We start from the raw sequence: 72,089 nt of genomic DNA, 5'->3' as shown, positions 1-72,089 counted from the left end.
AAACCCCGTTCACAGGCACACATTTGCATATATATATATGCTGATATACATATGTATGTAGAAATCCCAGCACTGTCAAACATTTTCCCCTAGATCTCATATATAGTCATAAGCCATTAAGTAATAATGAATATTTTCATTACCTGTTCCCAAATGAATTAAAGTTAATATGGTCTGACATTGAATGCATGCAGTAGCAACATAAAGGACTTATAATTTAATTTATCAATCAATTAGTAAAAGCGATGAAATAACCCATATAACTTCACCATACCCAAGACATTGCAGTGTAATAGCCTCCAACCCTTATCATGCAAAACAATATTAACATCATTAAGCGTTCAATGACAGCTAACGGTACCAAATAAACAAGCATTAATCTCATGTGTCCAGCGCAGACTTCTTTGATTAGCACATTATTGACCAACAATTTCATCGTTCCAATGTTCATTAGTTAATATTGAAAGACAATATATGGCAGCCATTAAAGTGTGGTTGATTCAGGTGTAATACCACCAAATCATAGTACGTAACATACGGTTACATACGAAAAGGGTAAAAAAAAATATTCCCTTGAATTTGACAGTTGTAGGAAATTAATCCTACATTTCATTGCAGTAAAAAATTTCTGAGTCATAACATATATCGTGGGTGTTTCAAAGCACCATTTTTTTTTTATTTGGTGTTTCTAACACATATTTTGGAAACTTGAGGTTACATGGCTACTAAAGCTTGTAAACAGGAAAGAAAGGGGTGGAAATTTGATTGGTTAACTTTCAGTGATAGTTATTATCTTATATACAATGAAATGTTATGTAAAATTTTGTCTATTATACTGGACAGGATAAAACTTTACTCATGCCAAGTATTTCTTTATTTGAAACAAAGATTAATTCTGCAACATTTTTTAAAAAGTGCAAACTTAACAAAGAGTGATAGGGGAAAACAATGGTGGTATTACACCTTCACAGAAATGTATTTCAAACATAACGGATAACGTCTCTCATTTTTAATAAATTAAAAAAAAGCAAAATCATCCATGAATATAAACCCTTATAAAACAACACCTTACTATCATGAATGACTTATCTTAAATAAAACAATGAATATGTTTCAAAAATCATTAACATGTGAAGAATAAAATTTGCATGACCGGGTCAACACATGAAAGGAATTTTACATCTACTTTCTGATTTCATAATGGACCAAAAAAAATCTGATAAAATTTCCATTCATCATACCGGTAATATAACAGTAAAGGTACATGTACTGCTGACTTTAACATGGTCTATTCAGGAAACCAATTTTATATAATAATATAAAACTCAACATTAAAGGTAGATATTAAAAACTAAGTCTACTGATGGAAACAAAAACTGGAAGGTTGGAAATTAAAAAATAAGAAGTTTAACCCCGTCACATGTTCTCGTGTCTGTGCCAAGTCATGAAGTCATGTAACAAAACTTAATTGGTGTTTTTGTCATATGGTGTTGATTATAGAACTTTGGTAATCTTTGCTAAATTTATTCACATGCACGTTTTTAGATTTGGTGCGATTTAGAGCTTGACATATTGTTTAGACAACTTAGTTGTAGTCTAGATTTACCGTTTAAGTTATGTGTTGATGTCTCATTGACACATATTTATAACGAAAGATTCATACAAGAACGTACAGTAAATAACAGTACAGAAAAACACTTTTCTCTTTAATACCGGTATAATATCTAACAAAACACAAGTGCAATCAAATCAATAATTAACAATTTCTGAATGAAATATGTTTAAATAAAACACAATAACCAATACCGTATCCAATTATGCTCGCGATTATTGAAAGCAAGCTAAAAGTACCAAATGAATGAAACCATGCCGTCCTACACTAACCTGTCAAAATGGGTTTTTATACATTTACAACACATTATTTAGTACTTTCTGTGAAGTCATAGGTTCGGAGTTTGATTTTAAAAACCAAGTCATTTTCATAAAAAACAGTTATATGTAGAATCAAAAGATATGAAACCATGCAATCATTAATTTGTTTTTCACATTTCTTAGCGTATCACATATCATATCATGTTTTTCAAACAAAAGAGGGAAGGACCTCACACATTACAGTTGCTGTATTTATGAGAATAAAGTTTTTATATAAGAAATGCTTTTATTTTGGCGTCAGTTTGTAATACCATATTGATTTATATTTTAAGTGCTGCATTACTTTTAGACTTTAAGGTGATGCACTTTATATCCTTTTTAAGTTAAAATTGATGAGATTGTCTGTGAAAGCTGTTTTCAATTACGGAAAAAATACTTATTCGTCAAAAATATATAAGAGAAATAAGAAATTACGGTGCGACAGACCTCAAGCTTCGAGAGTAATCGTTCAAAATAAATTACATATATAAACCCTCAGGTAATTGCGTTACAATACTTTTAAAGTCGTAAATATCATTAAGCATGAATTTGCCGAAAGCTGAGTACAGACCTAATTTCAATATACTCCTACTCTTGTGTTCCGGTTTCGGCATGCACATAAGTACAAAAAAAGTACTCAAATATGTACTTGAGTTATCCTAGGTCCTATTTTTCAAATGGATACATGACAACATAAACAAATGTGAAACTTTGATATTTAGCTACAAAAGAATGAGTTTAACTGCATACCTAGATATTTTGAAAACAACTTCGACAAGACTGCCTTTACGAAAGCCAATTGGCATCGAATTATAAAGAGTGAACACTATTTTTAATCCTATGCAAGTATTCTGTCAAAAATACATGATGCCCCGTATGTTTATGATATACATAGAGGAAACAGATTATGATTGAGGAAGTTTAAATATAAATTCAAATTAATTAAAGATACCGTGTAGTCGGCTATAAAAGGCCCCGATATGAAAAACGTGAATCCATTCAAACGAAAAAGCTAACGGCCTAATTTATAACAATTTAATTTACGAAAAAAATGACAGACATGAACCAATGTTAACCACTGAATTACAGGCTCCTAAATTGGAACAGGCTCATACAAAATGTGGAAGAATAAAAATGTTTTTGGGTGCTCAACCCTACCCTAGCCTCGGACAGCGGTGTTACAGCACAAAATAAGAACAAAATGTAAAAATCAGTTTCACGTTGCTTCAGTCAATAGATCAGTACGAAGAAGAAAAAAAACAAACATAAAAACAATAGACACAAAGCACCGATATGAGATTACTCGCAGTTACTGAAACCAATTACAACTAATAAATGAATCCAGATAAAAGTATCAAAAACTGGTATACATCCAACGGATTTAGTGTAAATGAGTCATAAACAGTCCGAGAAATCGAATGGCCTTGCGCAATGCCAAAATATATAATAGTATCGACAGGATGTAGGACCATGAGACGTCAGGAGCTTATAATTCAGTGGTTGTCGTTTGATGTGTATGAGCTTTTATTTTGCCATTTGATAAGGGACTTTCCGTTTTATATTTTCCTTAGAGTTCGGTATTTTTGTTATTTTACTTTTTGTTGCTGGATATCATATTTGTTTTTGGTTTATTGTTTTGTACATAATCAGGCCGTACGTTTTCCTGTTTGAATTGTTTTGAATTCCCCAAACGTACTTCTCCCCTGTGAATAGTATGTAATATATTTGGGTGTACTTCATGGGAGATTTCAAACAGCAATGACACAAAAGTTCGGGATGACACGATCGAGTGCAAAGCCTAGAACATACTGTACATAATTTCAAGCAGAAAAAAACATAGAGGCATTTAGTCTTGCACACTTTCAGAGAGTTTAAAAACATTCTGCAAAATAACACTATTCTTTTGTTGACTGTTTGAAAGGCGGACTGACAGAGATTTAAACTAATATTCGTATAATATTGACTTGTTTGGTGCAACTTTCTAGGAACACTGCTGATAATCAATAAAATAATGAAAGTGTCTCGTTTAGCTTTTTGAAAACGCATATGTACATCAGTTGGGCTGTTAATATTACAAAACCAAAGGACATAAAATAACAAATACACATACACAAGCAATATATCAATCAAACAAACAACACAGAAAGTTTAGACAACTAAACGGATTTGGGTATTTATATTAGTGCCTTGGAGGAAAGGCTTATCCTGATCCGTAGTGGTAACAGGTGTCCTACAAGGTTGCCATATTCTTCTTTTCAGTAACAACAAGAGCTTCAAAATGTTAACTGAATATCCTCCATCGCAGTGATAACACATGCTCAAGAAGGTTGGGATATCCTGCTCTGCAGTGATGACATTCAACATTTCCAGATCTGACATTTCTTTTTTGCAGTATTAACAAGTGCTCCAGATGGTGGCTTATCCTGCTTCGCATAAAATATTCAACGCAAGTCCATATTTTATTAAAGGTTCACCCTCTGAATGTAAATAACATGAATACAAATTTCAAATGCAAAATACAAAATCAATCATTTCAAATTAATGTGAGAAGATAGCAAAATATACACATAAATGACACAGTGTCTTCTGTATGCATTCCAAATACAAGTAATATTTACAATACATACAAGCTTTCTCTGAATAAGAATTCAGGTTCATGTTCATTTTCTAAATATTGATTTGAAACTATGAATATCATAATTATTCCTACGCATCTATCAACATTTAAAGATCCATTAAAGAGATTATTTGAAAGATTATCACATACAAAAGAATGTTTAGAATAAGGCTAGATTCATCTTCAAATTAATAAGTACAACTTAAATAGCATCTTACTTGATATTTTCAGCTTTAAAAATGAACAGGGTGACCATCTACCTGTACACATATTTATATTGTCGACTTTGATAAATTAGTGGCAATTTAAATCTTTTATATTATGCACTGTTATCTCTAATATTAGGGTCTTATTCAGACAAAGAATGAACTTGCTGTTAGTATGTTTCCAACAACAGAAATGAAATAGATATTTAATTAAGTACTATTCAATCATTGAGTACACAAAATAGCCTTATCAATGCTATATATATTTTGTGATTATTACAACATCTAATTGAGTGGAGAAAAACATTTATTTCCCCAAAAACTTTAAAATGAATGAACATTAACAAAGACATATTTTGTTCTTCCTATGACACCACTGGAAAGGAATATAACGATGGTACCCTGTAGGTACATATAATATATAAGGTTTTCAAACGTCTGACTGGACGAAGCACAAACTTTTCCTGCTCCAGTTTGAAATACTAAGGATTTTCTACCCCCAGGAATAGAATAACTCAACTGTATTTGACAAAACCTTTCGGAATTTTGGGTCCTCAATGCTCTTCAACTTTGTACTTTATTTTTCCTTTTTAACTTATTTGATTCGAGCTTCACTGATGAGTCTTTTGTAGACGAAACGTGTCTGGCGTATAAAATTTTAATCCTGGTATCTTTGATGAGTTTATAATTTTTACATGTTGTTCTTATGTTGTGCTGTAACACCGCTGTCCGAGGCTAGGGTAGGGTTGAGCACCCACAAACATTTTTATTCTGCCACATTTTGTATGAGCCTGTTCCAATTCAGGAGCCTGTAATTCAGTGGTTGCCATTGGTTCATGTCTGTCATTTTTTTTTTTCGTAAATTGAATTGTTATAAATAAGGTCGTTAGTTTTCTCGTTTGAATGGATTCACGTTTTTCATGTCGGGGTCTTTTATAGCCGACTATACGGTATGTGCAATTAATTTGAATCTATATTTAAACTTCCTCAAGCATAACCTGTTTCCTCTATGTATATCATAAACATACGGGGCATCATGTATTTTTTTTACAGAATACTTGCATAGGATTAAAAATAGTGTTCACTCTTTATAATTCGATGCCAAGTGGCTTTCGTAAAGTCAGTTTTGTCGAAGTTGTTTTCAAAATATCTAGGTATGCAGTTAAACTCATTCTTTTGTAGCTAAATAACAAAGTTTCACATTTGTTTATGTTGTCATGTATCCATTTGAAAAATAGGACCTAGGATAACTCAAGTACATATTTGAGTATTTTTTTGTACTTATGTACATGCCGAAACCGGAACACAAGAGTAGGAGTAAATTGAAATGAGGTCTGTACTCAGCTTTTGGCAAATTCATGCTTAATGATGTTTACGACTTTAAAAGTATTGTTACGCAATTACCTGAGGGTTTATATATGTAATTTATTTTGAACGATTACTCTCGAAGCTTGAGGTCTGGCGCACCATAATTTCTTATTTTCTCTTATATATTTTTGACGAATAAGTATTTCTTTCCGTAATTGAAGACAGCTTTCACAGACAATCTCATCAATTTTAACTTAAAAGGATATAAAGTGCATCACCTTAAAGTCTAAAAAATATGCAGCACTTAAAATATATTTTTCCCCAAAAAAGTTTTCAAATGAACAATACTAGAAAGCTTTAATGTGTTTCGTCTAAAATAATGCCAAAGAATGTCTTCTTGGAAATATAGTTTAGTTTTAATGAATTATATGCTCTATCCAATGGTTATCGGTGACAGTGAATGATAGCTATAGACGTAGGTGTGCGTCAATGAACAGCATATCAAAGATGAAAATAACAAAAGACATCTGGAGATCAGCATTTAGTCTTCATCACTCATTATAGATCCTGATGACTACAGCGATAAATATGACAGTATTTTACGCAGCTTTATAAGCGCATATGCAAGCAACAACAGCGAAAGGACTCAGACTTTGAAATTCCTTCTATATGAGCAAATACTACATTTAAAGTACAAGAATACTATTCTACCAGCGTCATTCATGCAGAATATACTACTGTATAACCAGACCAACAGTAGTCGTTCTTGTGCCGTAAAGGTAAAAAAAAAAGTCAAAGTCTAACAGTCTTATGATCAAAAGTTTTTCACCCATCTGAACTTCTCCTGTTATTTCATATAAAAACACATTTTTATTAAATATTGTAAAACACTAATCTGAGGTCCGCTTTTGATGAAATCTTTAATTTTAAACTCATAAATGTGTACAGTTTTTTATTATGATTATTTTACTTTTTGTCGTTGGATATCATATTTGTTTTTGGTTTATTGTTTTGTACATAATCAGGCCGTACATTTTCTCGTTTGAATTGTTTTGAATTCCCCAAACGTACATCTCCCCTGTGAATAGTATTTAATATATTTGGGTGTACTTCATGGGAGATTTCAAACAGCAATGACATAAAAGTTTAGGATGACACGATCGTGTGCAAAGCCTAATACAAACTGTACATAATTTCAAGCAGAACAAAAATAGAGGCATTTAGTCTTGCACACTTTCAGAGAGTTTAACAACATTCTGCAAAATAAAACTATTCTTTTGTTGACTGTTTGAAAGGCAGACTGACAGAGAGTTAAACTAGCATTCGTTCGTCTTTATGTGTTATTGGCTGACTGACTTGTTTGGTGCAACTTTCAAGGAACACTGCTGATAATCAATAAAATAATGAAAATGTCTCGTTTAGCTTTTTGAAAACGCATATGATGCATCAGTTGGGATGTAAATATTACAAAAACAGAGGACATAAAAAACAAATACACATTCACAAGCAATATATTAATCAAACAAATAACACAGAAATTTTAGGCAACTAAACTGAATTGGGAATTTATATTAGTGCTTTGGAGGAAAGGCATATCCTGATCCGTAGTGGTAACAGGTGTCCTACAAGGTTGCCATATTCTTCTTTTCAGTAACAACAAGAGCTTCAAAATGTTAACTGAATGTCCTCCATCCCAGTGATAACACATGCTCAAGAAGGTTGGGATATCCTGCTCTGCAGTGATGACATTCAACATCTCCAGATCTGACATTTCTTTTTTGCAGTATTAACAGGTGCTCCAGATGGTGGCTGATACTGCTCCGCATAAAAATATTCAACGCAAGTCCATATTTTATTAAAGGTTCACCCTCTGAATGTAAATAACATGAATACAAATTTCAAATGCAAAATGCAAAATCAATCATTTCAAATTAATGTGAGAAGATAGCAAAATATACACATAAATGACACAGTGTCTTCTGTATGCATTCCAAATACAAGTAATATTTACAATACATACAAGCTTTCTCTGAATAAGAATTCAGGTTCATGTTCATTTTCTAAATATTGATTTGAAACTATGAATATCATAATTATTCCTACGCATCTATCAACATTTAAAGATCCATTAAAGAGATTATTTGAAAGATTATCACATACAAAAGAATGTTTAGAATAAGGCTAGATTTATCTTCAAATTAATAAGTACAACTTAAATAGCATCTTACTTGATATTTTCAGCTTTAAAAATGAACAGGGTTACCATCTACCTGTACACATATTTATATTGTCGACTTTGATAAATTAGTGGCAATTTAAATCTTTTATATTATGCACTGTTATCTCTAATATTAGGGTCTGTTATTCCTTATGACTGACAACCATTGCATAGAAAAGATAATTCATTAAAACTAAACTTAATTGCAAATAAGTCATTCTTTGACATTATTTTAAACAAAAAACATTAAAGATTTCTAGTAAAAATGTTCATTTGAGAATTCTTTGGGAAAACAACAACGGACTCTCTTAACCTTAAGAAAGATAATATTAAAAGTGTTTTCAATAAATGTTGTGTTTATTTCAAGTTAAGAGTGTAAAAGGTCAGCTTTCTTGATATTAACTTGTTCATTGATTTTTTAAGATTTGTCTTAATAATGTGAATCTGTCTGAGCAAGAATTATATTTCTATAAACCTTTTAATATAGAGGATAATGTAATATGAGGGTGGGAGGGGAATGAGGGATATACAAAGGACAACAAACCAATGAAGTACCAGAAAATAATTCATAACTAAATTTTAAAAAAGAAAATGCTGTTCTTCATTTTCAAAAGCTGGAAAGATGTCCAACTGCAGGTGTCATCTGTCCTTGACCTCATTTTCATGGTTCAGTGGTTAAAGTTAAGTTTTTGTGTTTTTTTTTCTGATACTATATGCAATAGGTCAACTATATTTGGTGAATGGAAATATTTCACAATGTCAGTCTGGCAGATTTTATTTGACCTTGACCTCATTTTCACGGTTCATTGCTCAGTGTTAAGTTTTTGTGTTTTGGTCTGTTCTTCTTAAACTATAAGCAATAGGTCAACTATATTTGTTGTATGGAATGATTGTAAAGTGTATATGTCTGTTTGGCAGGTATCATCTGACCTTGACCCCATTTTCACGGTTCATTGGTCAATGTTAAGTTTTCATGGTTAAGTTTGTTTCTTAGATACTATAAGCAATAGCTCAACTGTATTTGGTGTATGGAATGATTGTATGATGTATATGTCTGTCTGGCAGGTATCATCAGACCTTGACCTCATTTTCATGGTTCATTGGTCAGTGTAAATTTTCCAGGTTAAGTTTGTTTCTTAGATACTATAAACAATAGGTCCACTATATTTAACACATATATTGATTATAAGGTGTACATATTTGTCTGGCATGGTTCATCTGATCTTGACCTCATTTTTATTGTTCATCGGTCAATGTTATTTTTTCCAGATTAAGTTTGTTTCATAGAAACTCTAAGCAATTGGTCAACTAAATTTGGTGTATGGAACGATTGTAAGGTGTACATGTATTACCGATTTAGTTTATCTGACCTTGACCTCATTTACTTGAATAATGTTCAGTTTATGTGTAACTTGTAGTGAAGCTTTATTTAGGACTATCAACATAAAATTAATGGTCAGTACAGCAGGCGAGACATTTCAGCGTGTGCACTCTTGTTGTTCTATATTGCATAATTTGAAGAAAAGTTGATATCTTTTCTTAAAAAAAGTCTTAAATTAAACAAAAATTGATACATTTTCTAATCCGATAATGAACTCACGGGCATTTTTAAAATGTACATCTAAAGTTTTACGTTGCCTCAAAAATTAAGAAAACACATTTTAAATATAACATATTAAGTGGTAGTCATGATGTTCACTAAAGCTTCAAACTGAATTCTTTAGGATGGTTGGATAGCAGGATGGCCGTTTAACGTCCAGTGGCAGTTAGTACATGCATAATTCAGGACGCAAACTTGTTGATGTCATAAAATATGAACCCTGCTATTTCTGCGTTTTGGTCGGGTTGTTGTCTCTTTGACAAATTGCCCGTTTCCATTCTCATTTCTATGTTGAACCAGCAAGCTAAACAATATTTTTGACGCGCTTTCCGTTCAAATATATGCTTGTCACCCGTACCACAATCAGTATGCTGACACTGAGCAGACCAATCCCTGCACTTCCAAGTACAGCGTGCTCAGCGGAGAAGCAGCAAATGCCAATTTTCAGGTCTTTGCTTTTTTTACAGTCTGAAAACGAACCAAAGATCTTCTATTTGAGGCAAGCAGGTTACCATCACACCATAAGGCGTTTGATTTCGTCAAGCTTTGATATATCAAATAAATATATTACATTGTTTGCAATGAATTATCGTGATTTCCTAGTGAAATAAAAAACGATAATTTCACATGTGAAATAAACTCGATAATTTCACTCTTCTGACGTCATACAACAATGCGTATTGTCAAGACGTTGTCGATGACGTTACATCAAAACAAATTGTGAAGGCGTAGAAAAATATAAAGTCCATTTCATGTTCTAATTTATTTCCATTAAAAAGCCCATTGTCAATGTAATAAAAGAATAACCTATCAAAGAATGTAAATATCGAAAAATTTTCAACTCATGACCGAACAACACTGATAATTAATTCATGCGCTATGTGCATTCGTGAATTAAAGTGTTGTTCGGTCACTCGTAGAATATTTTTCTATATTTGAATTCTTCGATTAGTTATTTTGTAAGTAATAATACTACAATGAGGAAATTACAAATTCAGAAAAGTCAGAACAGTATATTGGACTCCAATTTAATAATTCGGACGAGTTCATTTCTTTAATAGGATGTTATCTGATTTAATTCTTTATTGTGTTTAACGATCTTTAAAACAATTCTAATAAGTTCTAAAAATTTATTATTTGAACTAGAATCAATAAAACGGTAGTAAAACATATATCATTGCACTAATTTCCATCAAACACCTTTTTTTCTTCAAATTAATGACATACTATTTTTTTTAAATTTTATTGGCAATGAAAAGAATCGGTACCTCCTCCCCAAAAATTACATGAATTAAACATAACGAAGAGAAGAAAAATGAGTGAATGATATGAGTGAAGACAACTTGCTATCTATGATAAAAGGAAAATCATGATTGGATTTTCAAATTATAACAACCATCCATCAAAGACAAAGGGGTGAGAAACTGAGCATATACAAGTAAGACTTTCATGAACCAGGTAACACGTATATCGTTATGTAAGCTACAACACCCCCGTTGACATTAAAAGTGTGTTTATCAACAATGATCAACGCGTAAAACTACAAAAAATGTTTATTTACACCAACTTGGCACCTGAACACTTACCTATTTCTTGTTTGTTTGATGAAAGCTGTGTTTGGTTTCATTAGACGTACATAACGTAGATATCAGCAGTATAAGATCAGAATTCAATTATGTATGCTACATATATGTCGAAGAATCTGCTCATTTATTGAAATTAACAGACTGAAGTATGGTTACAAATGAAATCATTGTAAATATATTAATGTATTTCAGTAAAATATTTAACATGTAACCCTAAAAAATACAATTTCAATAAAAAATCATTTGATTTTGAAAACGATGGCATAAAGTGAAATTCTATGCAACTCGCATTATTTTAAACCCCTTGCACAGGCACACATTTGCATATATATATATGCTGATATACATATGTATGTAGAAATCCCAGCACTGTCAAACATTTTCCCCTAGATCTCATAGATCTCATATATAGTCATAAGCCATTAAGTAATAATGAATATTTTCATTACCTGTTCCCAAATGAATTAAAGTTAATATGGTCTGACATTAAATGCATGCAGTAGCAACATAAAGGACTTATAATTTAATTTATCAATCAATTAGTAAAAGCGATGAAATAACCCATATAACTTCACCATACCCAAGACATTGCAGTGTAATAGCCTCCAACCCTTATCATGCAAAACAATATTAACATCATTAAGCGTTCAATGACAGCTAACGGTACCAAATAAACAAGCTTTAATCTCATGTGTCCAGCGCAGACTTCTTTGATTAGCACATTATTGACCAACAATTTCATCGTTCCAATGTTCATTAGTTAATATTGAAAGACAATATATGGCAGCCATTAAAGTGTGGTTGATTCAGGTGTAATACCACCAAATCATAGTACGTAACATACGGTTACATACGAAAAGGGTAAAAAAAAATATTCCCTTGAATTTGACAGTTGTAGGAAATTAATCCTACATTTCATTGCAGTAAAAGATTTCTGAGTCATAAACATATATCGTGGGTGTTTCAAAGCACCATTTTTTTATTTTGTGTTTCTAACACATATTTTGGAAACTTGAGGTTACATGGCTACTAAAGCTTGTAAACAGGAAAGAAAGGGATGGAAATTTGATTGGTTAACTTTCGGTGATAGTTATTATCTTATATGCAATGAAATGTTATGTAAAATTTTGTCTATTATACTGGACAGGATAAAACTTTACTCATGCCAAGTATTTCTTTATTTGAAACAAAGATTAATTCTGCAACATTTTTTGAAAAGTGCAAACTTAACAAAGAGTGATAGGGGAAAACAATGGTGGTATTACACCTTCACAGAAATGTATTTCAAGCATAACGGATAACGTCTCTCATTTTTAATAAATTAAAAAAAAGCAAAATCATCCATGAATATAAACCCTTATAAAACAACACCTTACTATCATGAATGACTTATCTTAAATAAAACAATGAATATGTTTCAAAAACATTAACATGTGCAGAATAAAATTTGCATGACCGGGTCAACACATGAAAGGAATTTTACATCTACTTTCTGATTTCATAATGGACCAAAAAAAATCTGATAAAATTTCCATTCATCATACCGGTAATATAACAGTAAAGGTACATGTACTGCTGACTTTAACATGGTCTATTCAGGAAACCAATTTTATATAATAATATAAAACTCAACATTAAAGGTAGATATTAAAAACTAAGTCTACTGATGGAAACAAAAACTGGAAGGTTGGAAATTAAAAAATAAGAAGTTTAACCCCGTCACATGTTCTCGTGTCTGTGCCAAGTCATGAAGTCATGTAACAAAACTTAATGGGTGTTTTTGTCATATGGTGTTGATAGTAGAACTTTGGTAATCTTTGCTAAATTTATTCACATGCACTTTTTTAGATTTGGTGCGATTTAGAGCTTGACATATTGTTTAGACAACTTAGTTGTAGTCTAGATTTACCGTTTAAGTTATGTGCTGTTGTGTTGATGTCTCATTGACACATATTTATAACGAAAGATTCATACAAGAACGTACAGTAAATAACAGTACAGAAAAACACTTTTCTCTTTAATACCGGTATAATATCTAACAAAACACAAGTGCAATCAAATCAATAATTAACAATTTCTGAATGAAATATGTTTAAATAAAAAACAATAACCAATACCGTATCCAATTATGCTCGCGATTATTGAAAGCAAGCTAAAAGTACCAAATTAATGAAACCATGCCGTCCTACACTAACCTGTCAAAATGGGTTTTTATACATTTACAACACATTATTTAGTACGTTCTGTGAAGTCATAGGTTCGGAGTTTGATTTTAAAAACCAAGTCATTTTCATAAAAAACAGTTATATGTAGAATCAGAAGATATGAAACCATGCAATCATAAATATGTTTTTCACATTTCATAGCGTATCACATATCATATCATGTTTTTCAAACAAAAAAGGGAAGGACCTCGCACATTACAGTTGCTGTATTTATGAGAATAAAGTTTTTATATAAGAAATGCTTTTATTTTGGCGTCAGTTTGTAATACCATATTGATTTATATTTTAAGTGCTGCATTTCTTTTAGACTTTAAGGTGATGCACTTTATATCCTTTTTAAGTTAAAATTGATGAGATTGTCTGTGAAAGCTGTCTTCAATTACGGAAAGAAATACTTATTCGTCAAAAATATATAAGAGAAAATAAGAAATTATGGTGCGACAGACCTCAAGCTTCGAGAGTAATCGTTCAAAATAAATTACATATATAAACCCTCAGGTAATTGTGTTACAATACTTTTAAAGTCGTAAATATCATTAAGCATGAATTTGCCAAAAGCTGAGTACAGACCTAATTTCAATATACTCCTACTCTTGTGTTCCGGTTTCGGCATGCACATAAGTACAAAAAAAGTACTCAAATATGTACTTGAGTTATCCTAGGTCCTATTTTTCAAATGGATACATGACAACATAAACAAATGTGAAACTTTGATATTTAGCTACAAAAGAATGAGTTTAACTGCATACCTAGATATTTTGAAAACAACTTCGACAAGACTGTCTTTACGAAAGCCAATTGGCATCGAATTATAAAGAGTGAACACTTTTTTTAATCCTATGCAAGTATTCTGTCAAAAATACATGATGCCCCGTATGTTTATGATATACATAGAGGAAACAGATTATGATTGAGGAAGTTTAAATATAAATTCAAATTAATTAAAGATACCGTGTAGTCGGCTATAAAAGGCCCCGATATGAAAAACGTGAATCCATTCAAACGAAAAAACTAACGGCCTAATTTATAACAATTTAATTTACGAAAAAATATGACAGACATGAACCAATGGCAACCACTGAATTACAGGCTCCTGAATTGGAACAGGCTCATACAAAATGTGGAAGAATAAAAATGTTTTTGAGTGCTCAACCCTACCCTAGCCTCGGACAGCGGTGTTACAGCACAACATAAGAACAAAATGTAAAAATCAGTTTCATGTTGCTTCAGTCAATAGATCAGTACGAAGAAAAAAAAACCAAACATAAAAACAATAGACACAAAGCACCGATATGAGATTACTCGCAGTTACTGAAACCAATTATAACTAATAAATGAATCCAGATAAAAGTATCAAAAACTGGTACACATCCAACGGATTTAGTGTAAATGAGTCATAAACAGTCCGAGAAATCGAATGGCCTTGTGCAATGCCAAAATATATAATAGTATCGACAGGATGTAGGACCATGAGACGTCAGGAGCTTATAGTTCAGTGGTTGTCGTTTGATGTGTATGAGCTTTTATTTTGCCATTTGATAATGGACTTTCCGTTTTATATTTTCCTTAGAGTTCGGTATTTTTGTTATTTTACTTTTTGTTGCTGGATATCATATTTGTTTTTGGTTTATTGTTTTGTACATAATCAGGCCGTACGTTTTCCTGTTTGAATTGTTTTGAATTCCCCAAACGTACTTCTCCCCTGTGAATAGTATGTAATATATTTGGGTGTACTTCATGGGAGATTTCAAACAGCAATGACACAAAAGTTCGGGATGACACGATCGTGTGCAAAGCCTAGAACATACTGTACATAATTTCAAGCAGAAAAAAACATAGAGGCATTTAGTCTTGCACACTTTCAGAGAGTTTAAAAACATTCTGCAAAATAACACTATTCTTTTGTTGACTGTTTGAAAGGCGGACTGACAGAGATTTAAACTAATATTCGTATAATATTGACTTGTTTGGTGCAACTTTCTAGGAACACTGCTGATAATCAATAAAATAATGAAAGTGTCTCGTTTAGCTTTTTGAAAACGCATATGTACATCAGTTGGGCTGTTAATATTACAAAACCAAAGGACATAAAAAAAACAAATACACATACACAAGCAATATATCAATCAAACAAACAACACAGAAAATTTAGACAACTGAACAGAATTGGGTATTTATATTAGTGCCTTGGAGGAAAGGCTTATCCTGATCCGTAGTGGTAACAGGTGTCCTACAAGGTTTGCATATTCTTCTTTTCAGTAACAACAAGAGCTTCAAAATGTTAACTGAATATCCTCCATCGCAGTGATAACACATGCTCAAGAAGGTTGGGATATCCTGCTCTGCAGTGATGACATTCAACATCTCCAGATCTGACATTTCTTTTTTGCAGTATTAACAGGTGCTCCAGATGGTGGCTGATACTGCTCCGCATAAAAATATTCAACTCAAGTCCATATTTTATTAAAGGTTCACCCTCTGAATGTAAATAACATGAATACAAATTTCAAATGCAAAATGCAAAATCAATCATTTCAAATTAATGTGAGAAGATAGCAAAATATACACATGAATGACACAGTGTCTTCTGTATGCATTCCAAATACAAGTAATATTTACAATACATACAAGCTTTCTCTGAATAAGAATTCAGGTTCATGTTCATTTTCTAAATATTGATTTGAAACTATGAATATCATAATTATTCCTACGCATCTATCAACATTTAAAGATCCATTAAAGAGATTATTTGAAAGATTATCACATACAAAAGAATGTTTAGAATAAGGCTAGATTTATCTTCAAATTAATAAGTACAACTTAAATAGCATCTTACTTGATATTTTCAGCTTTAAAAATGAACAGGGTTACCATCTACCTGTACACATATTTATATTGTCGACTTTGATAAATTAGTGGCAATTTAAATCTTTTATATTATGCACTGTTATCTCTAATATTAGGGTCTTATTCAGACAAAGAATGAACTTGCTGTTAGTATGTTACCAACAACAGAAATGAAATAGATATTAAATTAAGTACTCTTCAATCATTGAGTACACATAATAGCCTTATCAATGCTATATAATTTTGTGATTATTAAAAATAGTGTTCACTCTTTATAATTCGATGCCAAGTGGCTTTCGTAAAGTCAGTTTTGTCGAAGTTGTTTTCAAAATATCTAGGTATGCAGTTAAACTCATTCTTTTGTAGCTAAATAACAAAGTTTTACATTTGTTTATGTTGTCATGTATCCATTTGCAGAATAGGACCTAGGATAACTCAAGTACATATTTGAGTATTTTTTTGTACTTATGTACATGCCGAAACCGGAACACAAGAGTAGGAGTAAATTGAAATGAGGTCTGTACTCAGCTTTTGGCAAATTCATGCTTAATGATGTTTACGACTTTAAAAGTATTGTTACGCAATTACCTGAGGGTTTATATATGTAATTTATTTTGAACGATTACTCTCGAAGCTTGAGGTCTGGCGCACCATAATTTCTTATTTTCTCTTATATATTTTTGACGAATAAGTATTTCTTTCCGTAATTGAAGACAGCTTTCACAGACAATCTCATCAATTTTAACTTAAAAGGATATAAAGTGCATCACCTTAAAGTCTAAAAAATATGCAGCACTTAAAATATATTTTCCCCCAAAAAAGTTTTCAAATGAACAATACTAGAAAGCTTTAATGTGTTTCGTCTAAAATAATGCCAAAGAATGTCTTCTTGGGAATATAGTTTAGTTTTAATGAATTATATGCTCTATCCAATGGTTATCGGTGACAGTGAATGATAGCTATAGACGTAGGTGTGCGTCAATGAACAGCATATCAAAGATGAAAATAACAAAAGACATCTGGAGATCAGCATTTAGTCTTCATCACTCATTATAGATCCTGATGACTACAGCGATAAATATGACAGTATTTTACGCAGCTTTATGAGCGCATTTGCAAGCAACAACAGCGAAAGGACTCAGACTTTGAAATTCCTTCTATATGAGCAAATACTACATTTAAAGTACAAGAATACTATTCTACCAGCGTCATTCATGCAGAATATACTGCTGTATAACCAGACCAACAGTAGTCGTTCTTGTGCCGTAAAGGTAAAAACAAGTCAAAGTCTAGCAGTCTTATGGTCAAAGTGTTTCACCTATCTGAACTTCTCCTGTTATTTCATATAAAAACACATTTTTATTAAATATTGTAAAACACTAATTTGAGGTCCGCTTTTGATGAAATCTTTAATTTTAAACTCATAAATGTGTACAGTTTTTTATTATGATTATTTCACTTTTTTGTCGCTGGATATCATATTTGTTTTTGGTTTATTGTTTTGTACATAATCAGGCCGTACATTTTCTCGTTTCAATTGTTTTGAATTCCCCAAACGTACTTCTCCCCTGTGAATAGTATTTAATATATTTGGGTGTACTTCATGGGAGATTTCAAACAGCAATGACATAAAAGTTTAGGATGACACGATCGTTTGCATTCCAAATACAAGTAATATTTACAATACATACAAGTTTTCTCTGAATAAGAATTGAGGTTTATGTTCGTATTCTAAATATTGATTTGAAACTATGAATATCATAATTATTTCTACGCATCTATCAACATTTAAAGCTCCATTAAATAGATTATTTGAAAGATTATCAAACACAAAATACTGTTTAAAATAAGGCTAGATTCATCTTCAAATTAATAAGTGCAACTTAGATAGCATCTTACTTGATCTCTTATGATTTAAAAGTGAACAGGGTTTCCATCCACCTGTCCACTTATTTATATTGTCGATTTTGATAAATTAGTTGCAATTTAAATCTTTTATATTATGCACTGTTATCTCTAATATTAGGGTCTTATTCGGACAAAGAATGAACTTGCTTTTAGTATGTTTCCAACAACAGAAATGAAATAGATATTAAATTAAGTACTCTTCAATCATTGAGTACACATAATAGCCTTATCAATGCTATATAATTTTGTGATTATTACAACATCTAATTGAGTGGAGAAAAACATTTATTTGCCCCAAAACTTTAAAATGATTGAACATTAAAAAAAACATATTTATTTCTTCCTATAAATACCACTGGAAAGGAATAAAACGTTGGTACCCTGTAGGTACATATAATATAGCAAGTTTTGAAACGTCTGACTGGACGTAGCAGAAACTTTTCCTGCTCTAGTTTGAAATACTAAGGATTTTCTACCTCAGGACTAGGATACCTTAGCTGTATTTGACAAAACCTCTTAGAATTTTGGGTCCTCAATGCTCTTCAACTTCGTACTTTATTTGGCCTTTTTAAAAAATTGAAAACAACACGTTTAATAATTTCATACATCCGAAGCGCTTTTCTGGATTTACCTTCATCCGGAACACTCAAAGCCAAACATTTGAAATCTGAGGGATGTATAAGTACCAAAACAGTTAAAGAGCTATATGACAAAAATACATAAAACAAATAGCCAAATTCATCTAAGGTCAACTTTGCCTGAGAGAGTTGAAACCTTAGTTTCTTTATAATTTCAAAATTTATAAACGGACAATTTTAGAAAGGTTTGTTATAAATCATGTCAGTACTGAAGTACTGACTACTGAGCTGATGATACCCTCGGGGACTGATAGTCCACCAGCAGAGGTATCGACCCAGTGATGTAAAAAATTGAAAACAACACGTTTAATAATTTAACTTATTTGATTCGAGCGTCACTGATGAGTCTTTTGTAGACCAAACGCGCGTCTGACGTATAAAATTGTAATCCTGGTATCTATGATGAGTTTATTTACAACATATGGATAAAACTGGTTTAAACCCACCATATGTTTTGCCTGTACCAAGTCAGGATTTCTGGACCATGTGTTATTTATTGTTGTTTTTACGTCAATTTTCTCGTAAGTTTCAGTTGTTGACGTTTGATATAGTGTTCAGTCTCACAATTTAAGTAATTCCTGTAAGTTTTGTATGTATCAGACCTTATTCGCATTTTTCTTTTGAATTAGGTTAAAAGTGTTTCACCTATCGAAAATTATCCTATAATTTCATATCAAAACGCATTTTTGATGAAACAAAAACCCAGCTAAAGATTGTTCTTGTCCTCATTGAATAAATTTTGTTTTCATTACAGAAATGTCTGCAGTTTCTTGCAATAATAATGAAATATATCTATGATTAACATTTTGTAGGAAAATCACTGTTTAAAGAAAATATGAATTTCTGCGCAAAAAAAAAAATATGTCTATATAGGAAATAATACACTTTCAATATTTTTATATTGTATACAAATAATGATTTCTCAGTAATTACATGTCATAAAAATAGTTCATAATAATCATAATAATAAACTGTACGCATTTATTAGTTTAAAATTAAAGATTTCATCAAAAGAGGACCTCAAATTAGTTCTTGACAATATTTAATAAAAATGTGATTTTATATGAAATAACAGGAGAATTTCAGATAGTGAAACACTTTTGACCATAAGACATAGACTTTCACTTATTTTGTTTACCGTTACGACCCAAGAACGACTGCTGTTGGTCTGGTTATACAGCAGTATATTCTGCATGAATGACGATGGTAGAATAGCATTCTTGTACTTTTAAATGTAGTATTTGCTCATATAGAAGGAATTTCAAAGTCTGAGTCCTTTCGCTGTTGTTGTTTGCAAATGCGCTTATAAAGCTGCGTAATATGCTGTCATATTTATCGCTGTAGTCATCAGGATCTATAATGAGTAATGGAGACTAAATGCTGATCTCCAAATGTCTTTTGTTATTTTCGTCTTTGATATGCTGTCTCATTGACGCACACCTACGTCTAAAGCTATCATTCACTGTCACCGATAACCATTGGATAGAGCATATAATTCCAAGAAGACATTCTTTGACATTATTTTAGACGAAACATATTAAAGCTTTCTATGAAAACTTTTTTGGGGAAAAATAAAGGCCTCGCTTAACCTTAAGAAAGATTACATTAAAATTGTGTTCAATATATGTTGTGTTTATCGCAAGTTTAGAGTATAAAATGTCATCATTCTTAATAAAGAAATGTAATTTTTTTCTTCAGATGTTTCAGATTTGTTTTTTGATATAGTGATTCAGTCTGAGAAAGAATTTTATCTTACCTCCTATACATTTCTAGGAATATGATTAGTTAAAAGCAACCGCATGGAGACCGTGTATATTTCATATGAGGTTAGTATGCGGGGCTTATTTCAATACACGGTTAGTAGTGGTGTTACGTTCATTATAAAAACAACAGGTGTTGAGGAAAAATCTGAAAGGTTTCAACAGACAAAGAAATTGATGAGTGAACGATTGAAATAAATTCATAAAACACATTTAAAGCTAACAAGTTGTTATTGTTGGCATTTGTTTTTGTATAGACCAATGGAAGTAGGCTCTTAATACTAAGTATTGAAGACTTAATCACTTTGATAGGCCACTAGTCTAAATACCACATGTTAAGATAGTCGGTAAGATAAATTCTTTACACAGTGTACAACTTCGCTCTCACCCCATATGGAATTTACTGACCCCATATATATCGTATAAGGTCACTAACACACTATGTAACTAATAATATTTCTATAAACTTTAATAAGAGGATAATGTAAAATGAGGGCGGGAGCGGAATGGGGGATATTCGAAGGATAACAAACCAATGTGCAAGAAAAAAATTCATATCTTAAGTAAAAAACATATGTTTTGCTGTTCTTGATATTTATATTTTTTCAAAAGCTGGAAGGATTTCAACGATTAGTTGAAGAGCTGATACCTATCAGCAAGACCAAGACGCCCCCTAGTGTTGGTTGAGGGTTTTTCGTTAATAACCGGTACATTTGTTGGAAGAAATGAATAAATACAAATTATATCATTCGTTACAACTCCCTCAGACAAAGTTGACCTTAGATGGCTATTGTTTTCAGGTCCCTTTTAATCATACCACTCCTAACATTTCTACGTTCATCCCTGGCTTTCAAATGTTTGGGTATGGGTCTGATCGTTCCTGATGAAGGTACATCCAGAAAAGCGTTTCGAATGCACCTAATTATTTAAGTGCTAGTTTCATTTCATGGTAAAGGTCATTATAATAAGAACGAGTATATAGATGTTGTAGATACAGATATATTACCACGGGATAACCGCTTGAAGTCAATCCACAACAGACAGTTAGAAGCACAGGCCAAAACAAAAAACAAAAACACTCGCCTTTTTACTTGACTACATCAGCACAGAACAAAGTCAACTGTGGTAACAAATTTGAAGATGAAATACAAAATTAATGAGAAACGATCAGTAAGTTAATATGCCTATGGCATTTCAGAACAGTAAGACGCAAAAAACTACTTCAATGTTCATCAGAAGATTGTGGACTATGACATTTAATGCTGTTGGATATGGATAAAACTAGCATATATTAAATCGATTATTTGATTTGTTTTTGTTAATCAGGATTTAAACATTTATGTGGTAAATTAGTCTCAAGATTTTGCTTAGAATTATGTGATCTAAAAATGGCAAGAAAATTATCCTACAAATAAAAATCATTTCAAATTTAGAACCAAATATATAAAAACATGCAGATGTGGTATGATTGCCAATGAGGTAACTATTAACCAGAGACCACATGATGTAAATATAAGCAAATATATGTCAACGCAAGACCTTCAAAAATGCGCAAAACCTCGTTAAAGGTCCCAATCAAACTTTGAGATGAAGGACAGTAACCGTTGTTTGCTGGTCAGTCATACGAAGCAGTAAAGTGCGCCTAGGAATTTTCTTAATGCATAAACTCACCATATTCCTTCCGTCCTTCTTTTTTATTGAAAAAAATAGTTACGGCCTTGAGGATAAAAAATTAAAAAAAATTTTACATAGAAAGAAAATCCGTATTATTCATTATGTCAAAAACTATGCATGGCATTTGTAGCAAATATAATTGAACGGAAAATAAAAGAAAATATGTTGAAGTTTCACGTGATCCCATACCAAGACCCGGTCAATAGACAGCGATCAAACCAATGACTGGTCAGTCATACGAAGCAGTAAACTCTTATACATCCCTTTGACTGGTTATTCATACGCAGCAGTAAACTCTTGTTATACATCATCTTTATTTCTGCTGTTTATTGCTGGCTTGAAAAATTTATTATATTAAGTATGATAAATAAACTGTGATTTAAACTGTTAATGTCCTACGTCCAGCAAGTGTACTGAGAAATGTTATTTGGTCACATAAACACAAAATCTAAATCCATTTCATCTACTAGGTAGTTCACCATGATGTCAATATCCTTATTCTGAAAATAAGGAAACAAATAGAAATAAGGAATATCATATAATCATAAGTTCGACGACACATCTGTATGTTTATATAAGTATAAAATAAGACGATTTTCTCGCTGTGTTGAAGACCCATTGATGGCCTTCGGTTGTTGTCTGCTCTTTGGTCGGGTTGTTGTCTCATTGACACATTCCCCATTTCCATTCTCTATTTTATGGTACGATTGCCAATGAGACAAATATCCACCAGAGTTCAAATGACTAAGATATTAACAATTCTTATAGGTCACCGTACGGCCTTCAACAATGAGAATTTATAACAATACAATTTACAAAAAAAAAAATGACAGATATGAACCTACGACAACCACTGAATTACAGGCTCTAGGTGTTAAACACGTTTATGAGCGCTCAACTCTCTCCCAAAACCTAGGACAGTCATCTATAACAGCACAATATAAAAACTAACTGTAAAAACCAGTTGTAAAGGTCTTAAATGAATAAATCGATAAGAAGTACACACAAAAAAAGAAATAGCATAAAAACAGTAGACACAAAGTATCGATATAAGTGTATTCACATCCAACGTATTTAGTGTAAGTCTGAGAAACGCATGACCCTGTGCAATGCCAAAATTATAAGTAGGCAGTAGTCAAAACTGTACGTATATATCAAAATATACTTATCTATGCTTCAATTTCTCAAATACAAGGTTTACAGGGCATACCTATTAGATCTATTGTGTATTTGTTCTCGTCTTAAATATGCATGAAATATTTGCCACTAGGCATAAGCAAGCAAATACCAATCAATCAATCAACAAAAATAAATATAGAACCTTTGCACTAATTTTAAAGATATTAATGTGTACTCAAGTTTCCTTGTAGGTTTTATATATATTTTTATTGACTACTTTTGTACTAAATGCATTATTCAAATTTTATATTTGATTTGTGTGTCACATTTCAGGAATGAATTTATGTGTGGTGAAACATATTCTATAAACTGCTCTTTGAAAATGGAACGATTCAAACGATTTTGTTTATACATGTAATGATCATGTACTGTCATGGAAATTTTTCACAAAGGACTAAGATGTTACAAGATTATGATATTTGTAAAGATGTTTAAAGGATATGAAATATTTTGTTTATTACGGATCGACTTCAAACCCAGAATTGGACTCCTTGTTCCTATACTTCCTTTCATATAAAATAAGAAGATGTGGTAAAATTGCATATGAGACAACGCTCTACCAGAGACCAAATGACATAGAATTATTAGTCACCGTACGGTCTTCAACAATGAGCAAAACCAATACCGCATAGTCAGCCATAAAAGGCCCCGAAATGACAAATGTAAAACAATTCAAACGAAAAACTAACGGTCTGATTTATGTACAAAATAATGAACGAAAAACAAATATGATTTACAGCAACATACGACAACCACTGAACTACAGGCGCCTGACATGGGACAGACACATACAGAATGTGGTGAGGTTAAACTAGTTTGAAGGCGCAAACCCTCCCCTAACCTGCATGGAACACAGTGGTGTAACAATACAACATAAGAACAAACTATAAAAATCAGTTAAAAAGGGCTTAATTCATCAGATCGATACAAAGCAGAAATACATCTAACAAAAACACGGACCGGACGTGCCATGGTACTTATACATAACCACAACATAAATGGATTTAGTATAAAGACGGCATTAACAGTCAGAGAAAAACATGACTTTGTGCAATGCCAAGATACAGGTATCGACAGATTGAAGAGCCATGGATGTGCATATGTATATAAAAAGTTTGATTTTAATTTACTGATTATAAAATAAATATTAATATCAATAAAAACAATATTAAAAGATCTAATTACAGTGTTGAATTGGTAACCTTTTATAATAAGTTTATTTAAAGGATCGATAAGTTCACCCGGATCATATATAAATTTCCGGGCTCGGTAAACAACATCTCCTTAAAAAATAGGATGTGCTATCCGGTTTGAAATAAGTTTTTGTACAGGTACAACCAAACCTCTAAACCAAATCTTTGTATCTATGGAAGAATTTAAAGGTTTTACGTAATTTGTGGTAACGAAATCCCTGACTTAATAATGTACCAGTAATACATAGATTACGTTCATTGAAATCCAAAACGTCACAACAGACACGTACATAGCGAACGAGTTGTGATATATAAACACCGTATACTAAGATGGTGCCAAAGGAACATCGCCGGCCAAAAAAAGGAAATCAACAATAGGGAACGAAAAACGTCCCTTTTGTCGTTTTTAGTGTAGAGTTTCCCGTGTAAAACTAAAATATCTAAATCTAGGAAAGGACAGTGATTACCGTTTATATTTGATTAATTTAAAGTAAGTTCCTTTGAGTAAATTTCGGCAGTATATTTAGAAAATTCTTTATTATTTAACGAAAAAATATCATCAAGATAACGGTAAGTGTAACAGTTGTTGAATTTATCAATTAAATGCAATTTAGAAGGGTATTTACTGAGTTTGGTCATTAACTGTGATTCATATCAGTACAAGAACAGGACTGCTATTAAAGGAGCGCAATTTGTGCCCATAGGAATACCTACATCCTATCGATATACTGTATATTGCCGAAACGTACAGAAATATTATCAAAGAGAAAATTAACAGCTTCAATCATCTCATCACACCTCCAGTAAGTATATCTAGCATATTTACCTTTCTCATTAGAGAAGAAGGCTTTAAATGAGTTGCAGCAAATATATTTGCATTTAGATTTACCAAACGACCATTTAATTAAATAGGGAAACCTTTGTTTGATAAGATTATGTGGAAGTGTAGTGTAAAGAGTTGAAAAGTCAAAACTATCAACAGAATCAAAAGGACCATCAAAAGCATGTAATTTATCTAAAACATCCAAAGAATTTTTTACACTCCCCCAAAATAGTTAATTCCACTATTTTCATTATGTTTTATTTCAAAAGTTAATGATAAGTTCTTTGATAGTAGTTAAATAATTAGTTAAAAGCACTGAAAGATTAGTTGTAGAACACTTAGTAGAGGCCGAGATAAAACGATATTTTACTGGTTTTTTTGTGTGTATTTTATGTAACCAATACATAGTAGGGACTACTTCAAATGTTCATAAGAGGCCTTAAGCTGTGATGTTTATGTTTATCATTTCTTAGCAAATAAAAATTCAAAAGAAAACGAATATACATGTATATGTGTTGAGTGTCCTATTAATTCCAACTTGTATCTTCAGTTCAGTACTCATTGCTTCGGTACTGACATGCATATTTTCTAAAATTCCATGTTGATGAATTAAAAAAATATAAAAAAAACTCAGGTTTTAACGAAATTGGCCTTTTCTTTTTTTTTTTTTTGTCCCTTTTGGTTATATATCTCCCAACGTTTGTACGCATTTTAGATCATTGACTTTCAAATAGTTTAGCTTTGAGCGTTTCTGATGAAGATAAATCCAGAAAACCGCCCCGGGCGCACGAAATTTATAAAAGGTTCTAATTTCATTCACTACTATGAAAGAAAGACAACTCTGACGGATCTAACTTTGCAAATAGTTTTTTAGTTCTAAAATCAACTACTGAATTATCAATATTTCAATAAACATATGAATACAACGAGACGTTGGTATACTTCAATGAGACATCAAGCTTCGCAAATGATATGAAAATAAGAAGATGGTTTCTTAGATATCCATAAATACAGCTCAACACAGTCTTCAGCAAAACCTACTTAATATGTCAAACTTTAATCACCTCGAGTCTAAAAAAAACAGAGACCACCAAAGACCCAATGAATTAAACAGAGACCACCAAAGACCCAATGAATTAAACAGAGACCACCAAAGACCCAATGAATTAAACAGAGACCACCAAAAACCCAATGAATTAATCAGAGACCACCAAAGACCTATCATAAAAAAACACAACATATTTGTAAGAATTATTTCTACTACATAAGTCCTTTAAGTAACGTTCAAATAATTTTACCAAATCATATCTCACTCAGAAGCATCGCGGGCCGAGGGGTCTAAGTAATCTACAACTATCACTAGCACTGAGGTGTTTGGACTCCGATCTTAATTAATAATATGGTCAAGAGTGCTGATAGTGGCGTTAAACACAAACAATCAAACAATCATATATCTCGTTCATGTTGAGTGCTTGGTGAGTTTTTCGTGAATTATCCCAGACATAATTTTCTTCCCATTAATGATATTCATGCTGGATTAATAGCCTTTCTATTGGATATATTATTAACACTGACATAACAAGGTTTGTTGTTAGCTTTGCTATTGGATCAGCTATAATTTTTTGTTTTTGTTTGTATATCTATCCTGAAGAATTTTGAACTGTCTCGATCTTTTTGTATGATGATTTTTGTTAATTATATGCCTTATCAGATTGATTGAACATTTGTAAAGTGCCTTTATTTTGAAAATCACATAGTTAGTTATAGTTTGAAATGTCATGTGACATATAAAGGACAATCAATCTGATTTATGGACCTGCATTTCTGTAATTATATGAAATACCTTTTGTTTGCTTTCTGGTGATAGTGTTTCTATGCTACCATAAAACGAAAAATATGTGTCCATGTCCAGGATGTGCAAGCTAATTTCAACAAGGCGGGTTTTCAACATTTTCCAATTAATCCAATTGAATAGAAGGCACGAATTATTGTTGTTAACTGTATTGACTGTTTTATAATCTGGTTTTGTAGGCTTTTCGCAGAAATAGGAAATTGCCAATATCAAATATTCGTGTCAAGAAATATTAACGGCACATAATCTCTTTAAGTTAAAAGACATTGCTAAGAGAGTGATTATTTCTGAATTTTTATTAATGAGCTCGAAAATCAAATCAAATAATTAATGTTGAAATGAAATATAACTCTAAATGAATAGAAAAAAAATATGTATGTATTATATATTTCTAAAACTACTGATATCATCCCCGTTAAAAGCCTTCCATGACCATTATTATTTCTAGTAATGGATGAAAACAATCATGCCTCCTTCTCAATTTTTTAACACACCAAATTTTACTTAGTTACACAAATTGAAAGGAGAAGGTCTGATTTGGGACCAAATGTGTGCTAAAACCAAATAAACCTCTGTGCAGAATATGTTTGATGTTGATTTTAGTCTCTGATGCATGATTTTTTATTATTAATTGTTTTTGGCTTTTAACTAGCTTTCAGTAACTGTAAGTACTCTCAAATCGTACTTTCGTGTTAATTTGACCTGTTGATACAGTTTGTAATGCATTTTTGTTATTTAATGTTTACTTATTTAGTGTTTAACTTATATCTCGTCTCACTATTTTTAATATTTTCCACTTTTGATAAGTGTTTGGTATGACGATAAATTTTCACTTCTGTTTTCGTACTATGAACAACAAAATTATTTATTTGGTAAAAAATATTTCCGTACTCCATGTATACCTTACAACAAAATTGTTTTTATTTACCTGTGTACGTTATTTTATTTGGCGGCATTTTGTCCAAGGTTGTTGCCTTTCTGATATTGTTTAACATCTAATCCCCTTGTTTTATTAATTTTGTATTTGCATCGTAGATCAAATTTATTCGTTCAGTGTATGTTCACTTGTTTTTGTTAATATGTCTTTTGATTGAGTTAAGTCATTTCAATTGATATGTTATAGTGTGTCTTTCTATGTTGTGATGTTACACTATTGTTTCAGGTTAGAGTGAAGGTTGGCGCCTATTAAAACGTTTAAACCCGCTGCATTTGTTTGCACCTGTCCTTAGTCAGGAACCTGATGTTCAATGGTTGTCGTTTGTTCTTGTGGTTCATAAGTGTTTCTCTTTTTTCGTTTTTTATATACTAGTAGATTAGACCGTTGGTTTTCCTGTTTGAATGGTTTAACACTAGTCATTTTTGGGGCCCTTTATAGCTTGCTGTTCGGTGTGATCCAAGGCTCCGTGTTGAAGGCCGTACTTTGACCTATAATGGTTTACTTTTACAAATTGTGACTTGGATGGAGAGTTGCCTCATTGGCACTCATACCACATCTTCTTATATCTATTTTAATTAAACATTACTGTTTTGGTTTAGATATACCCTTTTTGTGAGTTATACAGTCATAAAATGACAATTAATTCATTAACATTACTGATTTTCTTTTGTATTTATACATGATAAAAAATAATATAATCTAGTTGCAAACTACATCCATGAAGCTCAAGTTATTACAAATATATACAATGTATATATAATTCGTCTCAAATTCAGCCCAACATTTTTACTTCCAACAGCGGGATTCGAACCCTTGCTTCTGTGACATCGTGGCAACACCGCCTGCATCGTGTCCAGCGCCCTAGACCACTCGATCACCTAGGCTACATAACAATTTAGCTTTCGGTGGTCGATGTAATGCCTTTCCCCGTCGGCTTTATCTAGGGTTGTAACACAGAACATGCTGTATAGTGGCAAGAAGATGGTGTAACTTTCAGAGCAGCTATTTTGTCTGTCGGAAAGGATGATAATGTTACTTACCATGCCGCCACATCAAATTTTAATTTTATTATACACGTCTAAACATGTGACGACTTTATATTATATATATATATATATATATATATATATATAGATGTGTGTGCTTGTGTTTGTGTGTGTGTGTGTGTGTGTGTCGGGGTTCTGATGCCTTCAGTTCTAAAGATTTTAATAAAGAATCCAATATGACACTTGTGTCATCTGATCAATTTTACCTACTATAGGTGTACAGTTTCCTACTGTAGGCGTACAAGGCACCAGTTCGAGTTGTGGTCGTGGGATTACAAGTTTCCAGAATAGAGTTGACAGGGCTTGATCAATAAGTTATTCTGAGGGCGGCCAAATCAGAAAATTGCTCCAGATACAGAATGTCAAAAGGGATTTGTTCACGACCTACTGGTAAATGTGTGACTGATACATTTGAAGGCAGGCTACTAAGAGATGATTTGACACAAACAATAACATCTGTAATATATTTCCTCTAATATCCACCATTTTTCTAATGTAATTACCATCTAATTTCAATGGATAAAATGCAAATATGCTAGACTAATATACCTAACTTTTTCAAATTGTCATGTATGGAGTCATACCTGCATTGAAAGTTAATGAACGGATAAATCAAAGTTAAACATTGTAATTTATCGTTCAATGCGGACGTAACGTCCAGAGGCAAATACATGTACGTGCATATATACAAGCGTACGGAAATCGAATTAGAAGGTATTTTCATTGGTCGAGAAATAGCCTACTAATTTAATTGCAAAAAAAAAGATGACGTAATTCGATACACATTTATAGCTTTAAAACTTATGTAAAGTGTTATTATATTACCTATAACGTAGGATTCGATATTAAGGCAATCAAGTTGTTCGTATTTCTGGTTTAGTGCAGAATTATTTTTAAGATCGTAGAAAAGCCAAAATGTCAGACTCGGTTAAATTATATGAATTCAATATTGTTTATGTATAGCAAATAATCTGCACTGGTAAATCCTCTAATTTCCTCCTTTTTATCCCAGAAGCGCCATTTCATTTCCAAATTATACACTCCTTTTGTCTGGGGATTAGTCTTAAACTGGAGAAATACATTTTAGATAATGCTACATTGTAATCAAGTTATCCACTTTATAAAGATCCGTACTCCGTGTTTTCTTATAGGATTGTATGGTATCTTTTGTGCAAAATACATAAAATTATTTCTTGTTACAAAATATTTGTGAATGCCGTTGAGTATTTTTTTTTTACTGGAGAAAATATATTGTATTAATGTTCACCATAGACGATTGGTGCATAGAACTCCTTTTTTTCTTTCCTTTTTTCTTTTTAGCTCACCTGGTCCAAATGGCCAGTGTGATCATTTGCTTTCACTTGGCGTCCGTCATCTGTCGTCATCCATCGTCGTCGTCCGTCCGTCCGTCGTTAACTTTTACAAATATCATCTCATCTGAAACTACTGGACCAAATTTAACCAAAAATGGACACAATCATCAATGGGATATCAAATTTTAAAAATGTGTCCGATGACCCGGCCTGCCGACAAACATATACTTGAAAAGCGCTATAGATCAAGAAAATCTGACAGGGAAAATATTTTCAGAATGATGAGATCTACATACTGTCTGTTGACATCGAAACTGTCAGACGACATCTTATAAGAGTGATTTCCCTTGAACGACTAATTTTACCATTTTGTTTTCTCTTTTTTGCCAATCTGACATGATAGAAGTGTCGTGTTTTCATTGGAAAATAGCAGGTTTTTTCAACATGTGCATTTGAGATATTTATAAAGAACAAGACTCTGTAATTACCACAGAAATCATGATTTTAAATATGAATAGTGCAATACTGTAAATATTGTTCCAGCTTTGGTTAGAACATTATCTAGTACTAACGATCTATATTTTGTTAACATTCTCTTTGACTATTTATACAATTTAGATTTTCATTGTTTAATAATTACATTACATACAAGTTTTATAAGATTCCGTAATTTTGAGGCATTCTTAAAGTTAAATTCTATTTCGGTATAAAATGCAACACATATGATTGCACATGCTCTCCGAGACAAAGTTAAAACAAAACATAGAAAAACAAACGAAAGACTTGTTTTAACTCGTTATTTCATGGTGGTACCATAATAATGTAATTATAAGATTTGAATGCTACTTTTAGTAATTTTGAATATTTTTAATGCTTTAACGTGCGCAAATTTTTAGTATGAAGCGTGAAATGTGTTTCGGTTAACGCTTTTAAACCCAAATAAATTACAAATATAAGCATTCAAATATAAAATGAGTGTATCTTTATTATACAAATGGTTTAAATAAAGAAAATGATCAATGTGTAGCAATGAATCATCGAATGTACTCTTTGGTACATGTATTTGTACTTTGCAGTAATTTGATAAAGCTGATGAAGACTGTTTCACTAATACAATTTCATTGTATCAGGTGGGATACTAGAAACCTTCCATGGTGATAGTAATCAACAAATAAGTTACAACACATCCACTTATTTGTCCTATGTTACTCATCAGCTCTTAATTTGACAAGACCAAAAAACGTCTGTAAATAATATAATAAAAAGTAATACATCTTCATTCTTCTTAATATACATTAAACTATTTAAAATGAATTGATTTAAAAGTGCACTTGGTAACATTTTATTTTTCATTTTAAATAAACAAAACATAATACATTATTTAGGATTGATTAACAACAATGATAATTTAACATAATGGAAACAATAGGTAACATTAGCATGTAACTTAAAATAATCTACACTTTCAAAATAAGTTTGTTACAGTAGATAAGTCGATTTTTATTGTTCAAAAAGAAAGTGCCTCTTGAAGCAATCACTTGCATGATTTGACATTCATTTAAAAAGAAATTTAGCTAGTACAAAAATATAATTGATTAAATCTACTTCAAATTAATATATTAATTTTTGAGCCTCATTCAAACAATTTCCTGATTAAATCAAAACATTAAGATATAATTCATTTTGTTTAAAACATTTGAAAAAGCTGAATTTTGAAATGAAATTTCCCTATTAGTATTTTTTTCAAAATAAACACAAAATTTCGCTGATGTATTTTTGGCTTGCAAGTCAACAACTCAAACTCATTTAAATCCGTTTTCATGTGCCCTTTTAAAAAAACGTGTTTTGTTATATTCGGAGTTGGCCGTTCACTTCATTACATTATATAAGTAAGCCCGTAATGACTGATAGACTTAATGAAACTGTCAAAATTCAAGTGTAACATTGGTTTTACGCAAAAGAAAATTGTTTCACAAAAGTCAGAAAAATATAATGTCCATTAACAGGCAAAAAACGAAAAATGTCTTTTTCCTAGCACTTCAACAAAAATTGAAGTGACACCGTATGACATTAACTCTTTGGTAACAGTGCATCACATGAATACAAAACTGCATAGAGCATAATAAAAGGGCGACAGAATAAAAATATTTCCCGCCGTTGGTGTCATTATAAAAAAGACATGTATGGACAACTATCATTACAATTTGAAGAGGACTCGTAAAAATATCAAATATTGTCGTATTTTGAGTTTTTGTGGCTTTGTATTTATATCTGCGTCAGCTTTGTTATTGGTGCTATAAACATTACATTTTTTTTAGTGTGAATGTAACAAATTTCTACCATAAATTTTTGAGACGTTATTTTTTTTTCTTATTATTTATAATCATTTTTCTTTGCTATTTAAATATTATACGACAGTGCTTTTCTTTTATTCTCAAATATAAAACAATATACGAACAAAAAATACAATTTCTAAAAGCTAATGACAGTCGTTTAAAAACTTAAATTATTGATCATTGTGAAACGAAAAAGATGTGATCAGAATACTTTCTCTTTTTTACTTTCTTATTTATAAATAATTTAAATAAAAAAGAAATGAATCCATGAAATGTTGACAAATTATGAAATATTATTGATCGGGCATCAATCAAATGTCAGCATTGACAGTACAATGTCACGATCTCTTAATGTGATCAGCATAGTGTTTGGGTTCTGGTTACATTTACAAGACAATTACAAACTTCGGAGATGTCACGTGATTGAAATGAAAACGGAAGCAAATGTATACTTTAACAAAATTAGATATTTATTATTAACAAATTGATGTTGCATTCACAAATCTGAAGTTTATAAACTTTTTGTTCAGTACAGATGTGTTTAGCACTCACTATGTTAAATTGATATTACACTAAAATATCATACGTTTGCAAACACATGACTTATGTGCTTATATGAAAAAAGGCTTGAGAAAAAAGAGAAGTGTTTTAAGAATTTATCAGTCATTATCATCTTGAAGGTTCATGTCGAACAAATTTAAATAATACACCAACAGAAGACAAAACTGATGAATTACCGTATAGCGGGTTATTTTCGCGGGGTGTAAATTTTCGCTTATTTTCGCGGATGGAACAAAATCGCAAAAATAAATTCAGCCAATTTAAAAGTGTACATGTAAATGTATTGATAAAAGTTTTGAATCCGCCAAAACAATAACCGCCAAAATATTTCGTATACTTTTTTTAATGAAAATCGCGAAATTTTACACCCGCGAAAATAACCCGCTATACGGTACTCTATGCAGTATGTCGCCGTTATTTTCAATTTTAAAATTATATGAACAAGTCCCATTTCTTAAAAACAAGTTGTAGTTTCGGTTCTGATATTAAGTTTTAACAAAATGGAAAATTTTTATTTGAACTGAATTGCCATTAAAATATTACTCTTGTAATTCTTCAGTATACATAATTTAATGAAATTGCATAGCTCCATTAAAAGATTTTCATATATTTTACACTTATAAATATTTTATACTTTTATTACAAAGGAAATTGATTTTTCAAAAATATAAAATGGATAAATTTAGGAGACAATTATGATCGTATACAATATTTGCATTATCTGTGGAACATTTATGATAAATCTCCAAGAATAAAAAAACTGTAGCTTGCACAATCGGATATTAGTTGAATGAAAGGCGAATTATTTAGGTTTTTTTTTCAAAGAAAGAAAAGACATCATGTTGAAATATTTCTTGTCTCGAGATACATGTATTACGAATTATCAGTATAAATCCAACGACTTTGATGATCTGAACCCCTTATATTGTTGTTGTTGCTGTATCTCTTTTGCTCCTCCGGTATTTGTCTGATCCAATGTTCTGTTCTATTCCTTGTATTGACTTTCATTTTATTTAATTTGTCTATCAACCCAGGAGTAATTGGTCTATGGTTAGGTGGATAAACCTTTATGGATTTGTGATATTTTGGAAAGTCCAGTGATGTTACATTTTCAGCAATATCAATATGATTGTCTTCACTGAAAGGCATTTCTTCATATTCATCTTCGGGATTATTTAGCTTTGCTGCCGAACTGTAAATGTCTCTCATTATTTCAGGTAAACTAAATTTATTGCTGTTTGGTCTAGCTGAGCCCGCTGACGTCCGCCTATCAACAGGGTCAATAGATTTCTTGCTGTTCAACGATGATGGTCTTCGTTGTTCCAAAAATAATGTTTTCTGGCGTTCAAAATTCTTGGGTGTGTTTTTATATTTGACACTAGGCAATCCTGGCTCCGGTGGTTTTTCTCCTGCAATGAAGGAATTGCTGCGATTGATCTTTGGCTGTCTAGAATATAGATATCCCATCAAATTCCGTCGAGCAACGTCCTTTTTACTTGCCATAAAGATTTCATGTCCTCTGTTTGACATTTCATTGCTTGGTATGGAAGACAAATATTCATCTTGCGGCAACTGGGTTGGACTTTTACCTTGCCTTATCACCGGTAGATGTCGCTTAGCACCATCATACAACCTTCTTTGCACCATATTGTTTCTGACGTTTTCGTCAATTATCTCCCCTCTTAACCTTTTGACATGTCTCTGTTGTCCGTAGTACATCAGTGTATTTCATCAGTTTTTCATTAAAGTCTTAAATCCCTTATAAAGCGTTATTTTTCCTTTGAAAAGATTATTTTTATTAATTCTTTTTGGAGTGATACGAACCAACATTTGTACGGAGTCAACTACTTTTGCACACGTACTGATGTTACATATTGAAGTGTAATCACTCAGAGTGACGGTTTAATCGGCCATTTCGAATAAATTTCACAATCTCCTCTAACGATGTTGTATACAAGGTTGCTTTGGAATGCACGAATAAACTAGAGTTGCATTGCGTTTACTGCACAACCTGAAATTGAAAAAAAAACTTTGAAATGTCAGACCACGATTTTACATTTCATCTTTAATAGCTAACGAAGTTTTTATTACAGCTACGAATAACAGATTATCTTGGATATTATTATAAGTTCAATATCAACAAATACAAAAAATGGAAAGCAAATGAGAATTTTTTAAAGAAGCTTGCTTGTTTCTTTTATGTTGTACACAATTAAACTATTTCAAGCCTTTAGTGTGGACACAGATTAGTGTGGATAGAAATTGCATAGAATATGTCAAGTATGTTTCGCAGTGTTTTCTCAACTGAGATTGTGCGTCGGCAGATGTTTTTTTTCGCCTTTTTTGTCATTCTCATAGGGTTTTATGTTAAACTGTGTTCCATGGTGACTGCCATATTGGATTTTCAGATATGTAGCTAATGTTAGATATAAGCTAAGTATAATGCAGGGTTAGGAATTATATTTTTTAATAACTTTCCCTTTTGGCAAGTGACCATGATATATAACTTGTCCGAAAGAGACAACCACTTGGCAAAATTTTGTACTTGCATAAGAAATTTCCATACTTCCATTTATGGACATATAATCATGAAAAATTTAGCTTTCCGTTTCTCTGGTATTCGGCAGAACAAATTCTCTTGTCGTGCCATCTTCGATCACAGGGACTCGGGAAGATTATTTTAGAACGTAATCTGCTCTCTAACCAATGATAATGCTGGGAATAAAATAATTTCACCAGATCCCTGTGCTTAATCTGCTGTATTGATGATAACAGTTTTAGATGATATTCAACCAAGCCCGACCAATCAAAGTTTCTTTATAAGTGCGCTATTTATATAGAATAATGTTATGACATATTTTAGTTTTTGACTCTTCACGAAAAAGTCGAAAAGCGAGACTTAGGCGTGTTTTTTTCCAACGCGGCGTCGGTGGTATCAACAAGTTAGGTCAATAATATTTTGTATGCAGTTGTATTAGAATAATAATTGACAAATATCATTTCAATGAGTTATTTGACTCCACCTCCTTTGACGTGGTCTATTGACTTTTGCATAGTTTACATGATAGGTCAGTTTAAAATAAAGCACTAATGGTTAGTGAAAAACATATATGGTATGCAGTTGTATCAATATTAGCATTTTAAAGTCTCATTTCCATGAAGATTATATGGCACCGCCCTCTGCATCAGGTTAAATTAACTTTGATTGATTGTTGGTTGCTTAACGTACAGTAGCAAATATTTCATGCATGTTCAGGACGATCATTAACTTTGAAACTATTGCATAGCTTACATTTTAAAGTATTGCAACTTTTATTTCAAATTTGCATTAGACTATACAAATTTATGAGGATGTGACAGATATCTGTGTTAACAGTTATTTGGTAATGGTGCTTGATATTTTATCCTAAAAATTCAACGATTAATGCCTTATTTCCTGTCAAAAGAAGCATCCTTTTCTACGTTTTTTTCGAACATGGAACATTATAATAACTGTTTTTTTATGATAAAATATTGATTATTAAGATAAAAAGTAAACAAAGACCTACCTCTGAATAAATTCTCATTAATATTTAACACGAGTATATAGTACAAATAATCTTAATAGGGCAAATTACCATTTGTTCTGTTTATGATTGACAATAAATGATCAACTACTACCAGAACTCATGTTTATTGATCCAAAGATCATATATTTTCATAAATACATGTAGTATGGTTTTTAAAATACTGAAAAAAATCAAACTTTAATAAAAGAAATATTGTATCTGCAACTTTATAGTTGTTCTTATACGTATATTTAGTATTTGAAGAAATATCATAAAGTTTAAAGATAGTCGCCTATAGTGTTGTAAATTCTTTAAGAAAACTTCTATCTGCTACATTTATTGATGAATTGAAAGATTACCCTTTTAAATCTATAAACGATACAGTATTTTGATAATTGTTCAATATTTGTAACTGGCCTTGTGCGAATGAAAGCTTTTCTCTGTAACGTATTTAACTATTTCAATGTTTTCAATGGGACCATTTTCAAATACAAATGTATACAATTGAAAAAGATATTAAATAATTTGGTCTTTTAAGTATGTTGACAAATTGGAATCAACATTGACAACAGATAAGCTCAGAATTTAAATCGGGCTAATCATGACTGAAATTTATTTCTCGATAACATGAAAGATCATGAAATGAGCTTTAATCTGTCAATTTGTCTAATTCTGTCTGTCTGTTTATGTACATATTATTATAAAAAAGATACGAATAAGAAAATGGTACTTTTATACTATATATATACAAACATGTGTCTGTTTTTCTTCTTTGAAAATACAAATATGTAATGTTATCAGTGCAAACATTCAAAAAAGTATAATTAAGTTACCAGTAAACAATTTAGGAAAATTCTGTTTAAAGTCGTATTGAGTGTTTGTTAAATGAACTACTGAAATTATGAATTGACAAACAAGCTAAACGTATAGTTATGACACGAACTACAATATAAACAATCTTTTTGACAATATACTCAATAACTAATGGTTTGTATATTTGTTATCGCTTGATGTGTACACATTGTCCAATTCATTCAATATTTGAGAAGCGTATTTTGTTTAATCAAGTTCCAACAAATTTTCTATTTTAACGGGTCTAAAGATTTTAATGAAATATTATATAAGTGATGTTTATTGTCCACATGACGTTTAAACCGCACTGATACACATTATATGAGGCATTATATCGCTTTTTAAATTGAGGTTTTAATAATAGGATCTGACAGACTTTTTTGCGTATACATATTAATATTCTATAATGTCTAAAATGATCAATAAATAACAGTTTTTCTTTTCCTCGGGAAGACAAACACAAATATAGATTTTAAAATTGAATATAGAACTAGGTTTTAATTGTATTCAGAGTTAACTTCGATTTCAAATTGAACAGTTTTTATTTATCATTATTGCAGATAGTTTAATAAGATGTAGACTAGATCAACCCAGACGTCCATTTGGTAATTTGTGTCGTTAGGTTGCTGTCTCATTGACATATAACCCACATATCGTTTTATTCACATTTATAAACAAAATGTACTTTACCCTTCCGATACACAAGTAATATTCTTATACAATACTAGAGATAACAGTAGTTTATCGGTGTTAAAAACTCATTATTCCATTTCAAATATATGAAGCAAGAGAAAAAAAAAGAAGAGAAAAAAAGGGAGGGAATCGCATGAACTCCAAACGGAGAAAGACAGAAAACGTCAACACAAATAACATCAAAATTGCATGTTCATTTTTTATGTTCGAGATGTAATAAATCATTATGATCGTAACTGGTGAACCAGTAGAAATATTTGCACGTTGTATTGAAAACTTAATTGAAATAAATATCAATAAACTTCATTTAAATTTTCCTTATGAGTAGTTGTAATAATGTTTGATAGATCGTTAGTTAAAACATACTGATAAATTCACTTACCTTACACATACATAAAATGTACGAAGAACGTGGGTAAATCTCGTAGTGTCATGATTTGACAGATACTTAGGATCACCTAGTTATTATCATTAAACTGTGCGATTGTTTGTAATTCGGGGATATAATATTCATTTAAAACAAACTAAAATCCTATTTAAAAACGAAAGAAAACGAACAGATAAAAGTAAACGTATTCAACCATGTATGTCGTGGTGGTTTAAATCAGATCAGCGGTGACACAACGTTCTGTTGGTATCTGTTGAGTATTGTGATCGATATACGAGGGTCTAAAATCTATATAAGTCTTAAAATCACCACATAAACTTATTAATTCTTTAATAATGTCTCCTGTCAAATTTTGTTCTACATAGTCATTGTATCGTCCTTTATAAATGTAATCAATGTGACTGTTGTCAATTTAGTCTCATATAGTCCGTATAACTTCTTTAACTGCTGACTTATAAACATCCCTCTTGACGTAACATGAGTAATACCTTGGTCCAATTTCCTTTCATTTCATTTTGTACAAAGACGTTTAAAAAATCGTCTACCTATCTTCACTAAAATTAATTTCACTGTTATCGAGGCTTGAAGGCTGTAACAATAGTAATAGTATGTCGTATTTCTGACCAATTCAGGGAACCAGATGCTTAACTGAAAGCTACAATTGTTACTCTTTCCTTATAATCTTGAGTATTTAAACTGTTTATTGAAAAAAAGGAATATAAAGAATACTCCCTATCAAAGCAAAAATTTTCGAAAATAAAGCTATTTATTGTCTTTCAGATACAAATTTATGAATTTATTTTAGTTATGTTTCTCCTTCGATGCCAAATTTTCCAAATATTATTTCGATATTTCTTTTTTTTTTTATTTATCATATTTCACATAAAATCTTTCAGACAATATGTCTCGACTGGTACATTATCTAAACTCGTTAATACTCAGTATGTGTATTATCTTTTGCCTTAAAACATGACATTGGCAAAATCTCTATGTTCTAGTGCTATAATCTGGATAATGAAATTATGAACCTCATTACATTTTATTCATTTTACTTTTCCAATAAATTTTGGCACACCTTTCTCCATTTGAAAGAAAACATAGCGCATACTCTATAGATGATTACCCTTTGGATTTATGATTTCTTATGAACCGATTTAGTTCATTGGATTTATGATTTCTTATGAACCGATTTAGTTCATTGGATTTATGATTTCTTATGAACCGATTTTGAACTAAATCAATCGGAGCTAAAACGTTTTAAATAAAAGGAGATGTGGCGTATACGCCAATGAGACAGCAAATCATCGACAAAAACTGACTAATGGACATCTAGAGGGCGACATACAGTTTTCAACACTAGACAGAAGTCTACACAATATGTCTAAATTGTCCAATTTCTGTAAAAACAAAATTTGATTAAATTTCACACGTGATCAGTAAAGAGAAACCATGTAATGAAAATAAGATAATTTAAAAGTAGCCAACCTGGCGTATATTCAAGATTCTATAGTCAAAACCTTAAAAAAATGAAAAAGAGATATACAGTAAATGACAACGAAACAGCAAGCCAACGACACAGAAAACTCATAAATAAATCTAGTTGTCAACAACAAAAGACACGTGTGTTTACCTAGTATGCCAAAGACTAAGTCGTCCTGAGCATAAAACACACGCGAATAGATTAAACAGACAATAATACTTCACTGTATAATTACAAAAGTTGTACAAGTTATATATATACATGTATATTAAACCAACTTGATCATAAACGTTGAAGTTAATATATTGTTCTGAAATGTAATGGTTAATATTTTATTATTTATGATTAGGTTAACATTATTAGTAAAGTTGATTAAATAAAATGACCAATTTCCCTGTACGTGACATGAAGTGTTTCTGGAACAACTTTCATCGGTTACGTTCGAGACCAAAGTTTGGAAAGTCAAACATTAAAAGCATCAAAATTAAAAAGGTCTAACCGTGATTGTTTCCAACATTTTTTTTAAAATCTTATTTATCCAAAAAAGAATGTTATAAATCACTGTAATTAGAATAGTTTTCATTTTATACAATGACAGTCATATACCAAATTTGATTTTTTCGCGTGAAACCTGTATAATTGTCAATGTATCATTTCAGCTTTTAATAGAATTAACCTAAATTTGAAACGCAGAATTTAATTTTCAAACACGATTTTTATGAAATATACATATCAATTTAAACCTTGGCTGAATTGTTTAACTCAATATTACGTTGGATAGTTTAACATATAATTTACTCTGGTAAACAAATTATACAGATTAACGTGTTGGACCCCCTCTGAACCCTCACACATGCATATATCAATATCACAGTAAGCCTTTTAATGGCTAATAATATATCATTCTTCTGTTGTAAAATTTCAATTCAGCTAAGTTATTAAAATCAAAATTGGATCAGCTATTCTTTGTGAAATCGTATAAATTTCTGTACTTTGAATGTACTTAAATCTCACTTATTTCTTTTTTGGCAGGTTTTATAACATTAAGAATGCATGGTTAACATATCTTTAGATTGGTTTTTGTGACGGACATTTTGTCGAAAATATCTATCAAATACATCTAAAATAGAATGATATTAATATGAAACTAAGGCGTTGTGGTATGCTTATCAGGAAGAGGATGTTAGCAACTATAGGCCATCATACGGCCTTCAACAACAAGCAAAACCTATAAAATACATGAAAAATGTAAATCAGTTCAAAGGAGAAAAACAACGGCCTGACAATTGATGCTAAAAATGACAAATAACAACAACGATAACCACTCAATAACCCGCTTCTGACTTGGGACAGACATATAAAGAATGTGACCGGGTTTAACATGTTTGTGAACGCTCAAATCTCCCCTAACCTAGATAGTGGTGTTACAGTAAAAAATAAAAACACACTATAACAATCACCGGTAAGGGCTAGTCTCATCAGATCGGTACGAAGCACAAACCTTATTTTCAAATACTTTCTAATCTAAAATATCCTTTCGGTCCAATTTAAAGTGCGTATTTAGAAAATGTTAAAATATACATGTTTGATTACATTATAAACTTTTTAACTTATTTTATACATAAAATAATTAATATTCCTGGATTAGATCTGGTACACGTGATACATTATATTATCTGTCTCCCTACATAGGATTTCTTAAAAAAGCACAAATGCTCATGTTATGGACCTACATACTAATTGACAGACAATACTATAATAGGAAAATGTACAAGATTTAATATACTTACGATATCAGAAGACTATTTTTTAGTCTTCAAAGCTGGTTTAAAATAATTTTCTCGATCTAGAACAAGCTTGATAAAGTCCCGTGACTTAGTTACGACTCAGGAATTACTTGCAACTATCTTAAGATGCCATTGCTATCACCAGCTCAGTAATATTAAGGATGTACTCTTCTGACGTTTCAGTCTCGTTGAAATCTCGTTCTGGAATTATTTCCAAAACATGTGATACAAGTGGAAAATATCAATGAATTAAAAAAATTATTAATATTAACTTAATTCTATGAAAAAATTGTGTATTTACAATAAGTAGTTTTTGAGTAATAAAGTTTTCAAATTTTATTACCAATCAAGTCAGTCTGTTTAGCCAAAATTTTGATAAAATGGGTGAGGGGTACAAGAAATGATTTTACCAGAAATATGTACATCCCATATCACTTTTTTCTTTTCAAATTTCTTCGATATGTATTTTTTCTTTCATTTATAACAAAGAAGTTGAAATAATACGCGTTTTGTTCTTAAAATAGAGAAAAATCACAAATTTACAAAATTGACAGCATTGTAAATTTGACACAAAAAAGCATCAAAATATGATAAAACTTTCTTATATCAACACCTACCTATAGTTTTTTTAAGTTAAATTTATTCAGATTGATCCAGTTCATCTTTATTGAAAGTATGAAAAAAAGTTTAATTGTTAAACTGTGATTTTTTTCACGATAATAGCCCAAAAATGGGGAAAAATTGATGAAAAATGAGAAAATCATCAAAATTGGGTACTTTCAAAGGGCCTTAGCAAAACAAGAAGTGCACCACCATATGATTTTTTCTTCAGCAATTATAATTTTACAGTCATATAAACCCAAAAATCAGGTTAAGAAAAAAAGTTTAAATCTAGAAATGTTTGGCTCGTCAGAGGTGTACATCCTTAAGGTACTGAGGTATTTCTAAATACATTATTCTTCATTATAAAGTAAATAATCACAATATCTTTAAATTTTTCCTCTAGTTTATTCAAAATAGATGAAATCGGCTGTTATCTGCTCTTTGGTCGGATTGTTGTCTCTTTGACATATTCCCCATTTCCATTCTCAATTTTACCTAAATGTCACTACAATACAACAAACACCCGTTTTAAAGAAGCATCAAATATGTTCCACGACGTCATCACCAGCCTAGTAGTCAGCACTTTTATGTGTACATGACTAATAATTCATATATTCATATTCTGTAAGTTTACTATTTAAAATTTTTTGAATATTTCAACCACAAGTATAGATTGCCTAACCAAATTGTATTGGCTAACCTTTTGTAAATTTCGGGTTTTTAATGCTCTTCAACTTCGTATTTGAATCAGTCTTTTATCTGTTTTTGATCTGAGTGGTACTTATATTGACGAAACGCGCTTCTGGCATACCAAATTATAAGCCTTGTATCTCTGATGAGATTTTAAAGGAAAGGACAAGAACATATAACAATAGATTATCAGCAAACAAACAAAAACAGATTCAGTGTGTCACTCTTATTTTTGGATAATTGGTCCTACTATTACATTGTAACATCTTTTTTAAATAATCCAATGACAGCATAAACATGTTTAAATACTTGAGCAAGCCATATGATCATCCTACAAGAAGTAGACAGTTAATACCCGTTGTGAATCTGATAGCAAAGGGCTTTATCTGAAAGAACAATGATTAAGAGACAGGGGTCACCAAAAGCACAATAAAAAATTCTATGTCGAAGAAAAACCGTCAAAAACCAAGGCAAAACCCCAAAAACACGATAAAAAGACAAGCAACAGTTCACAAAACACTACATGAAAACTAAGTCCTTCTAAAAACTAATGTAAATGGGGGTGTAAAAATCGAGAAGCTCCACACACTTATAAATTTTATGCGTCTAAAGAGCTTTTTTTCTGGATTAAGATTCATTAAGTACGCTGAAAACCGAATATTTGAAATCCAAGGATGTATAAGTACCGAAATAGATGATGAGCAATATGACCATACATGACCAAAAATAATAGAAAAAATCCATCTTAAGTCAACTTTGCCTGAGAAAGTTGGAAGCATAGTTTCTTAATAATGTCTAAATTCATAAACGGATAATTTAAAAACAGTATGATATAAATCCTGTCAGTACCTAAGCACTGACTACTGAGCTAATGCCACCCACGGGAAATGCGAGTTCACCAGCAGCGCTATCGACAAATTACTATAAAATATGATAATAACACATAATATATAGTGTGTGTTTGACGCGCTTTTCTTGATTTACCTTCATCATAAACACTCAAAGCCGAATATATGAAGGCCAAGAGAGCTATGTGACCTAACATGACATAAATTAATAGCCAAATCCATCAAAAGTCAACTTGCCTCAAGGACTTGGAACCTTAGTTTCTTAATAATTTCTTAATTTTTTAAACGGACAATTTAAGAAAATAATGTTAAAAATTATGTCAGTACCGAAGCACTGACTACTGACCTAATTATATCCACGAGGACCGACAGGCCGCCAGCAGCGGTATCGAAAAAGTAAAATCACAAAAAATATTGAACTCTGAGAAAAATTCAAAAAGGAAATTCCCTAATCAAATGGCAAAATCAAAAGCTCATACACATCAAACGAATGGATAGCAACTGTCATATTCCTGACTTGGTACAGGCATTTTCTTATGTAGACCAAGTATAATAAAAAAAAATGAAAAACTCACTCTATATATATAGTATGCGTACGACGCGCTTTTCTAGATTTACCTTCATCAGGAACTCGTAAAGCCGAATATCTAAAAGCAAAGAATCTATAAGTACCGAAACAGGTTAATAGTTTTATGAACAAACAGGACCGTTAAAAATAATATCCAAATCCATCTAAAGAGAACTTTGCCTGAGGGAGTTAAAACCTGAGTATCTAAATGATTTTTTCTATAATTTATAAACGGACAATTTAAGAAAAGAATGTTACAGATCATACCAGGAACGATGAATTGACTATTGAGTTGATGATACCATCGAAGATTGATTGTCCAAAAGCAACGGTATCGAGCCAGTGCTTTAAAAAAAGTGAACATAACACTATAAATTGTATGCGTCGGACGCGCTTTTCGGGATTAACTTCCTCAGGAACGTTCAAAGCAGAATATTTGAAAGCCAAGGATTTATAAGTACCAAAACAGGCGAAGAGTTATATGATCTGATGAAAAATTCCAAAAAGAAGTTGCCATTGATACATCAGGACAACCTACAAATCACTCTGACAACGTGCACCACACATCATTCAATGACCAAATTCAGAAAACTAATTTGAAGCATGTAAGACCGAGTTATGAGTCAAATATATTTAATAAAACATAAGTCTAGATAATATAAAAAATCATTAAAGATACAAGGCTTATAATTTTGAACGCCAGACGCGCCATTCACCAACATAAAACTATTCAGTAACGCTCGAATCAAAACAATTATAAAGCCAAATCAAATACAAAGCTGAAGGCATTAATAACCAAAAATTCCGAAACGTTGTACAGCTAGGGCAATCTAAACTTGAGGTTAGAGACACCCTAGTGTTTTAGATATTTCAACATTTTATAATCAGTAAATTTAAAAACAATGAACATGTCAATAATATTTCATGTCAGCAAAACAAGTACTGACTACTATAACAGCTACAATACACAATAACAATTTGAATGCTTCAACTGAAAATCAATCCTTTAAATCAGACAGTGTCACAATAACCTGTACTACAACCAATCACAAGGTATCGACATTATTAATAACAACAAGAAAAACAATAAAAATCTAAAGGTCTATAACATCTATAAAGACAAACGATAGGAATATAACAAATTCACGAAGAGAAAGAATCTTAGCTTTTGAAAATTGAAAATGTGGTAGAGACCATAAAAAAACATAAGCACCAAACTCATTCAGAAAAAGTAGAGAAAATAGTATAGAAACACAACAACAAATAAACGAAAACAACACTCGTATGAATAATTACCAGAATGATAGCACAACCAGCATACTAGTATCTTTATTGTATTTCTTTTTACAACCAGTAATAATTTAATTTTGGATGTAACACGTCTTCTGATTGGCTGAAAGTGTTGTCATGTGACCGTAACGTCACCAACGTTTTTTTTCAAAATTTACTCCTTAAAAATGGAATTTAGAATTAAATTATAAGAAATGACTGTAATATTTTTTCTGTCTATTCGCGGGTTATTCAGTGTGCACCACATTTTTTATGTTATTTCTTCATAGACAGAAAAAATATTACAGTCATTCCTTAAATGTAAAACATGACAACCATTGTGTTGTCATCCAGATAAGTAATGAAACAGCGAATTCGCTCTCATGAAAATTAGGTTTTTTATCAGTACTGCTCTAAACTTGCATATTGCATTACAACTCTGAATAGGAAATCCTTTTTTAACCCACATGCCTTTCAATTAACCCTCTTTATATCCTTGTCAAGGCATTAATCTAAATCAAAAATGGAAAGAGTAAAATAACAAAAATACCAAACTCCAAGGAAAATTCAAAGCGGAAAGTCCTTTATCAAATGGCAAAGTCAGAAGCTCAAACACATCAAACGAATAGAAGACAACTGTCATATTCCTGACTTGGTACAGGCATTTCTTATGTAGAAAATGGTGGATTAATTAGATATAAGAAGATGTGGTATGAGTGCCAATGAGACAACTCTAGAATCCAAGTCAAAATTTGTAAAAGTAAACCATTATAGGTCAAAGTACGGTCTTCAACACGGAGCATTGGTTCACACCAAACAGCAAGCTATAAAGGGCCCCAAAAATTACTAGTGTTAAACCATTCAAACGGGAAAACCAACGGTCTAATCTATATAAAAAACGAGAAACGAGAAACACTTATGAACCACATCAACAAACGACAACTACTGAACATCAGATTCCTGACTTAGGACAGGTGCAAACAATTGCAGCGGGTTTAAACGTTTTAATGGTACCAAACCTTCACCCTTATCTGAAACAATAGTGTAACATCACAACATAGAAAGACACACTATAAAATATCAATTGAAATGGCTTAACTCAATCAAAAGACATATTAACACCAGTGAACCTGGTATTATAGCTAGCTTAACCTCTCACTTGCATGACAGTCATATAGAATTCCATTATATTGACCACAATATGTGAGCAAAACAAATAGACATAATAGGTAAAAATGTCATAATTTGGGGTACAGCAGTCAGTATTGTGTTATAATCTTAATCACTATAAAAACAAATAGCATATAGACACTCTATAGACAAAGTACATAAGCAAAAATAAAAGACAAGAATACAAAAATGACCCTAGCACAATAACACAATGGCGAGATGTATAAATACATAGCCACGCCAAAAGTATTTACCAAAAATGAACTAAACAGTAAAGTTTAAAAATATAAAAAGATAAATAAAAAGAACACGATAACACGTAATTAAGATGATAAACAACGTCAGTACCTAGAATCTATACTTCAAGACCGTCATGTATTATTTGTAGATTTAATGCGGAATATTTATCAACAAGGTCTTGGTATCTTCTGATGATTTTTTTTTTAGAAAAAATACTATACTTCTTTGACATAACCCTGGTTTATCATCTTTCCGCTTTAGTACTGGGATGACCACTTATGTCAATCGAGGTATAAGTCTAAAAATGAGGCGGAGTAAGCCGTGTCTGTTGTTTCTTTAATTTCTAGTTCTGGAGGATGTATTGATGGAACCCAATTAGAACAGTTTTGGATTTTTAATGGAAAGAACATCATCAATATATCTGAATGTAAAATTAAATGATATGGTTTCTTTGACCTTGTTGTTTTGTCTGAAGGAACTCCGACTCATATGAAAATAAGAAGAGATCGGCAAGGAGAGGAGCACAGTTCGTGCACATAGGAATGCCTACAATTTGTTGAAAAATACAGATATCTCATTATAATCAATTTTCCTTGTGGACCTTAGACTACAAAGTAAAATCATGGATACTATGAAAACATACATAGTTCATAATGACATTTCCACAAAATATGATGAGACGCAATCTACCATTTTATGGACAACAACAAAATCAACAAACTAGACCTAGACAAAATATTTATCAAAACAGATCTTCATTCAAAACTAGGTAAACAATAATGTCGACTCAAGGACAGAAAACTGCTCATTTAGGCTAAATCTCACAACAGAAACTCAGTCAACCCAACATGAAATCTAAGTAACAGGCCACATTCAAAACATCATAAAACTCGGATGTTACACCAAATTAGATCCTTAAAAAATCTATTATTGTGGAAAATTTGGTACACTTTCCTTTATTCGCGATTGATGAAAAAGCAGAAGGTCATATATAAAGGCAACAGTAGTATACCGCTGTTCAATAGTCATAAATCGATTGAACGAAAACAAATCCGGGACACAAACCAAAACCGAGGGAAACACATCAACTATAAGAGGAAAACAACGGAACAACAGAAACACTGAACTGCTATAAAAAGAAACATACATAGAAACGCACTATTTGATAACAACTGCCATATTCCTGACTTGGTACAGGACATTTTAAGAAACCTCCCGCTTATATGGCAATGTTAAAAATACCGCTAAAATGACAACATTACGTGACAGGAATGCAGTACAAACACTCATTGCACTCAAATACCCGGAAACTCCTATGGAAAGTACTTACAATGAAAAAAGAATTATACACCTTGCTGAATAAGTCTGATTTTCGGAAACTGGGCCTCAAGTACAAATTAAACTACCAAAAAAAAATTGTATCAAAACTGTTTAAGAACTGTAAATGGGAACTATCACGGGTAGTAACGAGTCATACAGAAAAAAATGTTAAATGCAGTGATTTGGTAATGATTTTTTAATGATTTGGTTCCGTGGGTTATGGTTAAGTTCTCAGAAGTGCTTCATGCATTATATCTTTAAAAATCGTCATAATTTAGATCCGAATTTATACATACTCGTTTCACGCCAATATGTATAATTTGTTTAAGTGTGAAAACAGAATTGGAACAAATAAACCATAAGATAAATGTTAATGGTAGTCTGTGAACCGGTAGTGAAACATTCTTCATATCGCATGAACCAAAACTAATACAAGCTGTTAATAATAATAGCTCTTTTTACTGGTATTTTGGGAAACTAGTAACAATAAACAGATAGCATTCCGTCTTTTTCATCCAAAATCATCTTTCTTTTTGTAGACTTTGGACTCGACAGACAACATGAGCGGGATAGAAAGTCAAATTGTAGAGGCTGAAAACCCTTTGTACTTTTATCCTGCATTCCTATGACAAATATTTTCAGTAAGACCCAGAAATTGTCCATTGACAGGTGTCTTGGTTCTCTGTTTTTTTGTTGTAATTAACAAATCGGATGCGAATAGAAAAAAAATGCCATTTCCGCTCATTTTTGAGTATTACAAAACATTATATCACACAAGCAATGAACAATTGAAACCATAGTTGAAGAAAATTAATTTTAATTCTAAACACTTATTTTTTTCAAGAAATCACAAGGACATGTTTTCCATTTCTTTTAACATAACTGTGCTGTAATACTTAAACTTATTTGAAAAGTTGTTGTCAATGATGATAAAACTTTCCACGGTACGAAAACGTTGATATCTGTGATTGCTTGAATCAAAATATATTACTCAAATAATGGGATGATAATGATGTCCACGGCTAAATAGAATATGATTCATTTAAGGTGGTACCTAACACTACAGGGAGATAACTCTGTAAAAATCAGCTAAACGTTTTAATTACGTTGTATTGTAAATGAAATATTAAGCTTCTCAATGATCAAAATTAGTGTTTGTCAAACTGCTATATAACCAACGATTTTTTTCTGATTAAGTGGTTGGTTCAAATTTTTTGAAATTTTTATATTTTTGTCAAAGGGTCAAAGTAAACATTTTGTCAAAATTTTATGAAAATTAAACGAGCCAAATTAATATTAGTCAAGGTGTTGGGTACCACCTTAAGTACTTGGACTGTCATTTCCATATACATGTAAGATGATCAACCATCACACATGTCTAAATTGTGTTTTTCATGACACTGCTTAGTTTGCAAGTCTCAAGGTAGTATAGTCACAATATACTGCATGACATTCAATTAAACTTGAATTGAAATTAAAGTTTTAAGAATTGATCAATAGTTTACCTAATGATGTACGAAGTTGTTTAGATGTTTGGATGTGTATTAGTACATGTATACTAATCAACAAAAGAAATGAAGCAACGTTTCTTCCATATATGAAATTGGATTCACAGTTCTAAGCCAAACTACGCCGTCTAATATATACAGAGTGTTGTTTTCTCACCAAACCATTGATCTTAGGCAAACAAACAAACAACGAGAAATGGTTTTTTTTTTCAACAACTAATGATTCCAAAATATTTTGACACCCACAATTTCAAAGACCGATATTTGAACTTAAAACTTGCAACATAAACATGGTCCTAATAAAGCTCGGAATTTCTACACAGATATTTGATCATTAAATTCTCACCTTCGAAAATTAGATGCCGAGTTTGTCAGCAAAATAAATTCGACCTCTTCGTTTAAAATATGAACTATTTTCATATAAGAGAAGGTGATGGGTTAAAATCGCTGGTGGTTGCGGATGATGAGATACAGAATGATTTATTTATATTGAATGCATATATGTGGAACTTGAAAAAAATGAAAATGAAAGGCTTAATGTTCTTAAGAATGCAAATAACGGATTGAAGATGAAGATATTTATTGGTGTTAACAGATTTAAAAATATTAAAGGGTTCTATATAGTTAGTATACAAGCCTAACATATTTAAATCATAATATTGAGAAAGATTTTATGGTGAATAGAGAGTAATTTAAAATATATAACGCCATAATTTGATTAATAATATTTTAAAGATAAGCGTCTATAATAATGTCAAAGCGATAAAGTATGTGGTCATAAAATAGTTTTATTGAACTTCAAGAATTAAAAAAATATATCACATGATTGATTTATAAATATAATATATATGTCTGTTATACACTTTACTGAGAAATGTATGTATAACTGTAGAGGGATTGTTGTTTGAATCACCATTATTGCCAGTACAATTGAAACCTGAAAATATTCAAAAGACATCCATTATACATACAAATAAAATAAATGATCAACTTTCACTAAGACTAGATGAACTAGTACTGACGATATGTATTGGTAAAAAATAGAGTTATTTTCTTGCAAGAAGATCGATGTTTACTGTTAATGATGTTGTTGTTATCTAATATACTATGTAACTTGTAAATCTACACAGTTTTTGTATAATTTATCACAATGATTGATCAGGTAATAAACTAAAGACAAACGAAATCATTGTATGATTGATTGAAAATTTTAAATTTACACTGTAGAAATGATTTCGGTGTATAGATGTCTGAACTACATGGTCTAAACACATCGCTTCTTTTAAAGATGCGTCATCATTTATGTTTAGATTTAGTTGCTGGAATAGCAGCTGAACCAGGAAAAAAGAAGGGTAAATTTAACACACAGATGTGTGATCAATTAAGATTGCATGCGAACATCTGCACATGTATCACTGCTTTCGATTTGTCATGTCATTTCTTTATATTGTCCTTCTGGTGTTAACTTATTTTTTTAAAGCCAGGAATCATGTAATGGTTTGAAAAATAACACGAATAAACACAACTATGAAATAATTAGTTGGGTGTGAAATGACTAATTTTTGTCATTCATCATGTCTCGAGTGTTGACGTAATCTTTGATAGCTAGGAGTCATATACTAAACGGCTCTGCAGTGCCAGAGTAATAAAGATTAGACCGTTCGTTTTCCTGTTTGAACTGTTTTACACTAGTCATTTCCGGACCCTTTATAGCTTGCTGTTCGATGTGATCCAAGGATGTGTTGAAGGCCGTACTTTGACCTATAATTGTTTACTTTTTACATATTGTGACTTGGATGGAGAGTTGTCTCATTGGCACTCATACCACATCTTCTTATTTCTATAATCTTCACATGTGGGATTTTTGTTTGCTTGATGGGGGAAAATAAGAGCTAGTTTACTATAAAACATTTGTAGTTGTACTTTATGCAACTGACTTCAGTGTCAAGTTGTTTATCTTATGCTCTCCTAACTTTATACAACTGACTTTAGTGTCAAGTTGTTTATCTTATGCTCTCCTAACTTTATACAACTGACTTCAGTGTAAAGTTGTTTATCTTATGCTCTCCTAACGTTATACAACTGACTTCAGTGTCAAGTTGTTTATATTATGCTCTTCTCACGTTAAACAACTGACTTCAGTGTCAAGATTTTTATCTTATGCTATCCTAACGTTTGGTTCTAAGCGTGACATGATTGCAATAATGCAATGGTCGTAAAGTAATTCTGACTTTCGTCACTGAAATTCAAAATTGCGAAATATTCATAATTGAAGTCTTTTTAATAGATAATGCTTATTTTGTAAAACGATGTAGAAACGAAGTGTTCAGGTGAGTATGATTTTCAACTTCTTAATTCATTTGGCCTTTGAACTTTTTTGATTCGAACGTCCCTGGTGAGTCTTTTGTCGACGAAACGCGCGTCTGGCATACCTAATTATTATCCAGGTATATATCTTTGATGTGATTTAGATACTTAAGAATTATAGCGAGAAAATCATGTCTCTAGATTTTTCATATGAAATGCATGACACATATAAAAGAGATAACTTGACCCTGAAATATTTTGTTGGAAGGGTATTTGAGAGACGTATTTTCAAAGAATATAACAAAAAACTTGGCTTTGATGGAAAACATTTTATTTACTACGTAAGGAAAACAGGGGCTAGTAAAAAAAAACTTTAAAGGGAAATTAAAAGGGAAAATTTAATTATAAAAGCGTCTAGCGAACATTCCTAATTCTATAATTTCTATTTGGACAATTGCTAAACAAAAAGTTACATTATCTAAGTATTGACCTCTGTTTGTAGCCTTCTCCAATTTGTCTATTTCAAATTGGAAGATTGATCCCGATGCTGTATACTTGTTATAAATCTATCATGTCAATAAGACCAAGATAATTACCGTTATTTGTTTAGTCATCATAGAAGCTATCAAGGTCATCAGAATCTCCCCGGTACATCATACGGTATCTCCACAGATTTCTGCGGTAATTATTAAACCTTGGCACCCAGGATCGAACCAAGGCTGCCATGTATATAAGTAACAACAGTAAAAACAGACACTTTGCAATGGTCATAGCTATTCAAATAGTAGCTCTGAAAAAAAAATAATACAGATGGTTCTGCATGCTATTTCAAAGAAATAAATGATTATGTATATTATAGACCTGTTATAGGTAAACAGGGGAAACTCGTCCTCTCTACTTGAGTCTAAAGTATACGGAAAAAAACTGGAATAACATATTTTTGAACATTTTTTTTGAGTATTTCGTAAATAAAAACATGCTTCTATATATACCATTATGTTGTTTACACACATTTCTGCATTTAAATGAATATAACACTTTAACAAGTTGGTGCGTCCGAAGCGATCTTCATCAGGAACGTTCAAAACCAAAACTTAAAAGCAGGTAAAGTATAAATACTTTAGGTGCTATATGACCAAAAGGGTCCCAAAAAGAATGGCTAAAACCATATATAGTTGACGTTACCTAAGGGAGTAGGAACCTTAGTTTCTTATTAATTTCAACAGCAGAGACCTTTTCAAGGAGTTAGTCAATATTACGAAAATATCATAAATAATTGCTTTTTATAAGGTTGGCAATATTCTTTTATTGGCGATGTAGGACTTCTTGGGAACTCTACTTTGCAACTGGTTTAGTCCTTATATTTTATTTTAACTCTTTTATGATAAGGGATCAACTAATATCTGTTTTTCTAAATATTGAATCGAACTATAAAATATTATTCTAAGCGATTTATTTTTATATATATTTTCGATGCTTAGGAACATTCCTGGTTTGCAGCGATAGACAGAATTACTTTTTTCTTATAACTTGTTAACTTTCAGTTCTCTATAGAATTGAATGCTGTTTTATGAAAATTTATACGAACTAAAAACAAACGACCATTACTTTTGCATGAAGTGCGGGTTCGCGTCTTGCTAAAACACTGTAATGGTCTCTTGCTTTTATTTCGTATACAATTTCATTCAAAACACACCATTCAATTCTTATATTTACAGATTTTTGAAATTAAAAAAATTATATGTTATTCACATTTTAAATCTTAAAGTAAAACTTTAAACGCAAAACTTGACGGGCATTATTTAATGAGATAGAAGCAATATCGTTCAATGTGAATCAATTATAATGCGTCATATAGCTGAAATTGGCCTATGAAGATGTAGATTTCAAAGTACAGATTACTATTAGCTTATATATTTATCGAATTTAAATCATTACTGTTCATGTTAATTATGAGAAAATGATTGATTGTTAATATCTATTTTGTTTATCCATATTTATAAGATAATTATAATGTCAGTTACTTTTTTCAAATTAATAAAATTTGCGATTTTTTTTTAAAATCATAATCGTTTTCTAAAATTGCATGGACAATGCGAAAAGATAGTGTTGATTAATAAGGTAGGCAGTGCTAACAATTGTTTAATCGTGGGTTGCTTTCATACGGCATGGGTTGTTTTCATAAGAAATGTAAGCATTTGACGTAATCAAATAATTGTCTTTCAGTCAATATAAAGTAAAATCACAAAAATACTGAACTCCAAGGAAAATTCAAAAGGAAAGTCCCTAATCAAATGCTCAAACACATCAAACAACTGGATAACAACTGTCATATTCCTGACTTGGTACAGGCATTTTCTTATGTAGAAAATGGTGGATTGCACCTGGTTTTATAACTAGCTAAAAGATCAACATTTTTATGAATTCAACCATTTCTGTAAAAATAACATTTTGAAAATCTACTTGAACTGCATCAAGATTGTATTGCAGATGGGTTTTTTTTTAAGATACAGATTAAAAAATAGAAAGAAAAACATTTAAATGGCACAGTCTAGATTCCAAGAATGTGTATGGTATATTCATAGATACAAGGACGAAAGCTTTGTTTACTTACCAAAATGTATCAAGTTAAGATCCTCGACAAATGTGATGAACCATCGAACATCGACCATTTTATAATGCTAATTATAATGGATTGTAAGCGACAGGTAATGATTGAATACTTAAATTTTGCCCTAGTGGGATAATTTATTCGTGCTTCATTTACTTCTTATTTCATTAGTTAATTCTTCAAATGAGGTCATTAGTGTGACTTAAGCATCTAAATATTTTTTTTTTATTAATAAATCTAAATGACCAATAATAATTTATCAAAAGGTAAAACATATATTGCATTTATAGCACGTATACGGATTAAAGACGACGTTTGACGTTTTTATTAACACAATGTGTTTTCCTAAGTTTAAAGGTAAATTCTTTTCAATTACATCATTATTAACGCATGACAATTAACTTCTGGAAATAAACGTGATTGGAGAATTAATACTTTTTAAAGAACGTAAACATTGATAAACAAGGATGCTTTAACTAAAGAATTGACATGTATTTTTCCCTTGTTATTTTTCCAATTGGAAAGATTACAACAACAAAAACAAGAAAACAAAAGATTGCGCACTAATGAAATGCGTACAATTATAAAAGATATAGATAAAAGTAGGTATGGAATATATACGTTAATGTGTCAGAAACCAAACAATACATAAGAGAAAGCCACCTAGAAGGTTTCAAAACTTGTAAATGTCATAACCATATGGCAAACTCCAGATCTAGTAGTACTGCAATAAATTCCAAAAGAGACAACCAAAACACTCCAAATAATTCAAAAGTTCTCAACAAAAAGAAACACCAATTATATAAAGTTCCTTCGCTAGTATAAAATAAGGAGATGTGCTATGATCTCCAATGAGTCCAACTATCTTCCAGAAACAAAATGACGTAGATGTTAGCAACTATAGGTCACCGTACGTCTTTCAACAATGAACAAAACCTATACCGCATAGCAAGCTATACAAGTTCTCCCCTTCCCCCTGACATGACAAAATTTTAAACTATTCAAATAAGAAAACCAAAGGTCTGCTTCATGTACAAAACTACAAACGAAAAACAAGTATGATATACAGTATTAAACGACAACTGTTACCAATGAAATGCAGGATCCCGATAGGGACAGCCACATGCTGAATGTGGCGGGTTAAACAAAAGTGCGGACGCCCAACCCTCCTAACCAGGGACAGTGGTGTAACAGCACAACATACGAACAAATAATAAAATCAGTTGAAAAGGGCTAGACTCATCAGATCGATACACCACACAAAGCATCAATCTGAGGATACTCGCAGTAACTGAAAACTAGTTTTACCCTTCCGGAGCACCTGAGATCACCCCCGGTTTTTGTTGGGGTTCGTGTTGCTCAGTCTTTAGTTTACTATGTTGTGCTTTGTGTTATGTGTACTGTTGTTTGTCTGTTTGTCTTTTTCTTTTTTTGACGGGCGTTGTCATTCTATTTTCGACTTATGAGTTTGAATGTCCCTTTGGTATTGTTCGCCTCTTTTAAAACCAAAAATAACTAATAATACAAATTATGTATCCCAGACAAAATAACAAGTTGATAAACTTATCACGTGTTAACAAAGATTTTAAGACAATGGCACAATATACAATATTAAAGAGATATCTGTATTGGCATCAGATAACAGCAACATGAAAATAACACTTAATGCATTTCATTTAACTAAGTATGATATACTTAAAGATCAAAGACAGGAACTAACTATAAAGACTATTTCATTTGCAGATTATTGTAACAATTATAGAATAACTTATTCAAGGATTCGAAAATTATTAAACGAGCGACCGAATAAGACATATTAATCATAGATTATCACGGTTGTTTGGTCACGAGTTGAATACATTTCGATATTTAAATTTTTTATTCATGGACCTTAAGGGCATACGATACAGCTACAGGGGAGGTAATGACGTTGTTCACGTAAAATGTTATTTTTTACGACGTCAAATTGTGACAGATCGGGAAAAGATGCATTTTCTAGTGAATTTAATCATTAGCTTAAAAACCAGCACATGGACACCTCTTTTTACAAATGACATTTGGCTTGACTATATATTTGAAGAATAGTTGTTCCAATTTTTATGAAAAAATCACCGATGATTTTTTTTAAATTAGATATATATACAGCAAAAAATGCCGGTTTTTTCCTAAATAAAGGCAACAGTTATATACCGCTGTTCAATAGTCATAAATCGATTTAACTGAAACAAATCCGGGTCACAAACAAAAACCGAGGGAGTCACATCAACTATAAGAGGAAAACAACGGAACAACAGAAACACTGAACTGCTACAAAAACAAATGCCAACATACATAGAAACGGACTATTTGATAGCAACTGCGGTTTTTTCCTAACATTATGTAAATTTTATAAAATTTAATTATTTCCAAAGAATTGTTGCACAAATTTAGAGCATTACTTTTGTAAAAAAAAGATATTCCTAATCTTTTTACAAAAATCCGCATGTGTTTATCTTTTGAAACAAAAAAGTTAAGTATGTCTGTCCAAATGATAGAAATGACCAAGAAACCAAAATTTTTAGTAAATGTCTAAATTTCGACTCCATTTATCTCTAAATGTAGCACATGAAGGTAAAATTTATATTACATATTTGAATTGACTGGGTGAAAAATAGCTTGTATGCAAATGTTCGTAAAAAAATCACCGTGGGGTCAAAATAAATAATGTTAGCTTCGTTTTGAAGTCAACATTTAGGTTTAGTCTGTGGTAAAAAAAAATTTTAAATTGTCAAACCTTCATGGAATGTTAGGAAATTAGGACAGAAGCTTGTTTATGACCAAAAGACAGTATCCAGGGCAAAATTTTGAAAATATTCATTTTCATTTTTCAGTATTTTACAGATAAATGGACTAAATTTGTTTGTACAGATAACAAGTAGATACAGTCTGAGGTTAAAGTTCTTCAGTCATCCATTTCTTTATTAACCTTTCATGGAATTTTAGGAAATTTGGACAGAAGCTTAGTTATGACCAAAATACAGTATTCAGTGCAAAGTTTTTTAAATATTCATTTTCATTTTTCCGAATTAAACTGATAAATGGACTTTTTTTTTTTTACATTTTACAAATAGATACAGTCTGGGGTTAAAGTTTGTTACACATAAATTACTTTATCAGACCTTCATAGAATTTTATGAAACGTTGGCAGAAGCTTTTTTATGATTAAGAGATAATGTCTGAAGCAAACTTTTGAAAATATATTATTTTTTTCATTTTCAGTATTTTTCTGGTAGATGGACTTAGTTTTTTACAGTTAACATTTAGTCTGAGATTAACTGTTTTGACCTGATAAATTTGTATACCTTCATGAATTGTTATGAAACTTGGACTGAAGTTGATTTTCAAGATCATAAACTAGCACCTAAAGAAAAAGTTTGAAGTCTATATTTTGCTGATAAATGTACTCACTTTTTAAGTCAACACTACACTTTTACACTGACAGTAGCAATCGCACGCGAGACACAGGGTTCTGCGGGTCCCTAACGAATTTTGACAGTTTTCTAATGCTACATTGTTACGCCAATATACCAGGTTAGTCCGAGCACATTTAACCACACCACATTGTCATGTTCCTGAACCAAGCCAGTAGCATGTAGTCTAGTGGTTGTCATTGGTTGTCGTCTGTCATATCTACATTTTCGTTTCATGTTGTTTATTAGCTTATTATGAAAGTATTGGTGGGTGAACAGATTTGGAAATATTAAGAGAGTCTATATAGTTAGTGAACAAGCTTAACATGTTTAAATCAGAATATTTAGAAGACTAAATGGTGAATACAAGAATAATGTTAAATATATATCTCCATAATATGATGAATAATATTACAAGGATATGCATCTATATCATTGTCAAAGTGATAAAGTATGTGGTCATAAATAGCTTTATTGAGCTTCAAAAATAAAAAAAATATATCACATGATTGATTTATAAATATACATATATGTCTGTTATACACTTAACTCAGAAATGTATGCATAACTGTAGAGGGATTGTTCTTTAAATCACCATTAATGCCAGTATATATGATTCCCTGAAAATATTCAAAAGACAACCATTATACATACAAATAAAATAAAATAAATGAACAACTTTCACTAAGACTAGATGAACGATTACTGACGATACGTATTGGTAAAAAAAGAGAGTTATTTTCTTGCAAGAAGATCGATGTTTACTGTTAATGATGTGGCCGTCTTGACCTTGTTGTAGGGTATGAATGATTCGTTCATTGTTGAAGACCCTACATCAACTGCCAAGATGAAGAACAGGAATAAAAGCCCTGTTCATTGATAATTTTCTATGTTTTCTATGTATTGTGTGCGATTTTGTCCCATGTACATTTACTCCATATCCTTTAATTTCTATTGGTATCTTATTTGTTATATAAAATATTATGTAACTTATAAATCTACACATATTTTGTTATAATTTATCACAATGATTTATACAGAAAATCATTAAATGATTGATTGTAATTTTTAAATTTACATCGTAGAAATGATTTCGGTATATACATGTCTAAACTATGTGGTTTAAACACATCGCTTCTTTTAGATCTTTTAAAGATGCTTCGTCATTTGTCATTATATTAAGTTGCAGGAATAGCAGCCGGACCAGGAAAAAGTAGGGTAAATTTATACACATAGCACAAAGATGTGTGATTGATTACTGCTTTCTATATGTCATGACATATCGTCGTGTTGGCCTTTGGCTGTCAACTTATTATTTTTTAAAGCAAGAAATCATGTGATGGTTTGAAACATAACACGAATAAAGACAACAATGAAATAATTAGTTAAACGACTAATTACTGTCTTTCATCTTGTCTCGAGTGCTTACGTGATCTTTGATAGCTAAGAGTCATAATGACTTCTTTAACCGGCTCTGCAATGCCAGAGTAATCTTCACATATTGGTTTTTGTTTGTTTGATATAGATAAAAAGATGGGGGAAATAAGAGATAGTTTACTATAAAAGTTTTGTAGTACTTTATGCAACTGACTTCAGTGTCAAGGTGTTAATCTAATGCTCTTCTAACGTTTGGTTCTAAGCTTGACATGATTGCAATAATGCAATGGCCGTAAAGAAAACGTAAGGAGTTATGACTTTTGTCTCTGAAATTCAAAATTGCGAAATATTCATAATAGAAGTATTTTTAATAGATAATGTTTAATTTGTAAATTATGTAGAAACGAAGTGTTTATGTGCGTATGATCTTCAACTTCAACGCGCGTCTGACATACCCAATTATTATCCAGGTATATTTGAATTGTTTTAGATACTCAAGAATTATAGCGAGAAAAGCATTCTCTAGATTTTTCAAATGAAATGCACGACAAATACAAAAGAGATAATCTGATCCTGAAATGTGTTGTCGGAAGGGTATTTGAGATACGTATTTTCAAAGAATATTACAAAAAACTGGGCTTTGGTGGAAAATAAATTGGATTTACTACGTAAGGAAAAGAAGGGTAAGTAAAGAAAACTTGAAAGGGAGATTAAAAGGGAATTTAATTGGCGAACATTTCTAATTCTATACTTTCTATTTTCTATAGCAGAAAGTTACACTATCTAATTATGACTTCTGTTTGTAGCCTCCTCCAATTCGTCCATTTCAAACTGGAAGATTGATCCCGATGGTGTATACTTGTGATAAATCTATCATATCAATATGACCAAGATAATTACCGTTATTTGTTTAGTCATCATAGAAGCTATCATCGTCATCAGAATCTCCCCGGTACATCATGCGGTATCTCCACAGGTTTCTGCGGTAATTATTAAACCTTGGCACCCAGGATTGAACCAAGGCTGCCATGTATATAACTAACAACAGTAAAAACAGACACTTTGCGATGGTCATAGCTATTCAAATAGTAGCTCTGAAAAACAAAAAAATAATACAGATGGTTTTACATGCTATTTCAACTACAAGTCAAAGAAGTAAATGATTATGTCTATTATAGACATAAAAGTAAACAGGAAAAACTCGTCCTTTGTACTAAAGTCTAAAGTATACGGGAAAAAAACCAGGAATATCATATTTTTGAACATTTTAAGGTGTCTTTCGTAAATAAAAACATGCTTCTATATATATCATTATGTTGTTTACACACATTTCTGCATTAAAATGAATAAAACACTTTAACAAGTTGGTGCGTCCGAAGCGATTTTCATCAGGAACGTTCAAAACCAAAACTTAAAAGCAGGTAAAGTATAAATACTTTAGGTGCTATATGACCAAAAGGGTCCCAAATATAAAACCATATAGAGTTAACGTTACATAAGGGAGTAGGAACCTTAGTAGTTTATTAAATTCAACAGCAGAAACCTGAACAAGGAGTTAGTCAATATTACGAAAATATCATAGATAATTGCTTTTTATATATTCTTTAATTGGCGAAATGGGACTTCTTTGGAACTCTAGTTTGCAATCATTTTAGTCCTTATATTTTTTAAACTCTTTTTTGTTCAGGAATAAGCTAATATCTGTTTTTTCTAAAATATTGAATCGAATATAAAATATTTTTCTAAGCGATTTGTTTATATATATTTTCGCGATGCTTACGAACATTCCTGATTTTCAGCGATAAACAGTAAAGAATTACTTTTTTCTAACTTATAACTTGTTAATTTTCAGTTTTTTATAGAATTAAATGCTGTTTTATGAAAATTTATACGAACTAAAAACAAATGACCATTTCTTTTGCATGAAGCGCGGAATCGCGTCTTTAAAAAAAAATGTAATGGTCACCTGCTTTCATTTCGTATAAAATTTTATCAAAAACACACCATTCAATTCTTATATTTACAGATTTTCGAAATTAAAAAAATCATGTTATTCACATTTTGAATCGTAAAGTAAAACTTTAACACAAACTTGACGGACATTGTTTAAGGAGATAGATGCAGTATCATTCCATGTGAATGAATTAAAATGCGTCATATAACTGAAATTGGCCTATGACGATGTAGACTTCAAAGTCGATACTATTAGCTTACATTTTTTTAATTCCAATAATTATTTTTCATGTTATTCATGAGAGAATGATTGATTGTTAATATTTATTTAATTTATCCATATTTACAAGATATAATGTCAATTGCTTTTTTTCAAATTAATAAAATTCACTATTTTTTAAAAATCATAATAGTTTGCAGAAAGTACACCGACAATGCGAAAAAATAGTGTTGATTAATAAGGTAGGCGGTGTTAGCAATTCTATCATCTTCGGTTGCTTTCATACGGCATGGATTGTTTTCATAAGAAATGCAAGAATTTGATCGAATCAAATGATTCGTCTCTCAGTCAATAAAAGATCAAAATTTGTATGAATTGAAACCCTACTGTAAAAATAACACTTAAAAAATCTACTTAAACTTGTATCAAGCAGTGTATTGCAGATATTTTTTTTTAAACAGTATGAAAAAAAAGAAAAGAAAAACATTTAAGAGACAAGGACAGTCTAGATTCCAAGATTTTGTATGGTACATCTGTATATTTGTAGATGCAAGGACGAAAGCTTGTTTACTTACCAAAGTGTATCAAGTTAAGATCCTCGACAAATGTGATGAACCATCGAACATTAACTATTTTATAGTGCTAATTTTGCGACAAGTAATGATTGAATACTTAAATTTAGCCGTAGTGGGATAATTTATTCGTGCTTCATGTAAATATAGAATTCATAACAGAATGACATTTTAACTTCTTATTCCATTTGTTAATTCGTCAAATGAGGTCATTAGTGTGACTAAAGCATCTAAATCATATTTTTTTTTACTAATATATCTAAATAACCAATAATAATTTATCAAAAGGTAAAACATATATTGCATTTATAGCACGTATACGGGTTAAAGACAACGTTTGACAGGGAATTTCTTAACACAATGTGCTTTCCCAAATTATAAGGTAAATTCTTCAATTACATCATCATAAACGCATGACTATAAACTTCTGGAAATAAACGTGATTGGAGAATTAATACTTTTTAACAAAAGTAAACATTGATATACAAGGATGCCTTAACTAAAGAATTGACAAGTATTTTTCCCTTGCTAGTTTTCCAATTGGAAAAATTACAACAAAAAACAAGAAAACAAAAGAATGCGTACAATTATAAAAGATATGGATAAAAGTAGATATTTCAGCAACCAAACAACACATAAAAGACAGCCATGTAGATTTTTTCTAAATGTCAAAACCATATGTCAAACTCCAAATCTAGTAATACTGCAATAAATTCCAACAGAGACGACCAAAACACTATAAATAACTCAAAAGTTCTCATGACAATAAAAAGAAACACCAATCATAACAAGTTCCTTTGCTAGTATAAAATAACTGGTATGATCGCCAATGGGATCCCGCTAACATGTTTAACACCGCCACATTCTGTATGTATGTGCCTGTCCCAAGTTAGGAGCCTGTAATTCAGTGGTTGTCGTTTGTTTATGTGTTACATATTTGTTTTTCGTTCATTTTTTGTACATAAATTAGGCCGTTAGTTTTCTCGTTTGAATTGTTTTACATTGTCATTTCGGGGCCTTTTATGGCTGACTGTGCGGTATGGGCCTTACTCATTGTTGAAGGCCGTACGGTGACCTATAGTTGTTAATTTCTGTGTCATTTGGTCTTTTGTGGAGAGTTGTCTCATTGGCAATCATACCACATCTTCTTTTTTATACAACTATCTACCAGAGACCAAATGACATAAGCAACTATAGGTCATGTAAGTAAGTAAGTAAATTTTATTTAGAGTCAGACATGATATGTACAAATTAACATACTAGAGCTCTTAACCAACTTGATATTTAAAAAAAAAAATAATAACAAATTATAAGCATATTATACAGAATACACAGCACGCAAATAAATAAAACACCGGCATAATATAATAGATAAGCAACATGCATAAATCAAAGCAAACAAGCTACAAAAACACCTTTTACTATAGCTGACAGAGACAAAAGCATTATAAAATAATTGAAATAAAAGCAAACAATAACTAGAACACTGAAGGCTAGAATACTTTAGCTGTGGGACAGCAAAGTTATTGTCTATATAAGCTACAGAAGCAAATTTTTGCTTCGTTTTGAAGCACATTCGTTTACATCTTCATAGGCGGATCCAGGGGGGGGGGGGGCCTGGGGGGCCCGGGCCCCCCCTTTTGTGGGAATAATTTGGTTGATTATATAGGGAATCACTGAAGCATGACTGGAGCGGGCCCCCCCTAGGTCAGTCAGCGCCCCCCCCCCCCCCCCTCCCCCTTATGAAAAGTTCTGGATCCGCCACTGATCTTAAACACACTTTTTGATGGATAGTCTTATTTGATTATCTATCATAACACATATTCTTCTTTTTATATTATATGAAACACCAGTGTAATGAAAAAAGGACTTCTGATGATTTTATAAATAATTAGCAGATTACAGGAGCGGATTAAGAAAACTCAATATTGAAAAAAAAAACTAACCTAGTCAGGCCCTTTCAACCCTTTTTCACAGTGTGTCTTATGTTGTGCTGTTACGTCAATGTCCAAGGTAAGGGTGAATTGAACGCTTTCAACCATGTTTGACCCGCCACATTCTGTTTGTGCATGAACCATGCCAAGAGACTGTAGTCTTTGTCGTAGGTTGCCATATTTTCGTTTCATATCATTTATTAGCTTTAATCAGGTTGTTTGTTTTCTCTGTTGTTCAGTTCGACATTTCGTTATTCCGTACACGCACGTTTATAGCTTACTATATATACGGTTTGTATTTTGCTAATTTTTTAGGTCAGTACGGTTACCTGCAGTTATTCGCATCATTGTTCGTGTGTCTTTTGATGGATAGTTGTGATAGCCCTCGAATCAAATGGAAAAATGTTATAGCCCTCGAATCAAATGAAAAAAAATGATAGCCCTCGAATCAAACGTAAAAAGTGATAGCCCTTGAATCAAATAAAACAATTGATAGCCCTCGAATCAAAATAAAAAAATGATAGTCCTCAAATCAAACGAAAAAAGTGATAGCCCTCAATTCAAATAAAAAAAAGGTGATATATCGAAGTATCTTGGTATTTATGATAATTGCAAAAACAGGTCTTCAAGGATTGGCAAATAATATATAAATAATCTACATTAAACGTCATGTTGTTTTGAAAAACAATAATATTCTACTATATCTGTCGAATTAGAATTACTATGGCATATTATGTACAATAGAGAAAAGACAATATTCGATAAAGTGTTTAACAGATTTCTATAGTAAGTTTGTAAAATGTTGAAAGTCGAACTAGATAAAATGGAAAGGACACACGTGAGACAGACACACGTGTACAAAAAAATCTCTTGATATCGCCTTACAGCTTTTATCGATCGAAAAGTACAAAAAATCGTATTACAAACTCTGTAAAGAAATGCTGTGATCAATTTATACTTATTTACGTAACGTCCAGTGAATAATATTTCATACTTTTAAAGAACGAGAACAAATCAAATGATGAATTAATTAAATAGGTTCACAAAAGAGATACGAAAATCGTTTTTAACCATCAACAAGCATCATGATATGTACTTCAAACCGATTAGACAAGATTTAAAACGTTAAATATGTGGTTCCAATAACCTCGGTGGTCTTGTGGTAGCGTGCTCGTCTCGATAGCGGAATGTCGTGGGTTGGATGCCTGGTCGGGTCTAGCCAAGTCTTAAAAATTGGATTTTAATGCTTCTCCTATTAGAACGCGGTATTTAGGAGAAAGAGAATACTGGTCGGCTCGGAGTCAGAATAATGTGTCCGGATGGGGTTACTTGTCTTCCTACGGACTGATACACTGTGAACGAACATGATACCAATCTAGCTCAGCTTTTTAATCTAGTAAAAGGTTCTTATTTATTATATATATATTCATGTTCCCAATATTTACCACTGGACGTTAAACGCCAATTCATCTTCATCATTCAATGTTGTTTTTGTTTACTACTGCTATAAATGTATTAGTGATAACGCACCCGTAATACAGTCAGTGCAACAGCTGGTGTAATATCTAGAATGTGCACTCTTGGTATCTATGACAATTCAATACGTAAATGGTAAATTTCAGTATATTTTACAAAATTACCAAAAAGTTATCGAAATTAAAGCAATGTTATGCCAGTACGCAAACACAGCATATTAATAAATGCATTCTGAAAATTAACTTCATATCAGTAGTGCACCAAATAAAAAAAAATAAAACGGTAAGTGCCAAACGCTGAGGAGGGACGTTTTGTTTTCGCACATCCACGTTTGGTACTTTTTATCAAAACATGCTTAGCCCACCAAACCCAGCAAATGGAACACTTGTGTATCCGGGAGATAACTTAGAATTTAACAAATTGGTATCTGCTGTGAGCTGAACATTACTCTGTTGTCAAAAGCAAATCAAAAGTACATTTCGCTTTACATACATGTATAATAATTTAACCCAAACCACATGTATTCTAAAACAATCCCATTACAGTCTACATACATGTATAGTTTAACCACACGCATTAACTATTCAGTAACTTATGACAGATTTTATAAAAAAAAGTCATAAAAGTGGCAAAAATGACATAACTACATAATAAATGCCAAACATGCATATGCAAATATACCACAAAAAGGAAGGATTCATCTGCATGCAAAATTATAACTCTGATCGTTTTAAGTTAGTATGATTTAAAGACTATCGAATAAATCATTCTTCATCTACATGTATTATATAAAATATTTTGAAATTAAACATCGTAATAATGGACTCCAAAGCTAGTCTTATAGACAAACATCGTAATAATGGACTCCAAATCTAGTCTTATAGACAAACATCGTAATAATGGACTCCAAATCTAGTCTTATAGACAAACATCGTAATAATGGACTCCAAATCTAGTCTTATAGACAAACATCGTAATAATGGACTCCAAATCTAGTCTTATAGACAAACATCGTAATAATGGACTCCAAATCTAGTCTTATAGACAAACATCGTAATAATGGACTCCAAATCTAGTCTTATAGACAAACATCGTAATAATGGACTCCAAATCTAGTCTTATAGACAAACATCGTAATAATGGACTAAAAATCTAGTCTTATAGACAAACATCGTAATAATGGACTCCAAATCTAGTCTTATAGACAAACACTGTATTCATGCTAGCTTGAGTGTTAAAAAAGAGAGGCGAAAAATACCAAAGGGACATCCAAACTCATAAGTAGAAAATAAACTGACAACACCATGGTTAAAAAAAGAAAAAAAAAGACTAACAGACAAACAACAGTACACAAAACACAACATAGAAAACTAAAGACTGAGCAACACGAACCCCACAAAAAACTGGGGGGGGGGGGGGGGATCTCAAGTGCTCCGGAAGGGTAAGTAGATCCTGCTCCACACGTGGCACCGTCGTGTTGCTGATGTCAATACAAACTTTTTTTACTTTCCAAAGTCTTCCACTAAAATTGTGTTGCATTTGTCTACTGGGGATGTTCATACATTGATGAAGTGAAATGTTTTGTTTTTTTTTTGTTCAAGAAAACTCTACATGTCAGTCTTATATATTCCAGCAGTAAAGATACTGATAAGTCACAAATCTTTAAAAATTTCCTTAAAACAAATTGATTGGAAAGCCGTTGATTTGTGGAGTATAATGTTTTGTAACTCGGCTATTTTACAAATAAATGGTTAGTACGTTCTTAATTTCCTAACTGTAACTTCCTGATTTGCTACTGGAGTACGTTATATTTTTGTCTCATCTGCCATACTCAAGATATATATGCGCACGGTCAACGCTTTTACAACCCTATAAAATTACTAAAAGAAGCATTCAATACTTATAATTACATTTTTTTGCTAGGATCATGAAAACACGATTTCTATCAAGTGTTTTCTTTTATTTACCTGTGCACTTTATTCTGATCATGAATGATCCATTTCATTTGAAATGAAGGTTAATTTTAGAATGACGTAAGATTGTTGTTAGCCAATCAAACAACGTATTATAATGAAACATAAAATTGAGAATGCAAATGGGGAATGTGTCAAAGAGACAACAACCCGTCCAAAGAGCAGAAAACAGCCGAAGACCACCAATGGGTCTTCAACACAACGAGAAAATCCTGCACCCGGAAGAGTACTTTAGCTGGCCCCTAAACAAAAATGTGTACTAGTTCAATGAAAATGGATTTCACACTAAACCCCAAAACATATAAATGAACTAAAATTAAAAATCATACAAGACTAACAAAGACCTGAGGCTCCTGACTTGGAACAAGCGCAAAAATGCGGCGGGGTTAAACATGTTTTGTGAGATCTCAACACTCCCCCTATACCTCTAGCCAATGTAGAGTAATCAAACACACAGCAATATGCACAGTAAAACTCACTTTAAAAGAAGTCCGAGTCCGATGTCAGAATAGGTAACAAAAGAAACTTAGCAAAATTACAATGATACATAAATTAACAAAGGACTACTAGCAGTTACTGACATGCCAGCTCCAGACCTCAATTAAACTGATTGAAAGATTATGTTTGGTTTTTATATTTGCTCTTCAGTGTTTCTGTTGTTCCGTTGTCTTCCTATTATAGTTGAAGTGTTTTCCTCGGTTTTAGTTTGTAATCCGGATTTGTTTTCTCTCAATCGAATTATGACTTTTGAACAGCGGTATACTACTGTTGCCTTTATGTCTTCATCATATGAAAATCAAGCACGATCCCTCCCGTTAGGGTTTTAGTATCATGTAATGTAATGATTGTATTGTACTGTATGTGTGAGATAAGAAAATGAATATCTCATTGTAGTGAGTAATGTACTTATGTGTGAAATCAGGAAATAAGTATTTGATTGCAATGTGTAATGTATTGTGTGTGTGTGAGATCAGAAAATTATTATTCAACTGTAAACATTATAAAGTCACTTCAGAATACTTGTTGTTTGCGTTATTGGGGAGTTAATTTTTTATGACTTTTTTTAAATTAGTTTAGTGAACGTCAATGAGAAAGTACCCCGAAAACAATGTTAATTCAGAAATGATTATTTTTAATTGTCATGTGTATACTGTATTGTATGTGTGATCATGAAATGAATATTTAAATGTAAATGTGTAATGTTCTGTATGTGTGAGATAAAAAGAATGAACATTTTTTTGTAATATGTAATGAAATGTATGTGACTGTAAGATCAGAAATGATTATTTAATTGTAACGATAATGTGTAATGTACAGTATGTGTGAGACCAGAAAAATGATTTATCTAATTGCAATGTGTAATGTACTGTATGTGTGAGATGAGAACAGGATTGTTTTAATTGTAATGTGTAATGTACTGTATGTGTACTTAATTGTAATGTGTAATGTATTTACTATTGCAAGTGTGAGAGAGACCAGAGACTGATTTATTTAGTTGTAATATGTACTGTAATGTTTGTATGAGACCAGAAAATGATTTATCTAATTGAAATGTGTAATGTACTGTTTGGGGCCCTTTATAGCTAGCTTGATGTTCGGTGTGAGCCAAGGCTCCGTGTTGAAGGCCGTACTTTGACCTATAATTGTTAGATTTTACACATTGTGACTTGGATGGATACTTGTCTCATTGGCACTCATACCACATCTTCTTATTTATATGTATGTTCATGTGTGATCAGAAAATGATTTATGTAATGTAATGTGTAATGTTCTGTACTGTGTGAGACCAGAAAATGATTTATTTAATTGTAATGTGTAATGTTCTGTACTGTGTGAGACCAGAAAATGATTTATTTAATTGTAATGTGTAATGTTCTGTACTGTGTGAGACCAGAAAATGATTTATTTAATTGTAATGTGTAATGTTCTGTACTGTGTGAGACCAGAAAATGATTTATTTAATTGTAATGTGTAATGTACTGTATGTGTGAGACCAGAAAATGATTCATTTAATTGTAATGTGTACTGTACTGTATGTGTGAGACCAGAAAATGATTATTCAATTGTAAAAATTATAAAGTCATTTGAGAATACTTGTTTGCGTTATTGGGTGTACATTTTATGACTTTTATAGATTAGTTTAGTGAACGTCAATGAGAAAGTAGCTTTAACTTTCAAATTTTACAACTCCTAATTATTTCAGTGATTTCAAAGTCATAACATTTTAAAGGAGAAAAATTTCATAAGGTGTGCTCTGTCATTTACCAAATACCATAACTCTGAAAACCCAATATTGTCACTATATAACAGTACGCAAAAATAAATATGCGTGCATGTGCATCTTGTTCTTTAACTATTAATCAATTATATATTATTTTCCAAAATGAAAAATGAATCAAACTCAAGTTTTACAATTAAGTAGTGTCTTCTCTAACTAACCACTGTCATTGTACGACAATGATATATCTATTTCCTGGAACGTACAGAGAAAAGCACACAAAAAGTTGATCATCCTATAACTCATTAATTATTTCAATATTATAATATCGATATTAAAAACGGCAGAAGTACTGCTTTATGAAAAACAATATTAGAAGATAGTACCATATCAAATATATAATCTATTCACAGAGAAAATTCAACTGACAACACATTTCCATATAGATGCTCTGTAATCATTGATATCAAGTTTTGACATTATTCAACTAGTAGCGTTGGAACGATAGCTTTACATACCGTACTGAATAGCAGAAACTGGTTTAAATGGTGTATGCATATTTTATATGTTCATAGAATCGAAATTAAATGATACATATAATGGTTGGCGACCGGTAAAACTATAAAAAAAAGGGATTTTTTTGAAAGACTTTAAAGTTTTTGAGAAGTTGCATTTGAAAAAATATCAAATAATTTTAAACAGTGATTGCAGATTTATTTTTATCAGAACGAAGTTGCACATTTAACGAGAGGGTAATCAAAGTTAAATGGTGTGATTTCCCCCGAGTCAGATGTGTATTAAATGTTGTGGATTAACCTTAATAGGGAACAAAAAATGCCAAAATTCAGGTTATCGCCGCCGACCAAAAACCAACTATAATAGTATGAATTAATTAAGATGTGGGGTACATGTCAATGAAATATCAATCTAACATAAACCCAACTCAGACAGACCAAAACATACAAAGAACATTTAGACAGCGACATACAGACATAGACAGATGTTTATACAAAAACATGTCGAGCTCTTTATTTCTTCCCAGTTTTATTACACTTGTGAATAAAGTAACAGAAAGAATAAAAAATCTGTCATCAACACTAACTTCTCTATAAAAAAATATTCACTAATTGGCATATAGTTGATAACTTCTGTGTCATTTGGTCTCTTGTGGAGAGTTGTCTCATTGGCAATCATACTACATCTTCTTATTTTTATATATGTTACCCGCGGGATTCATTAAGTACGTCCGATGCACATTTCCGGGATATTTATTTTTTACTTTCATCAGAATCACCCA

The 72,089-nt window shown here is 31.5% G+C and overlaps 1 protein-coding gene and 2 long non-coding RNA genes across 3 annotated transcripts; all 3 read right to left on the bottom strand.

Moving 5' to 3' along the window:
- Window positions 1-32,167: 32,167 nt before the first annotated feature.
- Window positions 32,168-39,601, bottom strand: LOC127736065 (uncharacterized). The gene is made up of 2 exons (XM_052246565.1): window positions 39,214-39,601; window positions 32,168-35,749 (listed from the first exon to the last, which is right to left on the bottom strand). The coding sequence occupies exon 2, from the start codon at window positions 35,455-35,457 to the stop codon at window positions 34,612-34,614; it is 846 nt and encodes a 281-aa protein (XP_052102525.1). The 5' UTR covers window positions 35,458-35,749; window positions 39,214-39,601; the 3' UTR covers window positions 32,168-34,611.
- An 11,869-nt stretch (window positions 39,602-51,470) lies between these two features.
- LOC127736071 (uncharacterized) lies at window positions 51,471-55,683 on the bottom strand. Its single transcript, XR_007998791.1, has 3 exons — window positions 55,624-55,683; window positions 53,606-53,799; window positions 51,471-51,639 (listed from the first exon to the last, which is right to left on the bottom strand). It is a non-coding gene; the product is annotated as an uncharacterized LOC127736071 (long non-coding RNA).
- A 3,842-nt stretch (window positions 55,684-59,525) lies between these two features.
- On the bottom strand, window positions 59,526-63,318 carry LOC127736068 (uncharacterized). Its single transcript, XR_007998785.1, has 3 exons — window positions 63,195-63,318; window positions 61,347-61,540; window positions 59,526-59,689 (listed from the first exon to the last, which is right to left on the bottom strand). It is a non-coding gene; the product is annotated as an uncharacterized LOC127736068 (long non-coding RNA).
- Window positions 63,319-72,089: the final 8,771 nt, after the last annotated feature.

The sequence above is a fragment of the Mytilus californianus genome, unplaced genomic scaffold, assembly GCF_021869535.1.
Source record: "Mytilus californianus isolate M0D057914Y unplaced genomic scaffold, xbMytCali1.0.p SCAF_3, whole genome shotgun sequence".
NCBI lineage: Eukaryota > Metazoa > Mollusca > Bivalvia > Mytilida > Mytilidae > Mytilus > Mytilus californianus.
The sequence above is the reverse complement of the archived record's forward strand: the minus strand, read 5'-3'. Positions and strand labels throughout refer to the sequence as shown.

Excerpts from the sequence above, each read along its gene's own strand:
- LOC127736065 (XM_052246565.1), bottom strand. The coding sequence starts at position 35,457 with ATGTACTACGGACAACAGAGACATGTCAAAAGGTTAAGAGGGGAGATA.